The sequence below is a fragment of the Spea bombifrons genome, chromosome 9, assembly GCF_027358695.1.
Source record: "Spea bombifrons isolate aSpeBom1 chromosome 9, aSpeBom1.2.pri, whole genome shotgun sequence".
Taxonomy (NCBI): Eukaryota; Metazoa; Chordata; class Amphibia; order Anura; family Pelobatidae; genus Spea; species Spea bombifrons.
In genome coordinates this window covers 1434448-1506044 of record NC_071095.1, presented here as the reverse complement: position 1 = coordinate 1506044, position 71597 = coordinate 1434448, and the positions used below count along the sequence as shown (strand labels likewise).

Genomic DNA, 71597 nt, shown 5'->3' with positions numbered 1-71597 from the left:
GGGCACTTGGGAAGTATGTGCATACAGCACATCAGAGAGGTGTAGCTAATGCATACATCCCAAACATCTTTTTTCCTCAGAACATAACTGATTTGGGGCACTGTCCTGCCAAACACCCAGTGGGGATTATGACGTGGCTGGGGTGTTTTCTGATCTCCTCTGATCAGCCCACCATGCTAGTGATTAATCATGCATTCCAGTGGAGTGCGCAAGGTGCTCATGGTAGGCAGGTGGTCACGCCCAGTGGTGTATTGACTCTGGGCACTGCCCTGTACCCGTTGCGTACCTTTAAGACACAGGGTACCAAGATATGATGTCATATCCTGGTATGCTGTGTCTTTTAATGCAGTCTATGGAGGCAGTGCTGAGTCAGGCGATCTGCCCCCAGTTTTGTAGTTGGCCTATTCCCCCGTACCTCCCAACTACCCCCAAAGAATCAGGACGTCAGGTGCAGCGCTTGGGAGGTAAGCGTTAGTTGTGTATGGGGAACTTCTACCCATGGTGTATCGGGACCTATGGGCAGATCCTGGTAATTCAGTGCATGCACAGTATGTACCGCAGTGGTGGCCCCGAATCCCGTTGTTCCGCAGGATGGAGAGGCAAAATTGGGACGGTCCCATGACAAGTAGGGCAGTTAGGAAACGTGCCTGGATACGTCACTAGTCTTGCTCTTGCAACCCCACTTTTAAACTGCCCAATTGACATGTCCCTGGACTGACTGGACACGTGAAATGTTTGGGAGTATAGCTTAAAAGGTATGCCTTCTCTCTAAGCTGGCCAGGAATGAAGCAGTTAAAGGAGACCTTTTTATGTAAATAAACAGTTACCTGCATGTTTCATAAGGATTTCTCTTTTAACCATTTGCATGCTGGACTGCTTGATCCCAGACCCCAATGTCACACGCTGTCATCAGTCTCCAGAAACATGAAAGCTCAGAGGGTCAGTAGGTTAAGTGGAAAATGAATCTCTTTTATTTTCACAGATCTACAAATTACCCCCCCCCTCACACCTGACCTTTGCCTCCCGTGATATAACAAAGATATGCGAGCCATTCTGTTTGACCCTCTGCTAATTGACTAAGACCCTCCTGTGTTTGCATTGCTGTCAACATGTAAGTGATTTAATCATTTAAGGTTAAGGAGAGCACATTTCTCTTTGGATTAATATTATGCTTTGTTGTGCCCCGTAAGCATTATATTTTATTAGGGAATTTTGTATGGGAACACGGGTGCTGTCGTTCTGTTCTCTGCTACCATTCTGTAAAAATACTCCACAGTGGTGTAATCATCATAGCAACCAGTAGAATAGTCTGCTGATTGCTCCTGTTTCATCATTTTGCACCAGATTGCACTTTATAACTAACCTTTCAGTCTTTGTGGTCAGATTTTTAATCAGAAGAGAGGAAGTATTTTATAATCTAGGAATTAACTTGGGAACCTTTGCCTTGGAGTCTGCCAGCTGTTACTGGACCTCTGAGGCAGCCTTGTTGACTCCAAAGATTTTCTGCCCACTCCCTAGCTCTTATGCACCCCATGCCCCAGAGTCTTTAGGTTAAATGCTGCTTCCCTGGGTCTTCAGGTTTCAATCCAGGACAGGGACCGATGTATAGCCGTGGCCAACAAACTCCAAACCCAATACCCCTCCGATTGACAACTCATTTAATGTTATCTGGGGCTAGCTCGGCCCTTATCACTGGCTAGCCTCACACCTTTCATAGCTAACCATGCCCATCGTGTGGCTTCCCTTGTCCCCTTGCAAACCCACCCATTCATGGGAGGGACCGTTCCGGGTCACCTATTCTAGGAAGTTCCCAGGTTAGGTCCAGGCTGTTATCCCAACCTTCCTCTTCCTAGGAACCACATGGAGAGGAATAAGTAGACCTTCAGACTAGAATACCCAAGGAATTATAGATTCATTTCAGTGACTTCTCTATATAAAAGGCCAACACTAGCAAGTTTCTGCAAAGCACAATTCATCCAGATGGCACTGTAATGATGAAGGAGCTATCTTATTATAATGAATAGTTAAGTTGATACGATAGAACATTTCAACCCATGGTTTAGTAAGTTACCACCAAACCACATCTTGTTGAGTGACCCTTGAAGCCTCCATTGTTTTTCTGCTGTATGAGCTCTGCTGAATTCTGTGTCAGGAGTGTTGTGGTTTTCTGGAGCGCACCACATGTTTTCTGTTTTTAAAGAGATCTCATTAGTATTTGGCAGCACTCGAAAGTGAGCTAAAAGTTTTACGATGCAGGTTCTAATTCATCGAACAAGGGAGTAATTCATATACTACCCCAAAAATAATTATGTATGTCATGTGATTGCTTATGTCATAAGATATCTACATGCATCACATTCCACTTTATTTATAGAGCCCCAGCAGATTCCATAACGCAATTACAATAGAGCTTAGTGTTACCCATCCTACTGAGCTCTGATCGGCCTCCTTCTGCATCTCCACCCTTCTGCTCGTAGTATAAGACCTGCTCCTGGGCAACTTCTGCCTACCAACCAGTAAAGCCTTAGACAAGCTGGTAATCTAGATACAAATGTGTGTCTATTGTTCATTGTTCTGTTTCAGTAATAATTGGAAGCTGCAGGCCACCGTGTCATTTAATAGAATGGAGAAACGGGGTGGATGGGGGCCAGGTCGGCACTCCTCGGCTTCCTGTCGTGGTTACTCATTGCTTTAGTCATCACTGCAAAGTGAATGAATGCATCTTTTCTTAAAGGTACACTCCATCCTCCATACACACTTTCGCATTTGATAGCAGAATATTAAATTGCAAAAAATAATAATAATAATTCAATGCTTTTAGGCATCGGTGTTTTTTCACCATCTCCCACAGGCATTGGGAATTTTTTTTTATTTACTTGCATATTCATAGCTGAGAACCCCCTACCTGTACATCATATATTTTTACTAATGGGCGGGGGTGCGATCTAGCTCTGCCCACTGCTCACCTGGTTCCACCTACTTTCTACCTTCACCCCACCCATTCACAGCTGGCCCTGCCTCCTCCAGCCTGGCTCCACCCTTTTTGAACTCACATTGGGGTTTCTTTATAGAGAGCAATTCCATTGCAAAGTGGTAAAGGTCAAACCGTCTCTAGGACATTCCGTTAGTTGCTATGACGATTACCCATTCTTACAGATTTATATATATATATTTTTTTTAAAATTTAAGCAATGCCCAATACCTTATTAGATATTGTTCCTTTTTTGGTATTTAACATTTTTTCTGTTCTCTTTTTTTTCCACCCAAGGGTAATCATCATCACCACGTGTCCCACATTCAAAACCTCCCTAGACACCCATGATAGTTCAAATGAAAGTCTACAGTACTCTCCAAACGCATGCTTACCCTATCGTACCAGTGCTGCTGTATGTCATTAATAAGAGAAGAGGGACTTCTAAATCAGCACGGAATCCCCCAGGACATGCCCGTGAAATCATTGTTCAATTATACTGCATTTCCGTTTCTTAACCCCTTAATGACAAAGCCTGTACATGTACGGGCTCAAAATGCATTGTTTTCAATGGGTTTTGGGACCGTCTTAAGGGGAGAAGAAAAAAAAAATAAAAATCACACCCAAAACCATTTTAAAATATTATATAAATTATTTTCTAGCAGAAGCAGTGGGCTTGAGACACAAGTTTTTAATCTGAGATTAAAAAAAATGTAATTTAACATTAATGTTAAGCATGCGGTGTTTAGTTCTTCAGATTTATATCTGTCTCCAATCTATGTATTTTATTATTTGTCTTTTTAATATTATATTGTAACAAAGCAATGTTCCCGGACCCGGGACATACTTGAAAACAAGATAAATCTCAATGTGTCCTCCCTAGTAAAATACATTATAAATAGTGCAGCCTATATTAAAATCTCAAGCAGGGGGCTGCAAGACGGTTTGGGTTGTTTTAGCAGACTGCGCATGAGCTTCTAGCACGAGAGCTCGTTTAGAGAAGAGTGGCTTCTGTGTTAAGATATACTGTAGTCACAAATATTTGGGTGAGATACTACCAATCTCATCAACTGGTCCATGATCCGCAAAAGTGGGACAGGGGAGCAGCTTGACCGGACAGTACCCCAAAATTCAGAAAGCAGGGCACTTGGGGCACTAGTTGGCAAAAAGTGGCCATTAAGTGTAATCTGGGCACTTTAAGGATTATTTGGAGCATCTGTGTGTTTACACAAGAATAAGTAGCTCAGTTGTGGACCATGAGACCACGGTCAATTAAGGTTGCTAAGCAAACTGATTTGTACATGTAATTATATTTTTATGACTAAATAATTGATTTTACCAAATGTTTGTCCCTGAGTCTCAGGGCTTTTTCCCTAATCTCAGAGTGAAAGGTGAGATTCGGAGGATCCTTCCTTTTCTATACCTAAGACTCCCAAATTGCTACCAGTATGTTAGGATCGGTATCCCTGCTTGAATCCAGGTGACTCAATTAAGTGTATCTTTAAATAACGACAAGTCAGGGTTTCCTTGAGGCTCACTATTAGAGCTATTTGGTTCATGCACTTGGCTTGTCAATATACAGAACCTTCACGACGGGCTATTAAAGGGTTAATACTAAGAGTCTCGGGGGTCAGCTCATTTAGAAAGTTCCCCAGGTATTGAAGTATGCAAGGCATTCAGCCACTTCCTGAAGTGTCCCGCGGTCGCATTTTCTCCCTTCCTGTCTTAGGACGTTGCTTTGTTATTGGCTGGCTTAGAAAATTCAGATATATTTTCCCTTTTCTGGAGACATCCCCCCCTCAAAAAAAACCTATGGTGACCAAAATGCCTCCTGTTTATTATACTTATGACATCATAGAGAACAGTGATGATTTCAATGCAATACAGGAAGGAGCATTTATTATAAGCCTACTTCTCCTGTGATCACCCCTAACGAATTAAAAACAAATTCAGTTCCTCCTGTCACCCTGAACTGCTAACAATTACGTGTAATTTGGATTCCAGATGTTAGTTAATTCTTTGCCACACGTATATGATGTATGAAGTGTTGCTCCGTGATGTACAGTTGCATTGATCTGTACAATATTTTATATTTATGTTTTTTTTTCCAGCAGGATTTAGCGTTCTTTGGAAGGCGGGGGTGGGGGTGTCATTCATTTTACAAAGCGTGGCTCACCTCCCTGACGCTGAATGGGTTAATTACCCAAAAGGTGTAACTCTTGCAGTTTCCTGAGCTGAAAGAGTTACAGGAAATCCTGCCGAAAGAACTAAGTAACAGCGATCTTGCAGTCTCTTTATAGGCGCGATGTGTTAATTGTGCTTTGAAGCACATGCTTTTTTTTTGTTGGTTTCATGCATGGCCCCAAATACCGGTTCTTCCTATTGGTTAGAAAAACAGAAATAGGCGATATTAACTATTAACGCTCCGGTCATTAAAATATACAAGGATCTGCAGCTAACATACAGTATTCGTGTATAGCTAATACCGCCCCCCCCCCCCGCCAGGGTAATGAATTCCCATAGGCAGCTGCCCAGAGCCGTGGTTCTATATGGCATGGCTGAGGGTATCGCCAGTTATGTCACTTATTAGGTCATTAATATTTTATTTTTATTATATATACTAATCGTCTGAAATGAATGTATGTCATCATTTGCTGAATCCGCCGGCTTAACTTCTCTATCTGGAAAGGTGGTGGGGCCATTTTTTAACCCACACTAATAAAATGTGCGTCTAATGACTTCTGAGCAATCATCTTAATCTGAGCAAATTCACACACGTGAATTCACATGTGACATGTCACAGGCATTTAAGCGATGAGCAGGACACAGACATGGGGAAATCCAAGCATGTTGTGTCCCACCAACCCTTCAAAATGCATTGCTGATGTGGTCAGACCAGAAATGCCACTAACCCCGAGCTGGTTACACCGTGTAAAAGATTACATTAAGCCTGGGAAGTTTCCAAAAGTTACATTTAATGGGAGAAAGGTGGCAAATCACCCTTAAAATCTCCCAAAAAAGGTCCAACACATACTTATCTTTGGGTTATTAGCTTGTATCCCTTAGTAGCACCTTAAAATAAAAGCATGTGGAAGAATTCATTGGGTCGTCAACACTTCTTTGAAGACAGCTGAGGCCCATAAAGCAGACATTGCCTCGTCTCGAGCAGGATTCCAAAATCTAGAGGTTTTAAAGCGGGTGGGAAGAGAGAAAACGCATGAAATGACATTAAACGAGCTTCCGTGATGCCGGCAGAAATAATCGTTCATCACGTCTGCCTTTCGATAATTTAATTCTCGGTTGCATCTCACGTTCACAGCCAGCGAATGGAATGATTTCAGCTCTACTTATTCTAGCAATAACTGAGCCGAGTGAAAATTACGTTTCAAAGGTAGCGATTAGATGTCAAGAGACTGAATGCGGGGAGATAATTCTACGTCAGGTAAACGTTATCAGCCACTTTACAGCCAAATGTAGGTCACGGGTTCTTCATCCTCACAGGGCTTTAACGGGGCCGCCTCGCCCAGTTTTCTTTCCAGATATCGCTGAAGCTGATGTTAGTTCCTCTTTACCCCATTTCTCCGATAAACAGGTGGAAATTCACTTACCGATGCCTCATTGACAGTGTTTGCATCCTGACCTCTGTTGGTCAGCACCCTTGGGCAATGCCCGCCAGTCCTACCATGTCTTCTCCATTGCCAGGGCCAGCTGGACACATATAGCTGCACGCTATGCTTTTAAAATTGGCCAGCATGCTGGCAATCAAGTGGGCCATGCCATGTGGTATCAGCCCACTGGGCATTTTCCTGGTTTTCCAGGAGACCAGACCAGTCCACAGCCACCGGTCTACTCTGTGCTGGGTTATGATCTCCCCAACCAACCTTTTTATGGCTGCGGGGCTCTAAGGAGGCCAAATAGGTGCTCAGCCCCTAGGAAAGCATACCAGAGGCTGTGGCCCTAGAATATACTACACCTTAGACAGGCTTTGGCATATTGTGCTCAATACCCACAACACATTTCTTTCGTAGACGTGCATACCAGAGGCACAATGTTTTGCACTATAATTAAATGCTGTAAAACTACCGCGCCGTATTCCGCATCCGTAACACAGACTCAGGATTTTTGAATGCATGATTAATGTAAAGTTATTTTCAGAACCTGCTACAGCACTTTTACACGGCTTATCTCGGCACGACGAGCCTCACTGATGTGCAGCCCACAGATAAGGACAACAATTGGAACTGCGGACTCAGCAGCCTGGCATTGAGTCCGCTTGGCATTCCCTACGCAACCAATGCGTCAGCCAGAGCTGCGATCAGAGGGTGGGCCAGGTGCCATTGATAAAATAACTCACCGGCCCATTTACTCTTTCCTGTCCAGAAACCTCTCATAGCGATTAAACGGGTAAATGTCTCAGACGGTGATTTTCAACCTTAATGCTCTGGGACAAACAGGTGATCTATTTATCACTAAGCCACATGTAAGACATTGGTAGCCACGTGCCAAAAGGAGGCAAAATGAGAGTAGATCAGTGGTCGGCTGGCACACAACAGCCCAAGCCCTATCCATTTCGGCTAATTTTATATTTATCTTCTGCTCATGCACCGCAATATTTTACATATATGCCCTTTTCCAAGATTTTTTTGGGGGACCTCAGCAATATATGCACTTTTTTAGTGAAAATTTAGAAATTAGCAAAAAACAAAAAAAACCCTCCTGTTACCCCAATAAATAAGGAGGGCTCCAGGAAACTACCAATCAGTGAACACAGCCTTCTACTGACCAGTTAGGAGGTCATCCTAGCCATGGGACCAATACTTGGCTCCTCCCCCTCTTTAGGAAGGGAGGAGTCAGTTAAAACTTTTTTTTCGACCCGTATGTCTGGACGCTCTGTATCTGCCCCACACATACATACCTACTTCCCAACATTCCCAATGGGCAGAGGGGCAATTTTTATTTAGAGCAGGGGTGGGCAATTAATTTTCCCATGGGGCCACATGAGAAATTGGAATGGTTTTAGAGGGCCAGACCTCTACAAACTACAAACTCCGAAGCCTTGTCCATTTTGTTAACTTATGTGCTGTTTAATAAAGTTATTCAAGCCTACGTCATTGGTAGAGGTGCTTGAATAAGTAAGGCCTGAATAACTATTAGCACAGCACAGAAGTGAACAAAATGAACAAGGCTTCGGAGTGCATACCGTATTTTTCGCTCTATAAGACGCACCTGCTGATAAGACGCACCTAGATTTTAGAGGAGAAAAAAAAGGAAAAAATATTTTGAGCTAAAAAATGGGCTAAAATATTTATTACAATAACTGAATAAGCTATGAACACAGTAAGACACACGCAGTAAGACACACACAGACACAGTAAGACACACACAGACACAGTAAGACACACACAGACACAGTGAGACACACACAGACACAGTAAGACACACACAGACACAGTAAGACACACACAGACACAGTGAGACACACACAGACACAGTAAGATACACACAGACACAGTGAGACACACACAGACACAGTAAGACACACACAGACACAGTGAGACACACACAGACACAGTAAGACACACACAGACACAGTAAGACACACACAGACACAGTAAGACACACACAGACACAGTGAGACACACACAGACACAGTGAGACACACACAGACACAGTGAGACACACACAGACACAGTGAGACACACAGACACAGTAAGATACACACACACACAAACACAGTAAGACACACACACACAGTAAGACCTCCCTCCCTAACCCCCCTTCTCAGTATCTCCCCTCTAACTCCCTAACCCCCCCTTCTCAGGATCCCCCCCCCCGCCCCGGTCACTTACCTTAAACTCCTGTGTTGGAAGCGTGAGGCGTTTGTCTCGGGTGCCGGCGCTTCACTGCTGATCGCCGGCGTCTGACGTCATATGCCGGCGCCCAGCGTAAAGCGGCATGGCTAGGGTCCAAGCTTTACCAAGACTGTTTCATTGACTTTGTGACCTATAGATATATATTTAGGTAACTCAGTCATTTATAACAATGTATTTTATTTACATAATTAAGTTTATAAACATATTTTATGGTGTTTCAAAATAAATTGTATCTTTTTTTCAGGCTGTGAAAGCGCATTACACCCATACCCTAGCAGTCTGAGCTTCTAGAAAAAGATGGACATCAAGGAAGGAAAACAATGCACAAAATCGATCTAGGGTCCCAAAGAGGGACTGTCCCACCTACAGAGGGACACCTGGAAAGTATATCACGCAAAAAATTGCTATAAACACTCCAGGAAGGTCACAGCTGCATTTTCTGCAATAAGAAACTATTCTTTAACTTTGAAGAGTTAATCATTGACAACACGCTGTTACAAAATCTCCTGCCTCCGTATATCTACACAACGAGAAATCGACAAAAGTTCACATTTACACTTTGTAATTATTCAAACATTTTTAAAACTTCTGTCCACCAAAAAATTTAAATTAAAAAACACCCAGAAATTCTATATTTATATTCAGTGTGTGTAATAAAGTGTAAATATTATATACACTTTATTACAGTATTTATATTGTATAAAATTATACATATATACATATATATATATATATACATATACACACACAATATACACACACACACACACACTTCTGTTCAAAGTTTGGGGTCACTCAATTCTCCTTGTTTTTGTACGAAAAGCTAATTTTGTCTGTAAAAAATAAAAAGAAATGGATCAGAAATCCAGCGCCGACGGGGTTAATGTTGTAAATGACTTATGATTATTGTAGCTGGAAAGGAATTATTTTTAATGGAATATTGTCTAAAATAATGACATTTTGGCAGGCATGTAATTATGTTTAGCGATGACAGCTTTAATTTCACCTCTTTGGCACCAAACTAGTCAGATATTTTGATAACGATTTGCCGTTGAGATACCAGTATGAACACGCAAACAAGACATGAGCTCAAAATGGGTAGTTTTATGTGGAAGAAGTATTTGTGGTTTTTGTTTCCTACATGCAGCTAATTCAAACTCCCGGAGGAGTGCGAGTCTGCGCAGATCACGTGGCTGTATATAGGGTCTCTGGTCTGAAGCAGCACTGCCCTCTGCAGGTCGGATTCCATATTGCACATTCTGCTAGATCTTCACCGAGACCCCTTTGTACGTATCCTTGTGAAAGCATGGATCGCTAAATTTAACACGTTCCACTGGACAGGAGCATTCAAAACACAGGAACATTGTGGAGGGCAGGAGCGTACCTAGAAACCATAGGGCCCTGGTGCAGAAATTGGCCCAGGCCCCTTCCCCCTAACTTCAACAGCTGTCTGTGCCAACATTGCCCCCAAGCAACTTGTCTGTGCCTTCTGTGCCACTTGCTCCCCCTTCCAACATACACCCTGGCAAAAATATGCAAACACACACAATTAAAAATACTCACTAACACACGTAAACATCCATGCTCATGCACACACATATATATACATACATCACACCTCCCGCCCACCCTGCTTACCTCACCAGCAGCTTTCTCTCGAGCTGTTTGCACACCGGGCAAGCAGCCTTGGGATCATGTGACCCCCGATACGCTCCTGTCCCCCCATGCTGGTTCAAAATTGCTTAGAAGGAGCCCTTTCTAAGCAATTTTGAACCGGTATGGGGAGACAGGAACAGAGGAGTCACACCGGGCCCTTTAAAGGGAAGCGGCCCCATCCAAGCTGAGACGGCTGCGACCCCGGTAGTTACGCCACCGGTGAAGAGCTAGAAGCCTCAAGGCAATTAATGCGGCCTTTTATGACCATTCCTTTCAATAATGCATTCTCTTAGCGACGAGCAAAAGTTACATTCAAAATAATGTAAAAACTTATAATAAGCCACGAATGGCTACAATGTTTATGCCATAAAAATGTATTTTTGTTTAAAATAATACACTTGATTTTGAACTGAAGCATTTTGCCCTCTTCTTCTTTTCGGTTACATTTCTTGCATGCAATCTGCAAGGAGCAGCTGCAAAGGAACTGGAGCATAAAAGTAGGTAAGAGTTCCACGTTAACACCAGCGCACACCCTTTCCTTCCTCCCCGGTGATAACCCCAAGGGGATAAGGTTGTTGCTGAGCAGCACTTTATAGCTGCTGACTGCGCTGTGTATATTAACAACTTGGTCATGTAAATGACATGTTCAGCACGCACAAGAGTTAAAGGGGGTCTAAAAAGACCCCCAAAACCAATGTACAGATAACGGCGATGGTGACGGCTCCATGCATAACATTCTGCCTGACGGGCGTTCCAGTGAACCATTGCAATTGTGTTGCAGCAAATTTCAGCGCTGGTGGCCGTTTAAAATTACTCTAAAATGTCACATAATACGCATTCGGAACCAATTTTCATGAAATCATGTCTGACACAATCTCTAAAGTTTGGGAAAAATTAAAAATAGTATTATAGAAGATTTTACAGTAAATTGAGTGTTGTTAGGAGGGCTTGTAGGAAAGTTGCACATTTTGCTATCCATTATGAAGGGCCATCCCTAGCAAATTTCTCCAACAAGATGGGTGAGCTGGCCCTGAAAAACGTATAATTCAATGGGTAAGACGGAGAAAATATTATACAGGGGCAGCCAAGGTCTCCCTGCTGCAGAAGTTCACGGAGGATGACTCCTTATAATATATAGCGATGCCTAGGTGCGGAAACCATTCTCCATTTAGTGAGTAGACCCTAAAAAAACCCCAAAATAAAAAGACTCCGCTTTAGGGCAAAACAAATGGTGTTCAGTGATCGTAGCTAGGTTTCAGAACCCAATACTCTTAATGACAAGAACCAATTTATTGAAAGAGAATCCGTTTTATATTTGAACCTTACTAGAAAAGTCTGAAAAACATTTTAATTTACACATTTGCTGGTTACAGCACATTCATTAACTGAATAAGCGCTCCAGCCTTAATCCACAGATTATTTTCCAGCAATAGAGTCAGTGCCAGTTTGCTCCTTGTCTAGCAGCACCGGTTTCCGGGAGTTCGCTCGCTGGTCCTGGACGTCACATTTTCTCCATGGCCATAAAACCGGTGAATGGCTGTGACCAGGTTGGAGGCATCTGGATCTGCTGCAGCTTGTGCTTAATGGTGGCAAGCAGTCAAAGCTGGCCACGTGGCTGGGGCCTGTATCCAAACAGAATTGTTTCCGTGTTACCCTTCTAAAAATCCAAGGATTTTATTTAAATCATATTTAGTTTCTCGTGGTGCAGTTAGAAACTAGAGCAGATTCTGAACAGTGCAATACTCAGGCATGGCTGACAATGTATGCATCAAACCAGAGCACACACACCAGCGCACCAAAAGCCATTCGGAAAGTATACTATTTCTAAGAGGTAATTATCTTTCCTGTGAAATGTGTAAATATGAGGCAGATTGTGGATAGTGATACCTATTTTTTCTTATAAACTCTCAGGATATGAATGTCTTCACTCTGGTACTCTGCATCGTGTTTCTCCAAAGGTACTTCTTCAAACTCAAAGTCAACCCCCAGCAGCTAAAAAGAAATTGAGGAAATATGATATATAGGCTATATTTAGAAGAGGAAATCTGGGGTAAATTGCTAAATGTCACTCAATTAACACAGAAACCAAAGTAGTGAAAGGGATGCAGAAGATCTTTGGGATCAGAACAAGAGAGACAGGTTGTCTGCCTGTAGTACCATAACACAAAGACCTGCGTACAAAAACATTGGTTTTATCTAATATTGTCCCATTATACCCCCTTTTATCTGCAGACCGACATTGCCAGTCATGTGATATTTAGGGTGACTTTCCCTGCTCAAGCAACACACTGAGCTGACTCTTAGAGCCACGATAATGGAATCCTTTTCCCCACAGGCTATATTAGTCAGAGCTTCAGAGCTGAGTGATTGAGACAGAGCCATTCTAACGTTTAGGCTGCTTGTTTAGTAGACCAGGCTAAAACGAAATAACGGATAAACGGATACTAGGAACAAAAATGCGTTTAACAATCTGCAGAAGCAGAAATATTTAAACCTATCAAGTGGGGCTCTATGATCTCACCTCAAAAAACCTTCTTTCAATTTCAGGGTTTTTCCCAGTGGTTCTTTGTTCGTAACAGCACAGGATACAAGTCTCCAGGCTACAGAGATCTTTAAGGGTCTTCAGCAGCGGACACAAGGACTGTATTAATAACAAAAAATAAACAGGTTTACATGTGATGACATTATTTCCGTATACCTCCTCCTGGTAAGATCATGAAATAAAATTGATGTAAGTCTTGGACTTAAGTCTATCTCACCAATGGACCAAAGTCCAAGACTTATGTCTTTACCCCTACTCCCCTAGCATACCGCCCAGTGGCCCTTACAATACATATATAGATTTTATACATTACCCTAATGAGGGAACTACTCACAGGACGGACATAATAAACATATAGCAAATAACATTCAGGGCTGTCACAGCACCAAGGTGGGCACATATGATACACACTATTCTAATACCTGAACCAGCCTGATTGCAGCAGGTTAATGCAGTAAGAGCATTTAAACATGAATCCCATAGGTATAGGCCTACCCAAAACCAAGATCAAGAATTGAGTCTTTAACACGAGGAGGGGACCCCCCCCAAAAAAACCAGCAGACTAGATGGGCTAAAATGGATCATATCTGCCATCACATTCTATATTTCCATTTTAGAGCCATTTTGAGCCATTTAATAAATACAGAAGCACCCGCACCTCTTCATAGTATATGCAGTCCGCCATCAAAATGTAGTTAGGTGAAGGCAGGAACTCTGTGACATCCTCACCCCTGAAAAAGAAAACATATCCCCAAGTATTAACAACATGATTAATTATTTAAAGGCGAATCATATCCTAGTAAAGAGCACCTATTGCCACCAAGCCGAGATATACAAACCATTTTAGTACCTTCGCTCGGCAGCTACCGGTGATTAGATCCTTGTTGCTTTCGATGTTTACGTTCATCAAGTCCTTCAAGTCTTCAAGATCCGTCAACGTGACGTCTGCCCTGTACAGAAAATAAATTGTACTTAGAATGAAAGAATAGTCGTGCCAAGTAAAAGATCAAAAGCATTTAATCATCAATGGATATTTTGGAGCTAAAAGGAAAAAAAAAAAACTGCTTTCAGAATATTATCAAGGCGGGTGGGAAACGGGCCAGCAGCGTCCGATATAAAACAGGTGCATCCGGTGAGGAAAGAGGGAAGCAGGGATTTCGGGACACTTGGTAGGTATGCGTTGGAAGTCATGCTGTAGTGTTTTATAGGGGAGCAGGCGATATTTTTAATGTACCAAATGAATCTATAAATGTATATCCACGTACACACAGGCACCTATATAATCTATATGTATTGTTTATGCAAAGTTAATGAAAAAACATAACTTGGTTTCATTCATATTTCTAAAAGGGCTATAAAATTATGGTTGAGATTTATTACTCTCCTCATAAAGAATATATCAGTCATTTATTTACATTGTGTGGCAGCAGATCTGTCACTTACCCAAGGGTTGCCGCCATGATCCCCACAATGCCGGTGCCAGACCCCAGCTCTAGAACCGATCTCCCCCTCAGCTTATGGAATCCAGGGCCCACAAACTCCTCGCCCTCCAGGAACTTGGATAGTACGATAGCGGCGTCCCACACCACGCAGCCTACGTCTCCGGAGCTCAGCTGCTGAATCGCCAGAACCGTCCCATCACTGCGCTCCAGCTCCCGCAAAAACATTCCCCTCGGGTCCGCCATGACAGGCCAAACTTCTCACCGCGCATGCGCGGTGTCCGCTTCCGCACTGTGCCAACACTGACAAGTTGTGACAACAGCACAACCCAAACAACAGCTAGTTCCTACCCAGTAGGACTCTAAAGAGGTTGTCAGATCATGTGACTGATCACATGGTACAAAGTACTGCCGGAAACCGGAGATTGAAATGAGTGGAAATGGTAGCGGCTAGTTCCTACCCAGTAGAAGGACTCTGGTGATGTCAGCAGACCATGTGACTGTTTGGTCACATGGTACAAAGAACTACAGGAAGAAGAAGCAGTAGCAGCGCGGGGCGTGCAAATGACTGCAAGTGGGCTGTGCTGGGCTGCTGTTTCTTTTTCAATAACGTGGGATGTGAGGATGAAGTTTTAACAGAAGTACTGAAAATACAGAATATTATGGAGGCAGAAGAAAACTTGAATCTGTGAAATAATTCACAGTGAGTCTCTCTCTCTCTCTCTCTGTGCCAGTGATTCTCTCTCTCTCTGTGCCAGTGATTCTCTCTCTCTCTGTGCCAGTGATTCTCTCTCTCTCTCTCTCTCTGTGCCAGTGATTCTCTCTCTGTGCCAGTGATTCTCTCTCTCTGTGCCAGTGATTCTCTCTCTCTGTGCCAGCGATTCTCTTTCTTTCTGTGCCAGTGATTGTGTCTCTCTCTGTCTCTCTCTCTCTCTCTCTCTCTCTCTCTGTCTCTCTCTGTGCCAGTGAGTGTCTCTCTCTGTCTCTCTCTCTGTGCCAGCGAGTGTCTCTCTCTCTCTCTATGCCAGCGAGTGTCTCTCTCTCTCTCTATGCCAGCGAGTGTCTCTCTCTCTCTCTATGCCAGCGAGTGTCTCTCTCTCTCTCTATGCCAGCGAGTGTCTCTCTCTCTCTCTATGCCAGCGAGTGTCTCTCTCTCTCTATGCCAGCGAGTGTCTCTCTCTCTCTCTATGCCAGCGAGTGTCTCTCTCTCTCTCTCTATGCCAGCGAGTGTCTCTCTCTCTCTGTGCCAGCGAGTGTCTCTCTCTCTCTGTGCCAGCGAGTGTCTCTCTCTCTCTGTGCCACGAGTGTCTCTCTCTCTCTGTGCCAGCGAGTGTCTCTCTCTCTCTGTGCCAGCGAGTGTCTCTCTCTCTCTGTGCCAGCGAGTGTCTCTCTCTCTCTGTGCCAGCGAGTGTCTCTCTCTCTCTGTGCCAGCGAGTGTCTCTCTCTCTCTCTGTGCCAGCGAGTGTCTCTCTCTCTCTCTGTGCCAGCGAGTGTCTCTCTCTCTCTCTGTGCCAGCGAGTGTCTCTCTCTCTCTCTGTGCCAGCGAGTGTCTCTCTCTCTCTCTCTGTGCCAGCGAGTGTCTCTCTCTCTCTCTGTGCCAGCGAGTGTCTCTCTCTCTCTCTCTGTGCCAGCGAGTGTCTCTCTCTCTCTCTCTGTGCCAGCGAGTGTCTCTCTCTCTCTCTGTGCCAGCGAGTGTCTCTCTCTCTCTCTGTGCCAGCGAGTGTCTCTCTCTCTCTGTGCCAGCGAGTGTCTCTCTCTCTCTGTGCCAGCGAGTGTCTCTCTCTGTCTCTCTCTCAGTGCCAGTAAGTGTCTCTCTCTGTGCCAGCGAGTGTCTCTCTCTGTCTGTGCCAGCGAGTGTCTCTCTCTGTCTGTGCCAGCGAGTGTCTCTCTCTGTCTGTGCCAGCGAGTGTCTCTCTCTGTCTGTGCCAGCGAGTGTCTCTCTCTGTCTGTGCCAGCGAGTGTCTCTCTCTGTCTGTGCCAGCGAGTGTCTCTCTCTGTCTGTGCCAGCGAGTGTCTCTCTCTCTCTGTGTGCCAGCGAGTGTCTCTCTCTCTCTGTGTGCCAGCGAGTGTCTCTCTCTCTCTGTGTGCCAGCGAGTGTCTCTCTCTCTGTGTGCCAGTGAGTGTCTCTCTCTCTCTCTGTGCGTGCCAGTGAGTGTCTCTCTCTCTCTCTCTCTGTGTGCCAGTGAGTGTCTCTCTCTGTGTGTGCCAGTGAGTGTCTCTCTCTCTCTCTCTGTGCCAGTGAGTGTCTCTCTCTCTCTCTCTGTGTGTCAGTGAGTCTCTCTCTCTCTGTGTGTGTGTCAGTGAGTGTCTCTCTCTCTCTCTCTCTCTCTCTGTGTGTGCCAGTGAGTCTCTCTCTCTGTGTGCCAGTGAGTGTCTCTCTCTCTCTGTGTGCCAGTGAGTGTCTCTCTCTCTCTCTGTGCCAGTGAGTGTCTCTCTCTCTCTCTGTGTGCCAGTGAGTGTCTCTCTCTCTCTCTGTGTGCCAGTGAGTGTCTCTCTCTCTGTGTGTGCCAGTGAGTGTGTGTGTGTCTCTCTCTGTGCCAGTGAGTGTGTGTCTCTCTCTCTCTCTGTCTGTGCCAGTGAGTGTGGTACAAAGAACTACAGGAAGAGGAAGAAGCAGCAGTGCGGGACGTGCAAATGACTACAAATAGGCTCTCTCTCTGTGCCAGTGAGTGTCTCTCTCTCTCTCTCTCTGTGCCAGTGAGTGAGTGTCTCTCTCTCTCTCTCTGTGCCAGTGAGTGAGTGTCTCTCTCTGTGCCAGTGAGTGAGTGTCTCTCTCTGTGCCAGTGAGTGAGTGTCTCTCTCTGTGCCAGTGAGTGAGTGTCTCTCTCTGTGCCGGTGAGTGTGTCTCTCTCTCTCTCTGTGCCAGTGAGTGTGTCTCTCTCTCTCTCTGTGCCAGTGAGTGTGTCTCTCTCTCTGTGCCAGTGAGTGTGTCTCTCTCTCTGTGCCAGTGAGTGTCTCTCTCTCTCTGTGCCAGTGAGTGTCTCTCTCTCTCTGTGCCAGTGAGTGTGTCTCTCTCTCTGTGCCAGTGAGTGTGTCTCTCTCTCTGTGCCAGTGAGTGTGTCTCTCTCTCTGTGCCAGTGAGTGTGTCTCTCTCTCTGTGCCAGTGAGTGTGTCTCTCTCTCTGTGCCAGTGAGTGTGTCTCTCTCTCTGTGCCAGTGAGTGTGTCTCTCTCTCCGTGCCAGTGAGTGTGTCTGTCTCTCCGTGCCAGTGAGTGTGTCTGTCTCTCCGTGCCAGTGAGTGTGTCTGTCTCTCCGTGCCATTGAGTGTGTCTGTCTCTCCGTGCCAGTGAGTGTGTCTGTCTCTCCGTGCCAGTGAGTGTGTCTGTCTCTCCGTGCCAGTGAGTGTGTCTGTCTCTCCGTGCCAGTGAGTGTGTCTGTCTCTCCGTGCCAGTGAGTGTGTCTGTCTCTCCGTGCCAGTGAGTGTGTCTGTCTCTCCGTGCCAGTGAGTGTGTCTGTCTCTCTCCGTGCCAGTGAGTGTGTCTGTCTCTCTCCGTGCCAGTGAGTGTGTCTGTCTCTCTCCGTGCCAGTGAGTGTGTCTGTCTCTCTGTGCCAGTGAGTGTGTCTCTCTCTCCGTGCCAGTGAGTGTGTCTCTCTCTCCGTGCCAGTGAGTGTGTCTCTCTCTCCGTGCCAGTGAGTGTGTCTCTCTCTCCGTGCCAGTGAGTGTGTCTCTCTCTCCGTGCCAGTGAGTGTGTCTTTCTCTCCGTGCCAGTGAGTGTGTCTCTCTCTCCGTGCCAGTGAGTGTGTCTCTCTCTCCGTGCCAGTGAGTGTGTCTCTCTCTCCGTGCCAGTGAGTGTCTCTCTCTCTCTCTGTGCCAGTGGGTGTCTCTCTCTATCTGTGCCAGTAAGTGCATCTCTCTCTATCTGTGCCAGTAAGTGCGTCTCTCTCTCTGAGATAGAACGTGCGCTCGCCTCGAGGGAGAGAGAGAGGGAGGGAGAGAGAGAGCGCGCGCTTGCCTCGAGGGAGGGAGAGAGAGCGCGCGCTTGCCTCGAGGGAGGGAGAGAGAGAGAGCGCGCGCTCGCCTCGAAGGAGGGAGAGAGAGAGCGCACGCTCGCCTCGAGGGAGAGAGAGAGAGCGCGCGCTCGCCTCGAGGGAGAGAGAGAGAGAGCTCGCCTCGAGGGAGAGAGAGAGAGCGCGCGCTCGCCTCGAGGGAGAGAGAGAGAGAGCTCGCCTCGAGGGAGGGAGGGAGAGCTCGCCTCGAGGGAGGGAGGGAGAGAGAGAGAGAGAGCGCGACTTGAGAGAGAGAGAGAGAGAGAGCGCGTGCCTCGAGAGAGAGATAACTCACTGTAGTTAAGCCAGGGATCTCAACTCTACTGCACATCATTTTTTAGTGAATAGACTCATTTGTTATAGACTAAATGCCACGTCTGTAATTGAGACCTTCACAATGTATAAATAAAGCAACAGCTGAATGTTTCATAATAATAATAGTAATAATAATAATATATGTTCACAAATAAGTAAATGAACATAACGCATGTAATATATCTGGAATTGCAATTAAAAATCTGTTTTTTTTTTCTTTAACTAGATGTTTATACTCTTCTTCTTCTACAGTCTATCTCAACCACTCATAACATTAACTTTTTAGTGAATTGGGTAGATTAGTAGATTACGTCCTCATGGTGGTGGCTTTTTGGAATAGGAGCCAGGCATAACCTGTTGCCCACGGAGTATTGTGCAGCGGAAAAGTGCAAAGCTAGTGGGAACAGCTCAGCTGTGTGCGTCGGACCGCCATACACAAGGGAGAATATCCAAGAAAGGCTACATTGGCTGTGTCTTTCTCCTGCTCAGATTAGGGACCACACAGGGTTAAGGTGTGAATCCACGACAGATGGAAGACAATTGGACATGTTGGTACCCATTAACACATATTATCTATGGGTATGTTATGAAATCGCGTTAGAGTAAATAAAATCTAATACACAATGTTACGGGAATTTTTCTTGACTTTATAATCATGGAAACAAGATTTCTCGCTACGAACTGTCTAGTTCCTATTCCTGTAAGGGACCTGCGTGAGCTGGAGATATGAAAGTCCTTTAGCTGGATAGAAACTAGATTTCTCACTATGAACCGTCTAGTTTCTATCCTTCTAAGGGACCTGTGTGAGCTGGAGATATGAGTCCCTTTGCAGTATAGATACTAGGGATTGTTATCCTTGTAAAGGACCTGTGTGGGCTGAAGGTATAAAAGTCCTTTAGCTGGATGGAAACTAGATTTCTCTAGGAACTAGACAGTTCAAAGTGAGAAATCTAGTTTCCATCCAGCTAATTGACTTTTATGCCATCAGGTAACAACGGTCCTTTACAAGGATAACAATCTCTAGTTCCTATACTGCAAAGGGACTTATATCTCCAGCTCACGCAGGTCCCTTAGAGGGATAGGAACTAGACGGTTCATAGTAAGAAATCTAGTTTCCATCCAGCTAAAGGACTTTTATACCTTCAGCTCACACAGGTCCTTTATAACGATAACAATCCCTTGTTACTATACTGCGAAGGGACTCATATCTCCAGCTCATGCAGGTCCCTTAAAGGGATAGGAACTAGACGGTTCATAGTGAGCAATCTAGTTTCCATCCAGCTAAAGGACTTTTATGCCATTAGGTAACAATGGTCCTTTACAAGGATAACAATCCCTAGTTCCTATACTGCGAAGGGACTCATATCTCCAGCTCACACAGGTCCCTTACAGGGATAGGAACTAGACGGTTCATAGTAAGAAATCTAGTTTCCATCCAGCTAAAGGACTTTTATACCTTCAGCTCACACAGGTCCTTTATAAGGATAACAATCCCTAGTTCCTATACTGCGAAGGGACTCATACCTTTTATACCTTCAGCTAACAATGGGATTGTTATCCTTGTAAAGGACCATTGTTACCTGATGGTATAAAAGTCCTTTAGCTGGATGGAAACTAGATTTCTCACTATAAACCGTCTAGTTCCTATCCCTGTAAGGGACCTGTGTGAGCTGGAGATATGAGTCCCTTTGCCGTATAGCAACTAGGGATTGGTATCCTTGTAAAGGACCTGTGTGAGCTGAAGGTATACAAGTCCTTTAGCTGGATGGAAACTAGATTGCTCACTATAACCCATCTACTTCCTATCCCTGTAAGGGACCTGTGTGAGCTGGAGAGATAAGGGTCCTTAAGCTGGATGGTAACTAGATTTCTCACCATGAACCATCTAGTTCCTATCCTTTAATGGGACCTGGCCACGATGGAGCAAAAGGTCCTTTACAGGGATAGAAACTAGCTCTCTTTCCATGAGTTGGATAGTTCCTATCCCTGTACAGGACCTGACCACTAGGGGGCAAAAGGTAATTTTGCTGGATAGAAAATAGCTCACACACACTGAGCAAGCTATTTCCTATGCCTGTAAAGGACATCAGGGGCGGGCTGGGCCGGGGGGCAGGGGGGCAATTGCCCCCCAGGCCGCCCTAAATCCGGGCCGGTGGGCCGGACGGACGACCGGCAGACAGACATTCAATGCGGCTGCGGCCGCAAAGTTAAAAACTAAGCGGCCGCGAGCAGGATTGAATACGGCCGTCATGCGTACCTGGCGGGGGAGGGAGGGGGGCGGTCCGCCCCGGCTGCCGCTCATCTGAGGGGTGCCACCATGCCGGCACGCCTCCAGTTTCTGGAGGCGTGCCGGCATGGTGGCACTCCTCAGATGAGCGGCAGCCGGGGCGGACCGCCCCCTCCCGTTTCGGTGCGCGCGGCAACAACACTGAAGCCACGCCCAACATTTTCCGCGCTCAGTGCACCGGAAGGACAGGAAGAAGAAGAAGTAGAAGAAGAAGAAGTAGAAGAAGAGGAGGAAGAGGAAACGTGAGAGTGAAAGAAGAAAAGGTAGGAGAGAGTGGATTAGTGTGTGAGAGTGATGGGTGTTATGCTGAATGTAAGTGTGTGAGAGTGATGGTTGTTATGCTGAATGTAAGTGTGTGAGAGTGATGGGTGTTATGGTAAATGTACGTGTGTGAGAGTGATGGGTGTTATGCTGAATGTAAGTGTGAGAGTGATGGGTGTTATGCTGAATGTAAGTGTGTGAGAGTGATGGGTGTTATGCTGAATGTAAGTGTGTGAGAGTGATGGGTGTTATGCTGAATGTAAGTGTGAGAGTGATGGGTGTTATGCTGAATGTAAGTGTGTGAGAGTGATGGGTGTTATGCTGAATGTAAGTGTGTGAGAGTGATGGGTGTTATGCTGAATGTAAGTGTGTGAGAGTGATGGGTGTTATGCTAAATGTAAGTGTGTGAGAGTGATGGGTGTTATGCTGAATGTAAGTGTGTGAGAGTGATGGGTGTTATGCTAAATGTAAGTGTGTGAGAGTGATGGGTGTTATGCTGGATGTAAGTGTGAGAGTGATGGGTGTTATGCTGAATGTAAGTGTGTGAGAGTGATGGGTGTTATGCTGAATGTAAGTGTGTGAGAGTGATGGGTGTTATGCTAAATGTACGTGTGTGAGAGTGATGGGTGTTATGCTGAATGTAAGTGTGTGAGAGTGATGGGTGTTATGCTGAATGTAAGTGTGTGAGAGTGATGGGTGTTATGCTGAATGTTTGTAAATGAGGGTTTCAGATAGCATGGATGTGTAAGTGTTGGGGGATAGCTTGGCATAGGGAGTCCGTAATCACATTCCTTTCATGCCCAGATTCCAGCATGTAGTGGCTGCCTAGGCATGATAGGAGTGTGATTGCTGTTATAAATTATTTTTTGGTCCAACTTCGGTGTGTTAACACTTTTATTGGACAGAATAATTCAATGACAGTATTAATATATATATATATTGATATATATAATTGCAAACAGCAATCACACTCCTATCATGCTAAGTCAGCCAGCACATGCTAGAACCTGGGCATGATAGGATTGTGATTGTTGTTATATATATATATATATGTGTATATATATATATATATATCTATATATATATGTGTGTGTTAATATTATTGTTGATTTTTTTGTCTAATTTTGGTGTTACTTTTAATAAAGTATTTTAAAGTTTTTTTTTTGTTTTTTTTTTTTCTGTTTTGGCCAAGTGAATGCTGAATTTTTAGTTTCAGTCCAGAATTTTCATTTCGGTGCATCACTACTATATACTATGCCAGTCACTAAAGTGGTAAGCCTACACCACATCAATGTTTGGCTTAGTATATAGTGATAGGGGTTGTCAGTGTCTGGCTCAATGTATAGGCACACATTGACGGTGGTACCGCATAATCCCTAAGTAAATAATGAAAACAAATATGCTGTACCCCTGTCAATGTTTGCCTAACCATAGAAACTATGCAGTTTTAAAGTGTGTGTGTGTGGGGGGGTGCCACATACAGGGTCTGCCACAGGTGCCAAATACTCTAGGTACGCCCCTGCATCATGCGGCTGTCAGACCCAATGGCCATGCCTCAGCTCCTCTTCCCACATCATAAAAGGGGTGTGATGAAGAGCTGAGGCATGCGGTGTGTGCATGCCGGCCACTTTAATTTCATTAGGCACTGGTGGAGTGACTGCCGCACGACGGCCGCTTTCAATGTCGCTCGCAGCCGCTTTGATGGTGCAATGGGCCAGTTGACTAGACTTGCCCCCCAGGCCTTAGGCTGCCAGCCCTCCCCTGAAGGACATGGTCCTTCTACCGGATAGGAACTAGTCGCAACTGAGTGGAAATGCATTGAACTGATGTCGCGCTGGTGTCCGTTCGGTGTGTCCGTTCGGTGTCTGCTCGGTGACTGACACTTGCACAATGTGTACCGTATACGAGAATATAATATATCATAATAAAGCAACAGCCACGTTTCATATTAGAATTGCTCACGGATATGTAAATGCACACAACATGGAATGCACTTGGAAATGAAATTAAAATCAGTTTTTCTCTTAATATGTTTATAGTGTCTTCTTTATAAAAGCGTCTCTATCGCACTCTGCCGCCACTGTGTGTTTAACAGCCACGCACAGGGTACAATATCCAAGAAAGGCTGCATTGGCCACGCAGGGTTAAGATCCTATAAATCCAGGATGGGTGGAAGAAAAGTGCACTTATAAAAAGGCCAAATTGGTACCCAAGAACAACACAATATTATTGTCATAAATATATATATAAACGGGTAAATTATACTGCGTGAGAGAAAAAAATTATCGACAATGTTGAATCGATTTTATGGAATATAAAATTAGGGTTTTTTCAGAGCAAATGCTCTGAAAAATACGCTTCGTCTTATAATCAGACCTTAATTAGTGGTTAGATAATAATACAGCGCTGCAGGGGTCCCGGATCCTCCTCTCTGACAGCCAGCGGGTGGCATATTTGGGGGGCAGAGGGGCATACCTGGGGTCAGAGTGGCATATAAGGGGTTATAAGGCATGTCAGGGGGGCACAGTGGCATATACAGGGCATAAGGCATATTAGGGGGGCAGAGTGGCATATCTGTGGTATAAGGCATATCGGGTGGGGTAGAGGGGCATATCTGGTATAAGGCATATCAGAGGGCACGGTGGCATATCAGGGGATATAAGGCATATCTGGGGAGGGCAGGGTGGCATATTTGGGGGAATAATGCATACAGGGGGTATAAGGCATATCTGGGGTGGGACAGAGTGGCATATCTGGTATAAGGCATATCAGGGGGTATAAGGCATATCAGAGGGCACAGTGGTATATCAGGGGATATAAGGCATATCTCTATATCTGGGGGAATAATGCATAATGCATCTTCTTGATTTCTCTGCTGCTGATCTACTTAGACATTTTCCCCAACTATATAAATATAACTATATAAATCCTCTAAATACTTATATTATTATCAAAACCACACAAGTGTCTGTGCACCCAAATAATAAGTGAGTATTTGATTGTATTTAATTTGGAACATTTTGGGGAGGTTGTTCCTGTATTTTTGCAGCACCACTTCACCAGAAGGTGTAATACTTATATTTAATTAGAATATTGCGCTTCACTTGTTTGTATTTTGACTTATATTATTATGTACTACTATAATTTACATGTTAAATAAACATTTTCTTGTTTTAATATAATATACCGTTTGTAGTTTATTGTTGAAACTGTAGTTATTACACCAAATACATTGTGTTCTGGGCTTATAAACAAGGTGGACAACAAATAGGACAGAAGCACACAGGGACTGATATGAAACAAGTAAACTAAAACTTTTATCATTAATATCTTTTTATTGCATTAAAAAGAAAGCTTAGCAGGCCAGCATAACTGCTACTTTGCAAGGCTATTGAATTTCACATGACATCAAGCGTGGAAAAAACATGATCTGTCAGCAATATCTCGAAAAGGTAATAAAATGTGGAATCTTACAGAATTCTATGCTTACATTATAACTGAACAGACATATTAATTGCTCAAAACATTCAATTGTAATGTTTATGTAGTATGCTGTATATATAGAAATAGAGAAATATGAAATAGTACTCAGAGATGTAGCAGGAAATGTTGTATTGGTATCTGTACTGAGTATCGGGATTAGATCAATATAAAGTTCTATAGACATCTGATGGTTCTTGTCTGCACTTCATGAATTATACTAATTTATATATATGTGATTTATCCGCACAGCCATTCCTGATTGATGGATTTAAGTTTGACCTTCGGATCTATGTCCTTGTCACTTCTTGTGACCCTCTGCGCATTTTCATCTATAATGAGGGTATTGTGCGGTTTGCGACCACCAGCTACACCAAACCCAACTGCAAAAACCTGGTAAGCATCTATAATGGCTACTAGACTTGTGCATTCATATTCGGGGAACATAATAAATGATCACAGATGGTGCATTTTCGTTGTTCAAACCGAATACTGAATAAACTAATATGGTGGCGGGTAAACGTACATGAAAACGAAGACGCACGACACGAAGAATCTTCTTCTTTGCTAATATATCTCCTACCTAATCTCCCTGGTCCTTTCCCCCAAACAAGGCACTGCCTCTAGCCTACCTTGTCTACGTAGCATTGCAGGAGTTAACACGAATCTGGTTGATGCCAGAGGAACTCAGTGCCGGCGACCAATAGAGTCGCAGCTGCCCTTCACTGGTTGATTCCAGAGGAGGCCCCTGCCAGCGACCAACAGAGTTCAAACTCTACCTTGTCCTGCCCCTTTGCCAGGGGGGCTAAAATCCCCGTTCCTCCAAAGCCATGTTGCTCAGAGCGTTTATCTGAGTAACATGGCCTAAGAGGAATGGGGATTTTAGTCCCCCCCTGGGAAATGGGCCGGACAAGGTACAGCTTGGAGCAACTTGGCCTAGGAGACTAATGGCTTCGGCATCATGAGTTAAAGGTCCGTAAGAGGAACTCTATTGGTCTCCACCAGGGGGCTCATCTGGCATCAATTATTATTGGTTCAAGACAGAGGAGCCTCCCTGCCGGCGACCAAAAGAGTCACTCTCACGGACTTTTAAAATCCTGGTGACAAAGCTGCTGTGTATTAACCCTTGCAAAAAAACGACAAAAAAGTAAGGAAAAAAAATGAACACAAAGAACGTGCACCAATATTCGTCCAAAAAGAACATGTGAACGAATGTTCGTGAAATACGAAGGGTTTTTCTTTTAACGAAGACTTGGCCAACACCAAGTCTAATGGCTACTGATTGTAAAACAAACAATAAGAAATGAAATACCCTGGCAGAGGCAGCAGATTTAACATAATGATACAATTCTAAACAACAAGAAATAAATGATGTTTTTTTATATGCTCTATACATATTTGGGAATTTGATAGTGGGAGTGGATTCTTGAAGGGACGATGCTAGTCATGCGTTAAGGCAGGACTTGTCATGCATGGAGCATGGCTAGCTGCAGATTGGGTGCCGCTAGCCACACATAGGAGTTCAGCTAGCCTTTGACAATCTTGAATCTGCATGGAGTAGGAGGTTAAGTGACCAGGTGGTGGGGTGGTTAAACACCTGGGCAAGAGGCCCAGGCAAGCAGGAGACTCTGGGTCCACCCTTTAGAGGAATGACAATGTAAAGATGTCAATATTTTTTTTTTCTTTCTAGAACGACGTCTGTATGCATCTAACCAATTATTCAATCAACAAGCTCAGTGAGAATTTCATCAGAGATGATATAAAAGGAAGTAAAAGGTGTGTAATTGTAACCAACAGAAATATTATTTCTTTTTTTTATATATATATATATATATAGTTCTATTCTGATATATGTTTTTTTTCCCCCATCAGGAAACTTTCAACACTGAGAAGTTGGCTGGAAAACCATGGGTACGATGCATTGAAATTATGGAGTGAGATCGATGATGTCATTATCTAGACCCTGATTTCCATTCAACCGATCTTGAAGCATAGGTATGAGACTTGCATCCCATTCAATGCTGCTGGTACCAACTGCTTCGCGGTCCTTGGGTTTGACATCATTCTGGACCAAAAGTTGAAGCCATGGCTCCTAGAGGTAACGTAAACATTTTAAAAGGGGATGTGTATGAAGGGCTAGGAAGGAACTCACTTTAATCATATATAGCAGTAAAAAAAACCCACATTCTGAAAATAGCAGAACATGACATTTTCTATGCTGTACAGACTTTCTGTCCACTGCGGACAAGTAAATCACATGCATCATGAAATTGGTGTCAGTACACAATGCTTATTTCATGCAGTCGATCAGATCAATCAGATATTCCAGTCATTACTTCTAGTCTTAGCTTGTAATGGGTGTTAATTCCTCTCTATATGTAACCTTTTTATTCAATGGTTCCTTGTTAGCCGAGTTTTATCATCTGCTCTGGACACCCAAACAGCACTGACTGGGCTGAGCGGACTGTGCCAAGAATTTTGGTCACTCAACAGGGCGATTTTCTCCATTTTATGTTGTAGAGTGCTGCGCCCTTTAAACATGCAGCATTCCTATAAGGCTACTTTCCTGGGAAAAACATAAATTTAATAACTAGTTTGAAGCTCATCAGTATTTTCTATGCTTGTGCAGGTGAATCACTCCCCAAGTTTTATCACAGACTCACAGTTAGATCAGGAGGTCAAGGACGCCGTTTTGCAGGATACCCTTAATATGATCAGACTCCGTGCCTGCGACACCAGGAAAGTTATTAAGGAAGAGCGCAGAGTGAAAGATCATTTAATACAATCCAAGCTCTCGAGGGAAGCAAGGTTAGTTTGAGGTCATTCCATATTACATAAGAAGCAGAAGCAAAGTTTTATCGTTACCATACTTTCTAGGGAGTAAATAATGGTTGAACTACGATGTAAAAACATTTCTTTTATAAAAGTGTTACTGATGAATGTGTAGGTAAATGTTCTAACATTGATTGGTTTCTTCAAGTACACTTCATATCATTTTTTATGACCTCAAATTTCAATCAAAAGCAAGCGTAGCAACTCCTATAGCTTTACATTGCAACAATATACCGTATTGGCTCGAATATAGGCCGCACTTTTTTCCCCCACTTTAAGTTTTTAAAGTGGGGGTGCGGCCTATATTCGGGGTCTAGCGCCCGACGCCCGGGACATGCAGTCCCGGGCGCCGGGCAGGCAGCGGGGTTAAGATACAGATCCCCCGCAGCGGTGCAGGGGACCTGCATCCTTCTCCCCGATACGCTCAGACAGCCTCCCCTGCCAGCACTTCCCACGGGGGGGGTGCCGGCACGGGAGGTTATCTAAGCGTTTTACCTCTGCCCCCCCCCCGACTTACCGGAGCAGACTCCCGGGTGTCTTGCGGGGCCGGCGGGAGACATCTACGCAATACGCGTATGCAACTTCCGATGTCCCTCGCCGGCCCCGCAAGACACCCGGGAGTCTGCTCCGGTAAGTCGAGGAGGGGGGCAGAGGAGGACAGCGGCAGCGTATCGCGGGGAGGGAGGACAGCGGCAGCGTATCGCGGGGAGGGAGGACAGCGGCAGCGTATCGCGGGGAGGGAGGACAGCGGCAGCGTATCGCGGGGAGGGAGGACAGCGGCAGCGTATCGCGGGGAGGGAGGACAGCGGCAGCGTATCGCGGGGAGGGAGGACAGCGGCAGCGTATCGCGGGGAGGGAGGACAGCGGCAGCGTATCGCGGGGAGGGAGGACAGCGGCAGCGTATCTCGGGGAGGGAGGACAGCGGTAGCATATCTTGGGGGGGGGACAGTGGTAGCATATCTCGGGGAGGGAGGACAGTGGCAGCATATCTCGGGGAGGGAGGACAGAGTGGCAGCATGTTTTTTTTGGTGCTTTTTTAAAGAAAAAAAACTTTTTCTTTAAAAAAGCACCAAACTTTTAGGGTGCGGCCTATATACGGGGGCGGCCTATATCCGAGCCAATACGGTATATTTGCAGTCTCATTAACTCAAGCCAATAAAATAACGAGGATGTTTTAAAAACAGATATGAGAGGTATATGTATTTATATATTTAAGTGAAACTGTGCCCATAACTTCCAAATAATCTAATGGACCAGAGTTAATCATCCATTTGCAAAAATACATAAGAATAATGATAAAGTGTGTTTTATGAAACTAGGCTACAGGAACACTTAAACACCCAGACTGCTTGGCAAGAGCAGGTAGAAAAGTACGAGGACAGTCACCTTGGAGACTACCGACGGATCTACCCCAATGACAAAGCTGAGCAGTACGGGAAATTCTTCATACCCAGGGGCTTACTGTTCAGGCAAACTGCAACTTCCAAAGCAAGAGCGGAGTGTGTCAGGTCAGTTATTATTACAAATACAGTGCCTACGTTTACACCTCGGTTTCAGTGGCTTCAATGTGAAATGCAAAACCATCAAATTATGGTAGAACTATTATCCATATCGTAACCATTTTCCCAAGTAACTGGTGATCTATCCAATGCTCAATGGGTCAGTTGAATGGCAGAACGTGTCCAACCTCCCAGTTTACACCACAGAGGACTTTGCATGGTGGGTCTGCACATCATAAGAACTGAAGTATAGAAAGATTAGGAAGAGTCTGCCGTATTTTGTCCTGTTCTCCATCTTGAACAACCTGAAAGGTTTTCTGTGAGGTTATAATGATTACTCAAGACTTGGCAAATCAGAAAACCCCAAAAACTTACACTATTCTCTTTATTATTCTATATTTTTGGGCTAATTTTTTCATTTCCATCAACTTTTTGATCATAAGAACCTTGATTTTTTGTCTGCAGGAAGCAATTGGAAGAGTTTAATCAAAAGCAAGAGCCAAAGCGCGTTCCCTTTGGAATGAGCCAGAGATTAAATCCGGATGCTGTCCGAGGAGAATCAGCGAGTGAAAAGCCTGTCACATATCACGTACCAACGAGGCCAACTTGTCCTCCTCCTACTAACATTAGGAGTATGGAAAGAAAGGTATGAAGTTCCACAAGTTAAAGCTTATAAGGTCCCTATTGCACGAGGGCAGTTACGCAGAACCAGTTAAATGTTTACATCGAAAGCTTGGTGTATAAATGGTGGGTTAAGCAAGCTTTTTAGCTGTATAGTACATACTATTTAGCCCTTTGGAAAAACATACCAGTAAAATGTATACTATTTTTTACACACAACAATTCTCCGTTGACCCACATAGACTCACAACAAAAGAACCCAGGAAGTGATAAATATCAACTGATTAATAGATACCTATATAATTTTTGGGAGACCAAATGTACCAACAGCTTGAAACATAAAATGGAAATAATTATATAAAAATAGAAGCAAACAACAAGAGTCTTAAGTCAATGTAGTCCACTTTGCAGACACTGACTTTTTCTTCTTACTTCAAACACTAATTTAATGAGCGTTTTTATAATAAATGCCAGGACTCACTTTCCATTTTTGTTTTGTTTCCTCCTTCAGTCTTTGGAGGACATTCTTTAGTTAAAAACCTTGACCAGCGTTCCCAAAAGGACTGGATTAACCTGGCCCTGGTGTTAATTAATTTAACGTACATAGTGCTAGTCACGTGACATTTATTTATTTTTAACTTACCCCAGGGAAAGTTTAACAAGATTAGCAAGGTATCTAACACACAATACAAACCCAATACCCATCCCTTAATGCATGGGGTAGTTCCTTGACATTTAAGAGCAGGAGAAACATATTTCTCAATTTGTTGTATGTATGTAGGTGAAAGATCTGAGAAAAAGCTTTATGAGGGATAAACATGCTTCCTTAACCATTTATCCATCTATTTGCATCTTTCTGAGGTTGCTAACTTCTGTTTTGTATGTACAAAGTGACGTTGATAGAATAGTTAAATCGTCTTTTGGATTTCCTTATGGTTAGTATATAACGATAAAGATCATGTGATGATAGTGATAAGTCACATCTTGTTGTTTTCTTACAGCTACGCTTTATCCGCCCACCGGTACTGTGTCAGGAATCAGAAACTGTAACTGTTCTCCCGTTGCCTGATTTGAGATCGAGGTACACAGCATCATTTCCCAGTGCTCACACTGCTCCCAGCCATCACTCCAACAGGGATGTGCCACAGTTGTCCAGACTCTTTCAGCCAGGAAGAGCAGCACCTCCATCTTCCCAGCATCCTGCGGGGAGACAAATACACCAGAGAGTGGTGCAAAACGTCCGGGCAACTGCTGCCGTCAGTGAGCCAGTTAAACAGCCGGCACGTGACAGCCAGAGGAGTCTCTCCGGTGCCCGAACCAAGGCTGCACAGAGTAAGAATATTTATTTATACAAATATTCAGTTTGAGAGTAATATCCATTAGCTTACATACTGGGGTTCATTCTTGAGGACACAATCTCCAGAATATACTTGAAAAGCTAAACCCCTCTTTTACCAAAGCAATTAAGTTATAAACATGAACATCATTGGCAATCTATCATCAGGGCAATCTAGACTGATATAAGTAAACCCCTTCCTAAAGATTCATCCTACTTACTATAGCAAAAGGCAAAATGATGCATACATCCATAACTGTTCTGTGTAATCCATAGATACATTTCTAAAATAACTTGCCCTGCTAATAGCATTATGAAGGGTCAGTAAAACCCTTCTTGCAAGCAAAACTATCTGTGTTTCTCCCTTCATAATGCATGGTGGAGTCATGAAAATTAAATTTTCACGTAGTCCAGAAATCTAATGAGTTCAGCTTTGGATGGACATGAATGATGTCCAAGAAGACCAAGCTGATATCTTTTGCATACTGGATTCCAAAAGATATTTAATAGTTTGAAAAGCACCAGCGACATCTCTAGTAATACGAAGTTTTCCAGAGCACTCTGTATTTTTTTCAACAACGAATGTACTAAATATCAATTAGATTCCACTAAGTATGCTGTAGCTAAATTCCTATGTGATTTATTGTCTGTTTACAAACTTTTGTACCTTTTAACCCTTTATTTACAGTGTGAACTTGTAGCAATTCCTTATACATGTTTGTGTAGTAGAATTTGGCTTACTTTTATGTATAGTGTGTCTACTACAAATTCTGAAGAACATTGTCCCTGGAGGAAGACGTCCTGAGGAACCTCGAAGTGGTTTTCTTCCTGTTATTCCTGGAAATCGGTCTTTAGTTGCTGCTCCATCTTCTGCACAAGTTACCCGACGCACACGTCATTGAAAGCAACAGACTGCGGGTGTCGCAACCATGAACAGGAACAGGTAATGAAATGATTTACTAGAATCTTGGTCATTCTACAAAGAGGCAGCATGAAAATACCGGATTCTTCATACATGGTTTACATTTGTGTTTCTGTTTTAGGAGATAGATCTGGATGTGAGAAAGCCACCACCACCACCACACCTTCGAGATGCATAAAATGGGCCAACAGTTCAATGTAAGTACTGAAACTACTGGGGTCGTGTCTAGCATAAATGTAACAGAAAATATATAAAAGCTGCACTGGAAACAAATATCTCTAGGGCTTAAATCAAAACAAACGCCTATATTATTGGTTTTTAAATTAAATAATATGTTAATTCTTCAAAATACTTTACATTTTTTCCTTTATACGCATCAACACTAATAGTATTTTGTAGCAAACATCGAATTGCAATTTCTAACATTTTATTATTTTATCTAAAACAGGGAATTATACCATCAAATTCCATCATGGGGAAATATACCATCAAATGCCATCATGAGGAATTATACCATCAAATACCATCATGATGAAGCAGACTGGACCCCAAATAAACATCATACTGTTGTACCCCAAACTGTTATACCTCTTGTACTATACATTCTTTACATCAGGGCTGGGGAATTGTTACTGGGCCCACCACTCTAGGGGGCCCGGGCGACCCCCGTGATCACTTCTGCAGGGGCACACTGCTTACCTGTGCAAGCAACGTCTCTTGTACCGCCCTGCTGCATTCCTGCTTCCCCTGGGAGATAAATGAGAAGAGAAGCAGTGACCCCTACGGAAGTATGCCAACAGCACAGAGAGATCTCCAATTCTGGGGGTGGAGGAGGGTGTATTAATGAGTATGTGTTATTGAGTGAATTAATATAGGAATGAAGGAATATTTCTGAATGAGTATATGTGAATGAGTATCTGTGGATGAGTATCTGTGGATAAGGGAATTAATCAGTATGTGAATGAGGGAATATTTGTGAATGAGTATCTGTGGATGTGGGAATGAATTAATATTTGTGTATGAGTAAATGAATGTGCGTATGATAGCATGGATGTGTAAGTGGGGGAGGGGGAGCATGGCACAGGGAGGCTGTTTGAGGCAAGGATGGCAAGTCCTATGCTTCCAGTCTGGGTGCTAGACAGGTCCTGTGTTTGCAATATGGGTGCCAGGGCTGACATAATACTAAAGAGGGCCTAGCTTGGTGGCATAAGTACACAACGTAAGGCTGGCTGGCGAAATATGCAAGGGTCTGGGGGCATTAATACACAAGGGGGTTCGGGCTGGGGACATCATAAAAATCATTACTAAAGGGGGGCTGGATGGTGGGATAAATATACAATGTGGGGCTGGCTGGAGGCAATACACAAGGGTGTGGGGGCAATGGGGCATTAATGGGGCATTAATTCACAAGGGGTGCTGGCTGGGGGTATCACATAAACCAATACTAAAGGGAGGGCTGTCTGGTGCGATAAATATACAATGTGGGGCTTTGTATTTTGTATTGATGTTATAAATGTCAAAATGGCCCTTGGAAGGAAAAAGGTTCCCCACCCCTGTTTTACATGTATGTGTTTGTTTGTATATATATATACAGATATATATTGTAAATGGGTTAAGCTGTATTATTCCAGTAGACACGATGTAAAAAAACAGTATTGCAGAGTATGCGGTGATACCTTTTTTATTGGACTAACATAATATGTAACAGGTGTACTTCATTGGTTGATGGCAGAGGAGGCCCCTGCAGGCGACCAATATGCTCACTTGCACGGCCCTTTAACTCCTGATGGGCAACTTGGCCAGCAGAGACCACTGGTCTCCCCGCTCCAACAGTTAAAAGTCCATACGAAGGACCAATAAAGTTGCTTGTACGGACCTTTAACTGTTGGAGCAGGGAGACCAGTGGTCTCTGCAGGCCAAGTTGTGGTAGCAGGATTTTAAAAGTCGGTACGAGCTACTCTATTGGTCGCCAGCAGGGGGCTCGTCTGCCATCAACCAATGAAGTACAGGTATACTTCATTGGTTGATGGCAGAGGAGGCCCCTGCAGGCGACCAATAGAGTTGCTTGTGCGGAGATTAAAAATCCTGGCGCCAAGTCTGCTGCGTAGCCTGTACCGCGTTAACCCCGTATTAACCCCTTCTACAAAAAAACGGCAAACACGTAGAATGTACACGAATATTTGCCCGAACCGAAAACAGGAAGGGGCGAAAATTCGCGGAATAAGAATTTTTTTTTCCCCCAACAGAGACGAAGACGAACACGAAGACTCTGACCGTGGTCCTCAATTTATATCTCGTTTCTGGAGAAGCTTATGCACTCATCTCGGCATAGCTACGCACCTCTCCTCTGCGTATCATCCTCAATCCAATGGTCAAACCGAAAGAACCAACCAGGTGCTTAAACACTACCTTCATTCTTATGTCTCCGAAGATCACTCCAATTGGTCCCAGTTGCTTCATTTGGCCGAATTCTCATATAACAATTCATTTCATGAATCCCTACAGAATTCTCCGTTCTTTATCTCATATGGATTTAACCCTTCCATGTGGCCCTCTGCTCAGACACCATCTGATTTACCTGAAGCAGACGCTTTTGCACGAGACATTGTCACTAGATGGCAGACTACTCGAGGACTTCTCGCGGCTGCCAAACAGAAACAACAGAAGGCGGCTAATCTGCATCTCTCTCCTGCTCCATGTCTCCAGCCTGGTGATAAAGTGTGGCTTTCTACCAAGAATTTACATTTACGCCAGAATTCTAGAACTCTAGGTCCCAAATACATAGGTCCCTACACGGTTTGCTCTAGGATCAATGCAGTATCGTACAAGCTGGACCTACCTGTGTCCATGAAGATATCTGATTCTTTTCACGTTTCCGAGCTTAAGCCGGCAGTTACCAATAGATTCTCAGATCCGTTTTGTATTCCCAAGGCCGTGGCGATTCAGAGCCAGGAGGAGTATGCGGTTCGTCGGATCGTTGATTCTCGCATTCGGAAGGGTCAGTTACAATATCTCATTGGTTGGAAAGGTTATGGTCCAGAGGAGAGATCCTGGGAACCTGTCTCCAATATCCATGCGCCGGCCAGGATTCGTGACTTTCATTTGCGCTGGCCTTCCAAGCCTGGTCCTGGGCGCTCGGAGCGCGCCCTTGTGGCGGGGGATGGTGTAACAGCTAACAACTTACCTGCAGCTGCTACAGCCATAGCAGCCTCCCGCAGACACTGCCGGACGAGACTCTCACGCATGCGCACGCCACTACTAAGATAGCCGGACATTTTCTCTGTTTATTTATGCTATTAGTTTGAGGCGGGGTTATCTGCCTGGGGCTATTTGAGGGCTCCTTAGCTGTCCACTCACTGCCTGTCAAAGAGTTTCATGCTTTGTTTCTCTGGGCTCAGTTGCGGTTTTGTGTTTGCTCCAGTTCTGACTCCGGCTTTGTACCACGGTTATCTTGACTTCTCCAACCCTTGACCTCGGCTTCGTCTCTCGGCTATCCTGACTTCTCCAATCCTTGACCTCGGCTTCGTCTCATGTTTATCCGAACTTCTCCAGTACCATTTCGCCTGCCTCTGGTTCGTGCACGGGTTCTGCACTGTGGATCCTCGGCTACTGACCCTGACTATCTTCAGCCGTTACATCTTCGGCCGTTACAGCTTCCTTGGCGGCGAAGACTTGGACGGCTTACAGTAAAGTTTGGGATGCTTGGGATCAGCAAGTGGCCCGTGGTCGGTGACTTGTTTTCGTGTTCGGGTCAGATGGAGGCTTTGCTTTGGTTTATTTTCCATTTGTTTTCCTCTGGGGTGTCGGCTTCGGTTATATAGATAAGAATATGGCTGCGCTCAGGGCCGGCCTTAGGGGTGTGCGACCTGTGCGACCGCACAGGGCGCCATGGTAGCAGGGGTGCCTGCCCGGGACTTAACTTAAAACATCGTTTTTTTTTTAAACTTTATTTAACATCATTCATGTTAAATAAAGTTTTTTAAAAAACAATGCTTTAATCTAAGTCCCGGGCAGGGGCGCCGAGCGGTTGCTCGTGAAGTTTTCAGCAACTGCTCGGCGCCCCTTACTCTCCGTGACTCCGTCGCGGTGCCGGCATCTCATGTTGAGCACCAGACTATTCTGGTGCTCAACATGAAATGCCGGCACCGCGGCAGAGCAAGAAGACGGATGCCTCCCGCTCTCACCGCAGGACTCCGGCAACAAGGTAAGTGGGGGGGTGTAGTTTACCTGGCATTTGTTTTTCAGTTTATGAGGCCCGTCTATTTAAGGTTGCCTTTTTATTTGTGTTTTTTGGGGCGTTCAGGATTGGAGAGCTGGTGAGTGGTAATACAAAAGGGCAAGGGGGGTTGCGTTTTGAGGATGTGGTTGTGAGTGGGGACATGGTCTCGATTTAGTTGCGCAGGTCCAAGACGAATGTTTTGGGTAAGGGATGCGTGGTGGTTCTGTATCCGTTTGAAGGATCGCTGTTGTGCCCGGTTCAGGATGGAGTGGAATTTTTGGGTGGTCAGCCGTTTGTGTCAGGGGCCTTCTTTGTCCATGCGGATGGAACAGCGTTATCTCGTTTTCAGTTTTTACAGATTTTTCGTAAAGGGCTGCTTAGGCTTGGGTTGGATCCTCTGCATTTGGGAGCAGGACGCTTAGGTTTGGGCGATGCCTTGGTTAAGAGGATCGGGAGATGGGAGTCGGATTGTTTTCGTACGTATGTGCGCCCTGGGAATGTGGTCTGATGGGTGTGTCATTTTTTATGTTGAGTTTCTTGTATATTCTTTCTTTTCTTTCGTAGGTTTGGTGGCCTGGATTGTGGGCCAATCCTATGTGTTCTGGGCCAGACGGAGAGCTGCAGTTCGTCTTAATGGTCAGCGGCTGGGCTTTCCTGAGGACCGGATCAAGCTGCAGTGGTTTGGTTTTCAGGGTTTCAGTTGGATGTATGTGTGCTCAGAAGTTTGGGGGAGGTTGAATTCGGGGTTGCGACCGGATTTGGTGCTTTTTCATGCTGGGGTAAATGAGTTGGGTTTGGTGCCACAGAAGGATTTGGTTCGGTGGATGAAACAGGATCTTGATCGGTTGAGGAATTTGGTTCCTAGGGTTATGGTTATTTGGTCGGAGATAGTTCCTTGTCTTTGTTGAAAGCATGCATGCGATTATGCGGCCATTGCCAGATGTCGGGGTAAGGTTAATAGGTTGATGGCCAGCTTTGTTAAGAAGATGGGTGGTGTGGTGGTTAGGCATCGGGATTTGGAATCGTTGCTCCCGGGTTATTTTAGGACAGACGGGGTGCGTTTGACTGAAGTGGGTCTTGATTTGCTGAATTTAGGCTTTCAGGACAGTTTGGTTCGGGCCCTGTTTTTTCGGGGTGGCGAAGCTCAGACGGCTTGAGAGTTTGGAGAGTTTGAATGGGGGTTTTCATGGTAAAAGTTGTTGGTTGTTATGTTTTGTAGGTTTCGAGCTGGTCTGTGGCTCAGAATCTTGGGGTGTGGGGTATCTGGGTATACCCCTATTAAGGAGTTTGGCAAAGTAAATTATTGGCACTTTATTGTTATGTTTTTGGTTATTGTTAAATTATTATTTGGGGTCATTGTCATGGTGTGGGTGGTGTTGGGCTATTATTGTTACTATTGTATTTTGTATGACAATGACTTTTTGTAAATGATGTTTTTAAACTGTGGACTTATAAATAATTTTGACTGCAATTTTGGTGTCCGCGTCTTATTTTGGGGGGTTGGGTATTCTGGTGGGTTTTTTCCTAGAAGGCCCACGGATCGACTATGCGCCTGTCATCTCCCTGCTCTGCCACGGTGCGCGCTGCTTCACTGATAGCATGGATGTGTAAGTGGAGGAGGGGAGCATGGCACAGGTAGGCTGTTTGAGGCAAGGATGGCAAGTCCTATGCTTCCAGTCAGGTCCTGTGGATGAAATCTGGGTGCCAAGACACAATTCCCCACCCCTGATGTAAAGGATTCATAGTACAAGGCACATAACAGTTTGGGGAACAACAGTATAATGTTTATTTGGGGTCCAGTCTGCTTCATCATGATGGTATTTGATGGTATATTTAACCATAATGGTATTTGATGGTATATTTCATCATGATGGTATTTGATGGTATAATTCCCCATGATGGTAGTTGATGGTATAATTCCCCATGATGGAATTTGATGGTATAATTCCCTGTATTTGATAAAATAATAAAATGTTAGAAATTGCATTTTGATGTTTGCTACAAAATACTATTAGTGTTGATGCGTATAAAGAAAAAAAACATAAACTATTTTGTTAAGAAGAATTAACATATTATATAATTTAAAAACCAATAATATAGGCGTGTGTTTTGATTTAAGCCCTAGAGATATTTGTTTCCAGTGCAGCTTTTATATATTTTCTGTTACATTTATGCTAGACACGACCCCAGTAGTTTCAGTACTTACATTGAACTGTTGGCCCATTTTATGCATCTCGAAGGTGTGGTGGTGATGGTGGCTTTCTCACATCCAGATCTATCTCCTAAAACAGAAACACTAATATAAACCATGTATGAAGAATCCGGTATTTTCATGCTGCCTCTTTGTAGAATGACCAAGATTCTAGTAAATCATTTCATTACCTGTTCCTGTTCATGGTTGCGACACCCGCAGTCTGTTGCTTTCAATGACGTGTGCGTCGGGTAACTGGTGCAGAAGATGGAGCAGCAACTAAAGACCGATTTCCAGGAATAACAGGAAGAAAACCACTTCGAGGTTCCTCAGGACGTCTTCCTCCAGGGACAATGTTCTTCAGAGAGCCAGAAGAAACACCGGATGCTTTCTTGCATGTTGGGTCTTTTGAGAGGAAAAAATATTGTAGAATAAAAAGAATTTGTAATAGACACACTACACATACAAGTAAGCCAAATTCTGACTTCTAGTACACAAACATGTATAAGGAATTGCTACAAGTTCACACTGTAAATAAAGGGTTAAAAGGTACAAAAGTTTGTAAACCGAAATAAATCTCATAGGAATTTAGCTACAGCATACTTAGTGGAATCTAATCAATATTTAGTACATTTGTTGTCGAAAAAAAATACACTTTTCTTCTTTGATGTTATCTGTAAAATGTTTAACTGAATGCTCTGGAAAAATTCCTATAACTAGAGATGTCGCTGGTGCTTTTCAAACTATTAAATATCTTTTGGAACCCACTATGCAAAAGATATCAGCTTGGTCTTCTTGGACATCATTCATGTCCATCCAAAGCTGAGCTCATTAAACCAGGGATTTGTGGGGTATGTGGAAATTTCATTTTCATGACTCCACCATGTATTATGAAGGGAGAAACTCAGATAGTTTTGCTTGCAAGAAGGTTTCTACTGACCCTTCATAATGCTATTAGTAGGACAAGTTATTTTAGAAACGTATCTATGGATTATGCAGGGACGGCTCTTGAAAGCAGAAAAGTTATGCATTTTTGCATCAGTTTTGCTTTTTCCTATAGTAAGCAAGATGAATCTTAACGAAGACGTTTACTTAAATCAGTCTAGATTGCCCTGATGATAGATTAGAGTTAATTGCTTTGGGGGGAAAAGGGTTTAGCTTTTCAAGTATATTCTGGAGATTGTGTCCTCAAGAATGAACCCCAGTATGTAAGCTAATGGATATTACTCTCAAACTGAATATTTGTATAAATAAATGTTCTTACTCTGTGCAGCCTTGGTTCGGGCACCGGAGAGACTCCTCTGGCTGTCACGTGCCGGCTGTTTAACTGGCTCACTGACGGCAGCAGTTGCCCGGATGTTTTGCACCACTCTCTGGAGTATTTTTCTCCCCGCAGGATACTGGGAAGATGGAGGTGCTGCTCTTCCTGGCTGAAAGAGTCTGGGCAACTGTGACACATCCCTGTTGGAGTGATGGCTGGGAGCAGTGTGAGCTCTGGGAAATGATGCCGTGTGCCTCGATCTCAAATTAGGCAACGGGAGAACAGTTACAGTTTCTGTTTCCTGACACAGTACCGGTGGGCGGATAAAGCGTAGCTGTAAGAAAACAACAAGATCTGACTTATATTTCTCCTGAGGTGAGTTAAAAATAAATAAGTAAATGTCATGTGACTAGCACTATGTATATTAAATATGACACATTTTTATGATATAGGCACATTAATTAACACCGGTGCAGCTTAAACCAGTCCGTTAGTGAAAACTGGTCAATGTTTGTAATTGAAGAATCCTTTAAAATTGGATTACATTATACCTTCTGTTTTGGAAAATAAGTCCTGGCTTTAATTATAGTAACTCTCATTTAAGGTTGGTGTCTAGACAAAATGGACCAAATTGAGTTAAGATTTGGTTTGCATCTAATTTTCATGCAATTGTTTGCATTTTATGTAATTGTTGGTATATTTGGCCAACTACATTTCTCATGGTAGAAGCTAAAGATGGGCCTTTGGTGACAATAAACTAATAAGCTTGCTAAACACATCATTTATACACCGACTTTTCAATGTAAACATTTAACTGGTTCTGCTTAACTGTCCTTGTACATAGGAACATTACAGATTGCAAACACATGTTGATGTTCATACCTTTCTTTCCATGCTCCTAATGTAATTAGGAGGAGGAGGACAAGTTGGCCTCTTTGGTACGTGATATGTGGCAGGCTTCTCAGCCGCTGATTCTCGGACAGCATCATTATTCACACTTTTCTTGGGCTTTGGCTCTTCTATCAGACGAAGCTCTTCCATTTGCTTCCTGCAAGCAAAAAATCAAGATTGTTATGATAAAAAAGCTGATGGAAATGAAAAAAATTTGCCCAAGAATATAGAATAATGAAGAGAATAGTTTCTTGGGTTTCCTTATTTGCCGGGTCCTGAATAATCATTATGGCCTCAAATAATTGGTCACACAAAACCTTTCACATTGTTCAAGATGGATAATGAGCAATATACGGCAGACTCTATATAAACTTTTTATGCTTAAGATCTTACGATGTGCAGACCCACCATGCTATGAGGCTAGGCAAAGTCCTCTGTGGTGTAAATGGGCAGGTTGGAGAAGTTCTGCCTTTCAACTGACCCATTGAGCATTGGATAGATCACCAGTTACTTGGGAAAATGGTTACAGGTATGGATAAGAGTTCTACCATAATTTGGTGGTTTTGCATTTCACATTGAAGCCGCTGTAACCAAGATGTAAATGTAGGCACTGTATTTGTAATAATAACTGACCTGACACACTCCGCTCTTGCTTTGGAAGTTGCGGTTTGCATGTACAGTAAGCCCCTGGGTATGAAGAATTTCCCGTACTGCCCAGGTTTGTGACTTGGGTAGATCCGTCGGTAGCCTCCAAGGTGACTGTCCTCATACTTTTCTACCTGCTCCAGCCAAGCAGTCTGGGTGTTTAACTGTTCCTGTAGCCTAGTTTAAAAAAAACATTAGTATTGTTATTATTATGATTATTATTATGATTATTACTTATTTTGGTACATTTTGGAAGTTGTGTGCACAGTTATATATATATATATATTACTCCCTAGAAAGTATGGTAACGATAAAACTTTGCTTCTGCAATGTTTATTCTTATGTAATATGGAATGACTTCAAACTAACCTTGCTTCCATCGAGAGCTTGGATTGTATTAAATGATCTTCCACTCTGCGCTCTTCCTTAATAACTTTCCTGGTGTCGCAGGCACGGAGTCTGATCATATTAAGGGTATCCTGCAAAACGGCGTCCTTGACCTCCTGATCTAACCGTGAGTCTGTGGTAAAACTTGGGGAGTGATTCACCTGCACAAGCATAGAAAATACTGATGAGCTTCAAACTAGTTATTGAATTAAAGTTTGTCCTATGAAAAAATGTGCTCTATAGGAATGGTTGCATGGTTTAAGAGTTTAGAATCCAACTAAAACAAACTTCCAGTGCACAGTTTACATGCATATATATATATATATACACATGACGGGGTGACAGCACTCTACAACATAAACTGGTGCAGATCACCCTACTGTGTGACCAAAGTCCTTAGCACGGTCCGTTCAGCCCAATCAGTGTTGGTTGGGTGTCCAGAGCAGATGATCAAACTCAGATAACAAGGAACCTTGGAATAAAAAAGGTTACATATAGAGAGGCATTAACACCCATTACAGGATAAGACTGGAAGAAATGCAGAAATCTTAATATCTGATCCATTTTCTATTGCATGACATAAGCATGATGTTATGAACTGACACCGGTTTCATGATGTATGTGATTTACTTGTCCGCAGACACTCTGGACACAAATGTAAAAATCTGCAAAAGCCTCTACAGGATTGAAAATCCATTTTTCTGCCATTTTCAGTTTTTTCTACCTCTATACTTTATTTTTTATCAGATTTTATTTTCTATATATGATTATGGGTTTATTCCTAGACCTTCATACATTAATACATATTCCATGTGAACATGTCAACTGTTACCTCTAGGAGCCATGGCTTCAACTCTTGGTCCAGAATGATGTCAAACCCAAGGATCGTGAAGCAGTTGGTACCAGCAGCTTTGAATGGGAAGCAAGTCTGATTCCTATGCTTCAAGATCGGTTGAATGGAAATCAGGGTCTTGATAATGACATCATCGATCTCACTCCATAGTTTTACTGCATCGTATCCATGATTTTCCAGCCAACCTCTCAGTGTTGAAAGTTTCCTGATGAGGTAAAAAAACATATATCAGAATAGAACTATATTTATGTATAAAAGAAAAAGTATTTCTATTGGTTGCACTTACACACCTTTTACTTCCTTTTATATCATCTCTGATGAAATTCTCACTGAGCTTGTTGATTGAATAGTTAGTTAGATGCATACAGATGTTATTCTAGAAAAAAGAAGAAATATTGATATCTTTACATTGTCATTCCTGGGAATTCTAAAGGGTTGACCCAGAATCTCCTGCTTGCCTGGGTCTCTTGTCTCGTTCTCTAGGTAGGGTATGGGTGTTTAGCCACCCCACCTCCTGGTCACTTAACCTCCTACTCCATGCAGATTCAAGATTGTCGAAGGCTAGCTGAACTCCGGTGTGTAGCTAGCGGCACCCAATCTGCAGCTAGCCATGCCCCATGCACGACAAGTCCTGCCTTAACACATGACTAGCATTGTCCCCTCAAGAATCTACTCCTACTATCAAGTTCCCAGATATGTATACAGCACATAAAAAAAAATTTTTTATCTTCATTTAATGTTCCCATTTTTATGCTATTTAGAATCATATTTTTATATAATATATTTTCTCTATCTGCCAGGGTGCTTCATTTCTCATTGTTTGTTTTACAATCAGTAGGCATTATAGTTTCCATTAAAGATGCTTACCAGGTTTTTGCAGTTGGGTTTGGTGTAGCTGGTGGTCGCAAACCGCACAATGCCCTCGTTATAGATGAAAATGCGCAGAGGGTCACAAGAAGTGACAAGGACATAGAGCCGAAGATCAAACTTAAATCCATCAATCAGGAATGGCTGTGCGGATAAATCACATATATATAAATTAGAATAATTCATGAAGTGCAGACAAGAACCATCAGATGTCTATAGAACTTTATATTGATCTCAGTACAGATACCAATACAACATTTCCTGCTACATCTGAGTACTTACATAGAAGTGCTTTCGGTTACTATTTCATATTTCCCTATTTCTATATATACAGCATACTACATAAACATTACAATTGAATGTTTTGAGCACTTAATATGTCTGTTCAGTTATAATGTAAGCATAGAATTCTATAATATTCCACATTTTATTACCTTTTCGAGATACTGCTGACAGATCATGTGTTTTCCAGGCTTGATGTCATCCGCATTGTACGTCAAGAAAATACCTTGGCCTTGGCAGCCCTTGCCTGGCTTACAGATATAGGTCTCTCCTTTTCTTCTGCGACTATATGCCTGGAAATCCTTATAGCTATGGGACAAACAATTATAATTAGAAATTAAGAACAGGCTGTATAAGTGATGACACGCAATGGAGAACAATAAAAGCAAAAAAAAAAAAAACATCTGAAGTCCAATATAATAATTATTTCCCATATTTAATGCATATTTAATGTTAACGGCTTCAATATTATGTACATTTTATTCAAGAATATACAGGATTTCTGGAGAAAAGTTTACCCTTTTCAAATGATTGTGTTTTTTCTAATAAAGTCTGCCTTGTATTCTGAATATAAAATATATAAAATAGCTTTCGCATTGCAACTGGTATGTTTTACTACTGAGTAGTTGCTATATAGAGAAGACGCAACCTATTATTATACTTTCTACAGACTTCATATTCATTACTTAGAGACTTACTCAGCAGGTAGACTCCACGTCCGTGGGAAGATGTTGTATTCCTCTGGGAAAAGCTTGAACAATCGGTTCATGTTCCGGGCCAGTGAGTCTTTCCTGCAGATCTCGCTCATTCCTGGGAAGTGGTTCATTATCTGTAAGTAGAAATGTATAGAATTACACAAATGATGGTAAAAAAGGCTGCTCAAGTTAAAATTCATCATTTTATACAAATAGGGCTCTATTCAGCGAGCTAAAAAATAAATTTAGTTATGACCTTTGTCTTATCCCACTCATACAGTTACAGGAACTATAATGTTCTGAAACCCCAATGATTTAATCTACACCCCCTAACAGAAATCTGGTTTTAACCTGAAATTGTTTCATGTCCATGATCCGATTCTGTGCCATATAACTATCTGACCAGAATACTGTCCAATCCTCATCATCTCCGACCTCCTTAAATCCACAATGTTGGACAGCCCGACGCACTGGAATAAAACAAAAAGCAAAACTTACACACATGTGCTAGTGTTTTCATTCATTTGTCATATGATGGCATTTCTCACGTGGAATAAATATAAGTGAAAGCGTTATTTTACATTTATAGAATAATGAGATAATACAGCGAAGTTTATTAATTCTTCCTAACGACTGGATGTATAAATCCGAGAAACCAATTTTATGAATACAGAACATAGAAAGGTTTCTCTAAAATATTTGTATGGGCAAAATATCTATGATGTAAGAAGTGTAAGAATATATTGTTTCTGTGCATGTTGCAGATCTCTGATATGAAGTTACAAAAACATTAATCTATCAAACAGTAATTGATCACTAAAGATCATACTTATTACTTACCACTCTCGTATCTGCACTTGGTCAGATTTATGGCAATTGGTCTGAAAACAAGAAATGAAAATACGTCAGTCACCCCGGCTTTAACATACATGAAAACATCATAAAATGCAGATAAAGTTTACAATGTTCAAAAAAATGACATATTACATAAAATATGCAATAGTTTGGGAAACTATAAGCTCATATCTATATACTTTAATAAATGTACAGGATGAAGATGATGATGACACTAGATTTCTCCAGCATTGCGATCAAAGTCAAGCGCACATTATCAGAAGTAGGGAAAATACATTATTTATACACTCAGAAGTTTCAGGTTCCTATATATATATATATATATGTTTGAAGAAAAGGCATTGCTGATTAATGATTACAGCAGATCATACAGAATATTACAAAGAAATCACAAACCTTAATTTGTCCTTTTCAGGTTGATCATCCGCAAGTTCTTTGTAAATGCGGTCCAGCACTTCCCGGTATTTATGTTCACTGTCAAAAGTCAGAGAGCCCTCTGCAATTCCAGTGATTTCCGGAAGTGAATCATCCGGCGCTTGCTTCTCACCCTTTTCATCTTCACGGTTATCAGACCGGCCAGGTAGATCCGAATAAATCTTCATTTTACCTGCCATCACTGAAGCTGGGAAACCAAGATGACACCAAGAACATTAGAATCATTAAAACTACAATAACTATAATATTGCATAATATTAGACTTGTGCATTCGTTTCCATACAAATGCGTTTTCATGCGAATGCAACATTGGGCAAATGAAAATTGGCCGTAATTTTAACTAAAAAAAAAAAGTTTCTCTAAATCCTTTAAAATCCAAAAACATCCGAGCTGCTGTAAATCTCATCCCATGAATTGCACCTGGACCCGCGTTGCACCTATAGGTCTTGATTTAATAATTGAATATTATAAATATCCCTCAAGATTGTAAGCTTGCGAGCCGGGCTCTCTCCACCTAATGTATCGGTTTGTCTTAGTCTGTCAATTCTTGTCTCGTCAGACCCCTTGAATGTATTGTATCAAGCGCTGCATAAACTGCTGGCGCTATATAAATAAAAGATAATAATAATAATAATAATAATAATAAATATGTGCAGGGATATTTCTCTACCAAAAACATTATACAGAGAGATTCCCAGCTGCTGCTTCATGTTAAAGTTACTTTGTTACATGTGAAGCAGCTCGGATGTTTCTTCTGGGCGTTTATTTCTTTGCAACCAGACAGACGAATGGGATTTCCAAAAACAAAAATATTGGACAAATTTTGTCCGTTCCGGAGACGGACATATTTCACAGAATACGAAGACATAGTTTCTACTGAAAACTAACACAAAATAAACATAATATACATAAAATTGCTTTAGGTTTACTCCCTTGTGACCAATGATGTACGTCATGAAAAGATGGTAGCACAGGACTCATGATGTACCTGGTACATAACCGGTTAAATCGCTCCCACATCACCGAGATCAACAAGAACATGGGGGGGGGACACTGCTGCTGATGGCTCCCCGATCAGAGCCGTCAATCAATGGCAGATCTTCCATGCTACAGCCAATCACATGCATGGAAAAAGTCAAAAGACAAAGGTGATGCTTGCAAGCATTGCCTTTGTCTCGGCTATTTAATTTTTTTTTTTATTTTGTATGGTTAGTATGGTACTTAGTAGGGAATGTTTTAGATATGGAAAGGAAGGTGTTAAAAAAAAAATGAAACAGGAATCTAGGGTGATTTGTAAATTAGGGATATGTTAAGCAATAAAATGTTTGGTAATTGTTCATTTTATATATCTTTAAAACTTTATTTCATAAAGAAATTGCTTCACATATATGAATATGAATTTTGAGAAAATCCCTACTTGTCCAAAAAAAATGTATATTATTCATGTGCGTACACGAACTGAGAAATGGGAACATAGCTGTTTAAGTCGTGTAGTGATTTTGGTGTTTTAATCCATTAGTAAAATGAAACAAAAATCCCTAACATACCTGTTACAATGAGATGAGGAGTGGATGCGCAACAGATGAGTAATAGCAATAGTCCTGCAGTATAACAACTACAGGGAGTTGCTACAAAAGATTGGCTTGTAAGCTAGAATTTCTGTGTTTATAACTCAGAATAAGTCAGTTTGTCCAAATGTGACCTACTATCGCTACTCTCAGTAATAGAGTGATTGTCTGGGCTTGTGATCCCCTAATGCATACACTTAGAATGTGTGACATCACAAAGCTATGACACAACAATTGACCTGTGACCATGGAGATGATGCACCACCATGCCAAAACTGTAGTGGGAAATGGGTGTGTCACAGTGACATCATAAACCTATCAATGATGTAAACAGTCATGTGGAATTCAATAGCCTTGCAAAGTAGCAGTTATGCTGGACTGCTAAGCTTTCTTTTTAATGCAATAAAAAGGTATTAATGATAAAAGTTTTAGTTTACTTGTTTCATATCAGTCCCTGTGTGCTTCTGTCCTATTTGTTTTCCACCTTGTTTATGAGCACAGAACACAATTCATTTTGGTGAAATAACTACAGTTTCAACAATAAACTACAAACGGTATATTATACTAAAACAAGAAAATGTTTATTTAACATGTAAATTATAGTAGTACATAATAATATAAGTATTTAGAGGATTTATATAGTTATATTTATATAGTTGGGGAAAATGTCTAAGTAGAACAGCAGCTTTAATTTAGAGAAATCAGGAAGATGCATTATGCATTATTCCCCCAGATATAGAGATATGCCTTATATCCCCTGATATTCCACTGTGCCCCCCTGACATGCCTTATAACCTCCTATATGCCACTCTGACCCCAGATATGCCCCTCTGCCCCCCAAATATGCCTTTTACCCCTTATATGGTCATGTCACACTGGTGCTCCATCATAGAAGCCCCAGTAGAGGACAGTAGTGGAGGATGTCTGCGCGCATCGCACAGACACCCGCCGGCTGTCAGAGAGGAGGATCCGGGTCCCCTGCAGCGCTGTATTATTATCCAACCACTCATTAAGGTCTGATTATAAGACGAAGTGTATTTTTCAGAGCATTTGCTCTGAAAAAACCCTAATTTTATATTCCATAAAATCGATTCAACATTTTTTTCTCTCACGCAGTATAATTTACCCGTTTATATATATATTTATGACAATAATATTGTGTTGTTCTTGGGTACCAATTTGCCTTTTTATAAGTTTTCTTCCACCCATCCTGGATTTATAGGATCTTAACCCTGCGTGGCCAATGCAGCCTTTCTTGGATATTGTACCCTGTGCATGGCTGTTAAACACACAGTGGCGGCAGAGTGCGATAGAGACGCTTTTATAAAGAAGAAAACGCTTTAAACATATTAAGAGAAAAACGGATTTTAATTTCATTTCCAAGTGCATTCCATGTTATGTGCATTTACATATCCGTGAGCAATTCTAATATGAAACGTGGCTGTTGCTTTATTATTATATATTATATTCTCGTATACAGTACACATTGTGCAAGTGTCAGTCACCGAGCGGGCGCCAGAGACAGACAGACACACCGAGCAGAGACAGACAGGCAGACAGACAAGCAGACACACCGAGCGGACGCCACAGACAGACGGACACACACACCGGGCAGACGCCAGTGACAGCCAGAGACACACTGAGCGGACGCCAGAGACACATCCCCCCTCCCGAACGGACACCGGCGCGCATCAGTTCAATGCATTTCCACTCATTTCAGTCTCCAGTTTCCGGCAGTACTTTGTACCATGTGATCAGTCACATGATCTGACAACCTCTTTAGAGTCCTACTGGGTAGGAACTAGCAGCTGTTTGGGCTTTGTAGGCGTCAATGCTGGCACAGTGAGGAAGCGGGCACCTGAGGGGTTTGGCCTGTCATGGCGGACCCGAGGGGAATGTTTTTGCGGGAGCTGGAGCGCAGTGATGGGACGGTTCTGGCGATTCAGCAGCTGAGCTCCGGAGACGTAGGCTGCGTGGTGTGGGACGCCGCTATCGTACTATCCAAGTTCCTGGAGGGCGAGGAGTTTGTGGGCCCTGGATTCCATAAGCTGAGGGGGAGATCGGTTCTGGAGCTGGGGTCTGGCACCGGCATTGTAGGGATCATGGCGGCAACCCTCGGGTAAGTGGCAGATCTGGTGCCACACAATGTAAATAAATGACTGATATATTCTTTATGAGGAGAGTAATAAATCTCATTTATAATTTTATAACCCTTTTAGAAATATGAATGAAACCAAGTTATGTTTTTTCATTAACTTGGCATAATCAATACATAGAATATATAGGTGCCTGTGTGTACGTGGATATACATTTATAGATTCATTCAGTACATAAAAAATATGGCCTGCTCCCTTATAAAACACTACAGCATGACTTCCAACGCATACCTACCAAGTGTCCCGAAATTCCTGCTTCCCTCTTTCCTCACGGATGCTCCTGTTTTGTATGTACTCAGAATATCGGACGCTGCTGGCCCATTTCCCACCCGCCATGATAATATTCTAAAAGCAGATTTTTTTTCCTTTTAGCTCCAAAATATCCATTGATGATTCTATGCTTTTGATCTTTTACTTGGCACGACTATTCTTTCATTCTAAGTACAATTTATTTTCTGTACAGGGCAGATGTCACGTTGACGGATCTTGAAGACTTGAAGGACTTGATGAACGTGAACATTGAAAGCAACAAGGATCTAATCACCGGTAGCTGCCGAGCGAAGGTACTAAAATGGTTTGTATATCTCGGCTTGGTGGCAATAGGTTCTCTTTACTAGGATATGATTCGCCTTTAAATAATTAATCATGTTGTTAATACTTGGGGATATGTTTTCTTTTTCAGGGGTGAGGATGTCACAGAGTTCCTGCCTTCACCTAACTACATTTTGATGGCGGACTGCATATACTATGAAGAGGTGCGGGTGCTTCCGTATTTATTACATGGCTCAAAAGAGATCTTGTCTAAAATGGAAATGTGATGGCAGATATGTTCCATTTAGCCCATCTAATCTGCTGGGGTTTTTTTTGGGGGGGGGCCCCTCCTGGTGTTAAAGACTCAATTCTTGATCTTGGTTTTGGGTAGTCCTATACCTATGGGACTCATGTTTAAATGTTCTTACTGCATTAACCTGCTGCAATCAGGCTGGTTCAGGTATTAGAATAGTGTGTATCATATGTGCCCACCTTGGTGCTGTGACACCCCTGAATGTTATTTGCTAAATGTTTATTATGTCCGTCCTGTGAGTAGTTCCCTCATTAGGGTAATGTATAAAATCTGTATATGTATTGTAAGGGCCACTGGGCGGTATGCTAGGGGAGTAGGGATAAAGACATAAGTCTTGGACTTAACTCTGTCTCACCAATGGACCAATCAATTGGTCCATTGGTGAGATAGACTTAAGTCAAAGACTTACATCAATTTTATTTCATGATCTCACCAGGTATATTGAAATACTGTCATTATCGACACATGTAAACCTGTTTATTTTTTGTTATTAATACAGTCCTTGTGTCCGCTGCTGAAGACCCTTAAAGATCTCTGTAGCCTGGAGACTTGTATCCTGTGCTGTTACGAACAAAGAACCACTGGGAAAAACCCTGAAATTGAAAGAAGATTTTTTGAGGTGAGATCATAGAGCCCCCCTTGATAGGTTTAAATATTTCTGCTTCTGCAGATTGTTAAACACATTTTTGTTGCTAGTATCAGTTTATCCGTCCTTGGTCTGTCGTTTTTGTCTGGTCTACTAAACAAACAGCCTGTTCCTCTATAATACTGCCCGTGGTAAACGTTAGAATGGCTCTGTCTCAATCACTCAGCTCTGGAGCTCTGACTAATATAGCCTGTGGGAAAAAAGGATTCCATTATCGTGGCTCTAAGAGTCAGCTCAGTGTGTTGCTTGAGCAGGGAAAGTCACCCTAAATATCACATGACTGGCAATGTCGGTCTGCAGATAAAACGGGGTATAATGGGACAATATTAGATAAAACCAATATTTTTGTGTACAGGTCTTTGTGTTATGGTACTGCAGGCAGACAACCTGTGTCTCTTGTTCTGATCCCAAAGATCTTCTGCATCCCTTTCACTACTTTTTCATGAGCTGCTCAAATGAATGTTTCGTACCCAGAACCCTTGTGAATAGTATTTCTTGAACTATGAGAACAATTCACCTGCGGTGTGATTTAGTGAACCTCGTCTTTACATAATCCTTAGTTTCAATTGTAGCTTCTGAGGGGGATTATGGAACATGGTGGGAGTACACAGGCATCTGTTCAGAAGTAAAAAGTGCTTTAGGAAGCATAAGTGAGGCACTTCAGGCTTGTTTTTATTTACACAGAGCAGCCACGGTTATCTTAGTTGTGTTTTTCCAAGTCCAACGGAACTATACAGCTCTCCGTTATTTCCGTGTTCATGTAAGCAGCAGTCATGTTAGTATTGGCCTGTAGTTGCCTAGTATGGGTTGTAGCATGGATCAGTGCTGATCATGGGGAGAATGCATAGAGAGCTCATGAACATCTTCTCCCAAAGCCTATATGTTCTTGAGCTGGTAACTGCTGGTTCTGCCTTGCTGACCTGAGGAGGTAGCCACCAGAGAGGGGCATATGAGCAAGAGTTGGAAGTCCCTTTGGTTTCTGTGTTAATTGAGTGACATTTAGCAATTTACCCCAGATTTCCTCTTCTAAATATATCCTATATATCATATTTCCTCAATTTCTTTTTAGCTGCTGGGGGTTGACTTTGAGTTTGAAGAAGTACCTTTGGAGAAACACGATGCAGAGTACCAGAGTGAAGACATTCATATCCTGAGAGTTTATAAGAAAAAATAGGTATCACTATCCACAATCTGCCTCATATTTACACATTTCACAGGAAAGATAATTACCTCTTAGAAATAGAGTACTTTCCGAATGGCTTTTGGTGCGCTGGTGTGTGTGCTCTGGTTTGATGCATACATTGTCAGCCATGCCTGCGTATTGCACTGTTCAGAATCTGCTCTAGTTTCTAACTGCACTACGAGAAACAAAATATATGATTCAAATAAAATCCTTGGATTTTTAGAAGGGTAACACGGAAACAATTCTGTTTGGATACAGGCCCCAGCCGCGTGGCCAGCTTTGACTGCTTGCCACCATTAAGCACAAGCTGCAGCAGATCCAGATGCCTCCAACCTGGTCACAGCCATTCACCGGTTTTATGGCGATGGAGAAAATGTGACGTCCAGGACCAGCGAGCGAAGCCCTGGAAAACGGTGCTGCTAGACAAGGAGCAAACTGGCACCGACTCTATTGCTGGAAAATAATCTGTGGATTAAGGCTGGATCGCTTATTCAGTTAATGAATGTGCTGTAACCAGCAAATGTGTAAATTAAAATGTTATTCAAACTTTTTTATTCCCAGTTAAGTTCAAAAGGTTCATTTTTTTTTTTTTTTTATTTTGCAATATAAAACGGTGAGATCAATAACGGCCGCCTTCTGTTCCCTTGCAAGCACGCTGTGTTTCGGAAATAAAACGGATTCTCTTTCAATAAATTGGTTCTTGTCATTAAGAGTATTGGGTTCTGAAACCTAGCTACGACCACTGAACACCATTTGTTTTGCCTTAAAGCAGAGTCTTTAGTTTGCCTTTTTTTTTTTTTTTTTTTTTTTTTAGGGTCTACTCACTAAATGGAGAATGGTTTCAGCACCCAGGCATCGCTATATATTATAAGGCGTCATCCTCCTGTGAACTTCTGCTGCAGGGAGACCTTGGCTGCCCCTGTATAATATTTTCTCCGTCTTACCCATTGAATTATACATTTTTCAGGGTCAGCTCACACATCTTTTTGGAGAAATTTGCTAGGGATGGCCCCTTATAATGGATAGTAAAATGTGCAACTTTCCTACAAGCCCTCCTGACAACACTCAATTTACTCTAAAATCTTCTATAATACTATCTTTCCCAAACTTTAGAGATTGTGTCAGACATGATTTCATGAAAATTAGTTCCGAATTAAGCATGCGTATTATGTGACATTTTAGAGTAATCTTGAACGGCCACCAGTGCTGAAATTTGCTGCAACACGATTGCAATGGTTCACTGGAACGCCCGTCGGGCAGAATGTTATGTATGGATCCATCGCCGTTATCTGTAGTTAAAAGGTGCGCGTTTCTACGGTGAATTTTGGAGAATGGTGGTCAGATACCTCTGTGTTCATTGATTTCACTTCCTGGTAATAAGGTCAGTTGGAGGAAGGCAGGTGGCGATTCTTTGCTTCCCAAGAGATTCTTGGCAGTTGCTGTCGAAACCATTGACCTTCATGTGATCTTTAGATCTTTGTACTGAACTCAGATGAAAGGTGTTTTTCCCCCTTCAAGTCCGCTGTAAGCAACTCTGTGATCAGGGAACCGTGGACATTGTAAGTACTTTGATATGTATTCGTTAAATAAAGGAGAAGAGGACACTTGTCTTTAGGGCTGCATTGCATCGCCCTCTCCGCTGTCATTCTGTATGTTGGTGTTGGGGGTCTTTTTAGAACCCCTCTAACTCTTGTGCATGCTGGAGAAGAGGTAATGTAAATAGAACATGTCATTTACATGACCAGGTTCTTAATATACACAGCACAGTCAGCAGCTATAAAGTGATCTTATCCCCTTGGGGTTATCATTGGGGAGGAAGGAAAGGGTGTGCACTGGTGTTAACATGGAACTCTTACCTACTTTTATCGGGGTCACGTGATCCTGAGGCTGCTTGCATGGTGTGTGAACAGCTTGAGAGAAAGCTGCTGGAGAGGTAAGCAGGGTGGGCGGGAGGTGTGATGTGTATACAGAGGCGTATCTACTGAAAATAGCACCTATGGCAAGCACTGAAATTGTGCCCCTGTTTAAATATCTAAAACCCATTTACTAGCCCCTGCTGCCTATATATATATTAGACCCTGCTGCCGATAGCAGGTATAGATCAACACACAAACCCAGATCAATTGAAATTCACTTGTGATCTCAGCACTGAAGGTATATACCGTATTTGCTCGATTATAAGACGACCCCGATTATAAGACGACCCCCCAAAATCAAAATATTAATTTAGGAAAAAAACAAAAAGCCTGAATATAAGACTACCCTATAGGGAAAAAGTTTTACCAGTAAATATTAATTAATGTAAATTATTTTCATGTTTAATAAAAGCTATGATTGAGAAAAATATATTTTTTAAATTTCCTTTTATTTGCCAACCTGCCCCCCCCAGTTATGCCACTCTGCCCCCAGAAATGCTTTATACCCCCCTATTTGCCACTCTGCCCCATGATATGCCTTATACCCCTGTATGCCACTCTGGCATATAGGGGGTTAAAAGGCATATCATGGGGCTGAGTGGCATATAGGGGGGTATAAAGCATTTCTGGAGGTATATAGGCATATCATGGGGCTGAGTGGCATATAGGGGGTTAAAATGCATTTCTGGAGGTCCAGAAATGCATTTTAACCCCCTATATGCCACTCAGCCCCATGATATGCCTTTTAACCCAGCATGTACTGGCTGCCTTGGCTTGATAGGAGTGTGATTGCTGTTAGCAGTTTGATATATATATATATATATATATATATCAAACTGCTAACAGCAATCACACTCCTATCAAGCCAAGGCAGCCAGTACATGCTGGAACCTGGGGATGATAGCAGTGGGATTACAGCCTCCATATGCCATGCTACAACCCCCACCCCCCTTACACATCCATGCTATCACACACACACTCACACTCATTCACAAACATTTAAATACTCATTCATTCCCTTAATCACACACACTTCACACATACTCAAAAACCCTCCCCCACCCCCTCACCTGAACTGCAGATCTCCCACTCGCAGACTTCTGCAGGGGACCGGCTGTAGCAACTTCTCTGGCCCCGCCCTCAGAGGAGGGAGGGGGGAGATAGAGTTCTGTGAGGACGCTGCAAGCTTCCTGCCCTGCTTCTAACAGAAGAGACGCTGCTCGCGACCGGTAAGCAGCATGGCGCCAGCATTTTTTTGGGGTCTGATTAGAAGACGACCCCGATTATAAGACGAGGGGTATTTTTCAGAGCATTTGCTCTGGAAAAAACCTCGTCTTATAATCGAGCAAATACGGTATAAAATAAACAGAATCAGACATACAAATCCTATATTTGCAGGTATACAATAATATATGAAACGTTGCATCGCAGGTATAGATCAAATACATACATGGAAACAGCATTGCAGGTATTAATCAACTGAATAAGACATATTAACCCTGTATTTGCAGGTACACATAAATAATGTATGGAAACATAGCATAGCACATATGGATCTACAGAATAACACAAAAACCCAGCTTTGCAGGTAAAGATCAATTGGAATTCACATAAAAACACGGCATTAAAGGTATATTTAAAACCTGGCGTCCACACTGCCCACATAGAACCCGACCAGCACCCAGATAACACACATAAGATTTGCAATCTTTGTCCCCAAACAGTCCAGCCTGTGCCATCTTGGTCCCCAAGGCTCAAACCTACGGCTAGTGCCATCTTTGCCCTTCCACAATTATACATCTATGATACACAAACATGTCATATCATGGGGCACAGTGGCATATAGGGGGTATAAGGCATTTCTGGGGCAGATGTGCATAACTGGGGGGCAGGTTGGAAAATAAAAGGAAATAAAAACAAAATAATTTTCTCAATCATATATTTAAAAAAAAAATAGTTTACATTTACATGCACTGAAAAATACCCCTTATAATTGGGGTTGTCTTATAATCAGACCTCAGGAGTCCTGGATGCTCCTGTCTTAGCCCCCCATTTAACCCCCCCCAAACTTACCGCTGCTTCCGACTCCCTGCTGTGTAGTCGGGGCAGCAGGTAGACTTCTACGCCATTCGCAACTTCCGCTGCAGCCGGAAGGAGGTGCAGTTGGCAGCCGGGGTTGTCTACGTCCATCGTGCAGACCTTCCCCGGCTGTCAGTGAGGAGAGTTCTGGGGCAGGGAATTCTCTCTAATAGTCGGGGGAGGTCTGCGCTATGGACGCAGACAACCCCCGCTGCTAACCGCATCTCCTTCCGGCTGCAGCGGAAGTTGCGAATTGCGTAGACGTCTACCCGCTGCCGCGACTACACAGCAGGGAATCGGGAGCACTCTGCCCCATAATATGCCTTTCAACCCCCTAAATGCCAGAGTGGCATATAGGGGTATAAGGCATTTCTGGAGGAAGAGTGGCACATAAGGGGTCAAAAGGCATATCATGGGGCACAGTAGCATATAGAGGGTTAAAAGGCATATCATGGGGCACAGTGGCATTTGGAGGCTTAAAAGGCATATCATGGGCCACAGTGCCATATAGGAGTGGCAAGCCTGGGGGCAGATGTTCATAACTGGAGGGCAGGTTGGAAAATAAAAGGAAATAAAAACAAAAAAAATATTTTTCTCAAACATAGATTTTATTGAAAAAAAAAAGGTTTACATAGTTTACATGAATTAACATTTACTAGGAAAACTTTTTTCCTACAGGGTCGTCTTACATTCAGGCTTTTTCTTTTTTTCCTAAACTAATATTCAGATTTTGGGGGGTCATCTTATAATCGAGCAAATACGGCAATATGTCATTTTTTTAAGCATGGTTAGCTGTATAGCACTTTGAATTTAATGATGTTTTAAAGTTTATTTCAGTTATAAAGCCTGAGTGACTGATGTATTTCTACACATCAGATAATAGACTGCTTCCCAGGATTGGGCCTTCTTGGACCAATGAGAAAAGGGGGATATGATGGTTGGCCTATGCAGGGATGCTTTGATTCCTTCTCATTAATTGGTCATTTTTACAGCCATGTAGAAGGTATATAAGCAGAGGTGGAAGTTTCTAGTAGCTTCCTCTACAACCAGGATCCGGCAGAGAGTAGTTCTCGGGTCTGAAGATTTGAATGGCTACTGAGGACTTACACAGCCCCTGATTTAGTTGCTGCGCAGCAGGACATGGACGCTGTTCTGGATTCCTGTCAGAAGTGAAGAGAACGCATGTCGCACTTACATGGGCTTCATAATCCGGTACAGCAGATGCTACCAGGGCTGAGTGGTGATGCCAGGAAAAACCAGTAAGCGCAGGATGCCACGCGGAGCCTTCTTCAAGTGGAAACGGGTCCAGGAGGAGCCCATCTTATCCTCTTATAACCAACAGAAACACACCGGGGAGGCCGGCTTCCATGGGAGATTCCTGGCAGCGAGGGCGCAGTAAGTATTTGTAAGATGTCCAGAGATGCTAAAAAAGGGGTAAAGTTTAAAGAATAATGCAGTAAGGGGTCTTTCCCAGTTTTAGGTCATGTGTATGTATGTATATATATGTGTATGTGCAGATGTATGTACACAGGTGGGTATGTTTATATGCTTACGTATGTATACAAGTGGGTATATGTTTTATGTACATGTGTATACAGGTGGGTATGTCTATATGTTTATGTGCATATGTATGTATACAGGTGGGTATGTGCATATGTATATATATACAGGTGGGTATGTGCATTTGTTTATCTGCATATGTATGTATACAGGTGGGTTTGTCTGTTTATGTGCGTATGTATACAGGTGGGTATGTCTATATGTTTATGTGCATATGTATGTATACAGGTGGGTATGTGCATATGTTTATCTGCATATGTATGTATACAGGTGGGTATGTCTGTTTATGTGCGTATGTATACAGGTGGGTATGTGTGTATGTTATGTTGCATATAGAGGGCTAAAAGGCATATCATGGGGCACAGTGACATATAGGAGTGGGAAGCCTGGGTGCAGATGTGCATAACGGGGCGGGTTGAAAAATAAAAGGAAATAAAAACAAAATTTTTTTCTCAATCATAGATTTTATTAAAAAAAATAGTTTACATGAATTAACATTTACTAGGAACACTTTTTTCCTACAGGGTCGTCTTACATTCAGCCTTTTTCTTTTTTTCCTAAACTAATATTCAGATTTTGGGGGGGTCATCTTATAATCGAGCAAATATGGTAATATGTCATTTTTTTAAGCATGGTTAACTTTATAGCACTTTGAATTTAATGATGTTTTAAAGTTTATTTCAGTTATAAAGCCTGAGTGACTGATGTATTTCTGTGTATTTCTACTTCCCAGGATTGGGCCTTCTTGGACCAATGAGAAAAGGGGGATATGATGGTTGGCCTATGCAGGGATGCTTTGATTCCTTCTCATTCATTGGTCATGTTTACAGCCATGTAGAAGGTATATAAGCAGAGGTGGAAGTTTCTAGTAGCTTCCTCTACAACCAGGATCCGGCAGAGAGTAGTTCTCGGGTCTGAATATTTGAATGGCTACTGAGGACTTACACAGCCCCTGATTTAGTTGCTGCGCAGCAGGACATGGACGCTGTTCTAGATTCCTGTCAGAAGTGAAGAGAAAGCATGTCGCACTTACATGGGCTTCATAATCCGGTACAGCAGATGCTACCAGGGCTGAGTGGTGATGCCAGGAAAAACCAGTAAGCGCAGGATGCCACGCGGAGCCTTCTTCAAGTGGAAACGGGTCCAGGAGGAGCCCATCTTATCCTCTTATAACCAACAGAAACACACCGGGGAGGCCGGCTTCCATGGGAGCTTCCTGGCAGCGAGGGCGCAGTAAGTATTTGTAAGATGTCCAGAGATGCTAAAAAAGGGGTAACGTTTAAAGCCTAATGCAGTAAGGGGTCTTTCCCAGTTTTAGGTAATGTGTATGTATGTATATATGTGATTGTGCATATGTATGTTTATTGGTGGGTATGTTTGTGCATATGTATGTATTCATGTGGGTATGTTTATGTATACATGTGTGTATGTTTATGTGCATATGTATGTATACAGGTGGGTTTGTGTATATGTGCATATGTATGTATACAGGTGGGTATGTCTATGTTTATGTGCATATGTATGCATACAGGTGGGTATGTGTATATGTTTGCGTGCATATGCATGTATACATGTGGGTATGTATGTTTACGTGCATAAGTGTGGTGTGTGTTTATGTGCATACGTATGTATACATGTGTGTGTGTTTATGTGCATATGTATGTATACAGGTGGGTTTGTGTATATGTGCATATGTATGTATACAGGTGGGTATGAGCATATGTATGTATACATGTGGGTATGTGTATGTTTACGTGCATATATGCATGTATACAGGTGGGTATGTGTATATGTTTACGTGCATATGCATGTATACAAGTGGGTGTGTATGTTTACGTGCATATGTATGTATACAGGTGGTGTGTGTTTATGTGCATATGTATGTATACGTGTGTGTGTTTATGTGCATATGTATGTATACATGTGTGTATGTGCATATGTATGTATACATGTGTGTATGTTTATGTGCATATGTATGTATACAGGTGGGTTTGTGTATATGTGCATATGTATGTATACAAGTAGGTATGTGCATATGTATGTATACATGTGGATATGTGTATGTTTATGTGCATATATGTATGTATACAGGTGGGTATGTGTATATGTTTACGTGCATATGCATGTATACAGGTGGGTATGTGCATATGTATGTATACATGTGGGTATGTCTATATGTTTATGTGCATATGTATGTATACATGTGGTTATGTGTATATGTTTACGTGCATATGTATGTATCTATGTGAATGTGCATATGTATGTTTATTGGTGGGTATGTTTGTGCATATGTATGTATACATGTGGGTATGTTTATGTATACATGTGTGTATGTTTATGTGCATATGTATGTATACAGGTGGGTATGTTTATGTGCATATGTATGCATACAGGTGGGTATGTGTATATGTTTACGTGCATATGCATGTATACATGTGGGTATGTGTATGTTTATGTGCATATGTATGTATACAGGTGGGTTTGTGTATATGTGGATATGTATGTATACAGGTGGGTATGTGCATATGTATGTATACATGTGGGTATGTGTATGTTTATGTGCATATATGTATGTATACAGGTGGGTATGTGTATATGTTTACGTGCATATGCATGTATACAGGTGGGTATGTGCATATGTATGTATACATGTGGGTATGTCTATATGTTTATGTGCATATGTATGTATACATGTGGTTATGTGTATATGTTTACGTGCATATGTATGTATCTATGTCAATGTGCATATGTATGTTTATTGGTGGGTATGTTTGTGCATATGTATGTATACATGTGGGTATGTTTATGTATAATGGGGGGCACCATTTTAAACTTCGCCGACGCCATTATCTACCCTAACCCCCCCTGTTTAAAGGTACTTAACTTTAAACAGTCATGCGGCGAGTCTCCCTGCTCTGCCACGGTGCCGGCTTGTAATGCTGAGCGCCGGAAATTGACGTCACTTCCGGTGCTCGGCATTACAAACCGGCACCGAGACCGAACAGGGAGACTCGCCGCAGAGGAGAGAGAGAAGCGCCGAGCGGGTAAGCGAAAACCACTCGGGGGCCCCTCTCTCTCTCCTCCGCTTCAAAAAAAACCGCTAAAGCGCTTGGGGCGGCAAAGTGCCGCCCCTTCAAAAGTGCCGCCTGGAGCAATTGCCCCAGTCGGCTCCATTGTAGGGCCGGCCCTGGGTATGTTTGTGCATATGTATGTATACATGTGGGTATGTTTATGTATACATGTGTTTATGTTTATGTGCATATGTATGTATACAGGTGGGTTTGTGTATATGTGCATATGTATGTATACAGGTGGGTATGTCTATGTTTATGTGCATATGTGTGCATACAGGTGGGTATGTGTATATGTTTACGTGCATATGCATGTATACATGTGGGTATGTGTATGTTCACGTGCATATGGATGTATGCAGGTGGTGTGTGTTTATGTGCATATGTATGTATACATGTGTGTGTGTTTATGTGCATACTGTATACTGGGGTATAAGGCATATCTGGGGAGGACGGAAGGGTTCACAGTGGCATATCAGAGGGTATAAGGCATATAGGGTGGCATATCTGGGGGTATGTGGCATATCTGGCAGGCAGTGTGGCAAGCCTGGGCTCAAATGTGCATAACTGGGGGGGCAGGTTGGGAAATAAAAAAGTTTTTTTTTTCTGCTGTTTGTTTTTAACATCCTGTTTGTTTAATAAATTATTTTAAATACATGAAAAATTGAAATTTATTTTTTTATCCGATTAATCGAAACAATAATCGTCCAACTAATCGATTATGAAAAACATGATGCTTGTAAACATTTCCCCATGTACATAGATCATCAATAGGCCACTGAATCAAAATTTTTGCCCCTGCCCCTTAATATGCCTATTTCATAGACTACATATGGGCAGAAATTAAGGATAACAACTACCGATGAGCCATTTCTGTTTGGCGATGGCAAGCTATTGCTCTAATGTGCAACGGCAATAAGGTTGATAGTACATTGTTACTGGCTGGCACGGCTGTCAGGGTAATGGCATTAACACATCCATAGTGAAATATATATTCATATTGGAGGGGTCCAAAATGCGTCATTCAAGGTCCAACGATACCGGGCTCAGTCCTGGAAATAAGAGATGCCGAGGAAGGATGTGATGGATTAGTACTTGAAAGTTATTAAAGACATGCTAAGGAATCGAAGGACAACAGTAATAACGGTTGAACGCTGAGTAGTGGGTGTTATTTCAAAATCTATAATTTGCTTATTATGGGAAAATAGAAACCTTTAGAAATTATAGGGTATGCTATCACATGACTTAAATTACATTGGGCCCACATAAAGTGGATTACTTAAAATCCACTTTTACAATACATAATCTGTGTATGACATCTTAAAAGCAGAAGCTCTGTAGTAAGGTCCCAGCCATGTAGAGCGATCTGTGAACAATGGTACCTGTAGTTATACAACATGAAGGAAACAATAACAAAAAATGCAGGTGTTTCTCAAATTTATTCTGATTTTATGATGTTAATTGGAAACCACCGATCTTGATACACTTGGCCAGGGCTCCGTCCATCCTTCAGGCCATCCAGTCTGGAGTGACAAAGGAAAAGCCAGAGAGACTCTGGCTGCCCGATGAAGAGGACGTGCAAGATGCAGAGGACATGTCACATGAAGAGGACATGTAAGATGATGAGTCCTCTGTGGTGTCCAAAACTAATGGAATCTCTTGGAGTGTCTGCAAGCGGAGATTTGGTGTTGATGGCTGGTACGGGGGAGTTGAAAGGCAGCTCTCTATATCCTCCCACTCAATGTTCTGGAAGAATGGATGCTGCTTAATACATCCTGCAGTCGAGAGGCGATACTGAGGATCTTTCCTCAAAAGATGCTTCAAGATGTCACCAGCTTCTTCAGAGAGCTGTTTGATATACCGAGGTCTTTCATGTAAAATGGAATAGATTATATAGAATGGTAAAGCCCCGTTAAGCATCTGGAATAGAATCACCCCAAAGGACCACCAGTCCACAGCAACACTGTATGCTTGGTTCTCATGTATTTCCGGGGCCATGTACAAGAATGTTCCACATTCTCCTTCTGCTTCTGCTGTTCCAAAAATACCTTCTGCAACAAGACCGAAATCGCAGATCTTCGCATGGCCCTCTCCGTCAAGCAAGATGTTGTCCGGCTTCAGGTCTCGATGTATAACGCCCCGAGAGTGGAGGAACTGGATGCCACAGATGATTTCAGCTGAATAAAATGCAGCTGTGGTGTCAGTGAGGCAGCCCACCCTGTTCATATATGACTTGAGGCTTCCACCAGCCATATATTCCATCGCAAATAATACGCAGCTCTCGGTTTGGAAGGCTGCATATCCGTGACACAGGAACGGGCTGTCTCGAGCCATCTCCAGCATCCTCCTCTCTTTCAGTAAATCTTGGGGGTTTATGGCTTTCTTGCGGATGGCTTTGACCGCTACCATGGAATCTTTTCTAGGTACAGAAGCCAGCATGACCTTTCCAAATGATCCTTCTCCTAGTACTGAATGGAAGGTAAAGCCGGAGAGCGTCATGGGGAGAAGGCTCCGAAATCTTTTCGCAGTAAGACTGCTTTCCTCCATACTCCTGCGTCTTTTCATGGGAACCTTTCCCCTTCTGCACTCCTCCAGGTGTTCCTCTGCTCTTTCTTTCTCCTGCTGCCTCAGATTCTGGCTGCTTTTCTCGCTGTATCTACACCACTTTTTGTCATGTTCGGAGCTGCCTGTGCTGGTTCTGGGACGTTTTGTTGTGTCCTTTGCCCTCTCACACAGGCTGCTCTCCTCCCTCTCTTTAGGAGTACGTTTGGTCCTCTTCCTCGCTCTCCCTCTTTCTTCCTGAGTATTGCTACTCTCTTTCTTCTTTTTGAGGACAGGGACTCTACTGGCCGAGTGCTCCTTGTTCTGATCCGTACTCCTTTTTGCGGTGTTAGTGCAAGCTGTTTTCAGTCTTTTGAAAAACTTGCGCAGTTTTCTGGGGCAGGATCTCTTTACAATCCACCTAAGTCCATGGAGGAAACAACACTCCTCCATAGCTCTCCTTTTAAAAGGTTCTCCTTTTAAAGCTCAACAATCTCTGATGTTCTTGGTAACACTTCAAGGCTGCTATGAGTAGCTGCTTACAAGTGCCGAGCGCCCAAATACACTGAGGAAGCAGGTCAACGCGTTCCAGCTTTACAGTGATATTGATGTCACAATTCACTGCTCACATTTTGAGATCACAAGGATGACTCTTCTGCTTTATGGATGTAAATACTCTAGTGGATTCCTTTTAATTTATTGATGGGGCATCTTTGTATCTGTCATATAAAATGACCAGGGTGTTACTGTTTGGTGAAGTTAGATACTGCATACAAATGTCCCCATCCTGCATGAAAAAGCCATAAATTATTGTAATGAGTTGTCTCATTTCTTGCCTTCTCATTGGTTTGAGATGGAAAGGAAAAGGTTGCAGTTTTCTAGACTTCCCAAAAAAAAAAAAAAAAACCTTCAATAAATGTTCAAACTGCTTACATTTAGCCGCTGGCCACTTGGACGTCCTCACCTCCTGTGTGTAAATGAAAATTGGGGTAAGAAGTATCTGTCTGAAACGATAATCTTTCCATTTGAAAGTACCGAGTACTGTTTGATGACATAACTACTTATGCAGGCCTACACCGTACAGCCCAACCATCCTGGATTTTGCAGGGCAGTCCCAATTTTCAGACCTAAAATCTTCAATCTCCTGTTTGTCGTGGCATTAAAAATGTGTTACTAGTATTACAGTAAAAGTTTGTTTTTGGTTTTTGTTTTGCCATGTCTGTGCAGCTGCATATTAGCCATTTGTATGAGTTCAGTCTCTGTTGTTTTAGCCAATGTACTTGAGAAGCACCCGGACTCCTTTTCATACCGCCCTTGGGGAACCAATGTCTTAGAGGGACATTTAGGTAAATGAGGAATTGGATTTTTAGTTATTAAGACTTTAGTGCCACTGCCATAAATAACCCACTTTTCTTCAAGGCTAAACATCCTTATTGTATATACAGCCCGTGGCGTATTCTGGCTGAGGCTCACAGTCCAGAGACACGTTTTAATGTTTTAATGCACTCTTGACCAAAAACAAAACAAAGGCTCGTCTCCCATTTGCCAAAAAAAAATCTATACTATTGATGGAACCATGATGGAAAAAAACCGAAACAAATATATAGTGCAATAAGTTTGAATCAGATAAAGTGCTATATGTTGATATGATTTAAACATATTGCACTATATATTTGTTTCTGTTTTTTCCTATATGGATATAGATCCTACGTTATGAGAATGAAGGTGCCAAATTTTAATCTTTTATGCCCGTCGGTGTAAATTTGATTTTGAATTTTTTTCTGGTTGAGACAGAGGGAAATGCAGCTAATCAGGCGCTGTGTACATTCACTTTTGTACTATTTATCGTTTATATAAGTCGTATTAAGTTGTGTTATACATGGTTTGATTTCTTTGAGTAGAAACACATGCCCCACACTCAATATCTTATTATTGCAGGAAAACAAATAAGTCAGAGTTAAAAAATAACTAGTTTGAAAGCAGATGTTGTACAAGCAAATAACACACAATAGTAACGTTACATTGTGTGTGTTATTTTGGAACACTTTGTGAGTTGACAGAGAACATTGCTGTAACTGTTTACAGAGGCTTGAATGTATTGTGTACAGTATGTGGAGAAATAAAAGTCAATTAATGAAATGTTTAAATGAATCCATTAGTAATCACTGAAATATAAATAAAGTTAAAGGATTTTATTAAACTGGGTGAAACCAAGATAATATATAAAGTATGCAAATGACACATTGGATGCTGTACAGGTAACTTAAGGGGTTTAAATGAGTTTACTTATATAGGGCTGTATAGTTTAAAGAACTGCAACATGGTAACATTTGTGTCATGCTGTAGGTTTAATCGTCAATGACAAGAAGAAGAGGATCAGCGTCTGATGAGTGGAGATAAATTTGCTTTGGCAGTGAAGTTGAAGTTCTAGAGATCTTCAGGAGAGGAAGCTTGAAGGATGAAAGATCTTCCAGACATCTCAAGCCCTTCTGGCAGCTGGAGAAAACAAGAATAAGAAACCTGTGATTATGAAAGCCAGGAAAATCATGGTAAGAAAATTACACGTTCTTATGGGAAGAATGAATAGAGGAGATGTTTAAGGAACAGTGTGGACAAACTGACAAATACAAGATCAAACAATGTAGGGCAAGTGATCACAGAATGCATAGAAGATGAAATGGGGAACAAGACACAATTGTTACATGTAAGAAATGTTAGGGACAGGAGATACCGACCTGTTACAGATCTACTTGGAACAGGCTTTGAAGGATAGTTGACACAAATTCACATCTGAGCATCACACCTGGCATAGGTAACAAAAAAGATCATTAAAATGAAATCTCATCCTATGCACAAATCAAAATAAGTTGAATTTACAGCATATATACGGCCTAGATACAGTCATCGCTAGACAAGAACCAATGGGAGAATAGGAGGGAGGAATTAGTAAAGGAAAATTAGCTTGTTGGTTTTAAATAAAACTAGTTATTGGGTAATTTCGTGTTTATGACAAATAAAAAGAAGAGACTCACAGACAAAACACTTCCAGTGTGAAGGGTTCATTCCTCAGGCACCAGGAGAATATGACACAGACGCAAGATCTTCCAAGCAGGTTTGAAGATCTGTGCAAAAGGAAGAGGAATGGTTTCAGCAGCCAGACTGAGCAACCGCAGAATTTGTAATAACCTTCTTAAAGGTTTCATAACTTACAATGAAAGTGAAAACCTTCTGAAATGATTCAACTGGCTCGTTTTGTTCCATGGTACATCGGATCATCCTGCATGTAGCACTAAGTCCAGGAGTATATGTGGTTAACTTGGTCAGTGCTTGATCTAAGAGAAAGAAGAAATAGATGCCAAATACCAGATAGACAAGTAACCGTAGCCCAAACATTAATTAAAATAAGTTATACATTTAAATATTTCCTATCTCTAATCTCAATAGTAAGTATTTACAGCAAATACAGTCTGAAGATTTACTTACTTGTACCAACTGTACTAGTACGTCCCAGAAGAAGTTTCTGAAGAACCAATAATGGAATAGGAGAATGAGTAAATCCATGCAGAATTCTAAATATGAAAAGAAGAGAAACAAGAAATGAGTAATAAGTTAGTACATGTAGACTATTTTAAACTACCCATAACCTTTAGTAAGGGACAAGAGACTTACAGATAAAAGACAGAATTCATTCAAAATTTTTCCGGTTTGAAGGGCTCATTCCTCAAGCACCAGGCGACTCTGACAAAATCTCACATAGACCTACATAGAAGGAAGAGGGACAGTTTCAGCTGCCAGAGAAAGCGAACCTCTTGAAGGTTTAATAACTTACAGAGTAACTCAAAAGACCTTCTTAAATGAATCAGTGCCCTTTAGTTCTGTCCGTGGTACATCTCATCATCATCATCATGTTCCACTCGTTTCAGTCCAATTGGTCCACGCTGGATCTAGAACAAAGAAGAAACACATTTTAAGAAGCGGATAGACCTTTTCCCTCTACTTCATTGTGCAGGGTAGGAATACTATTTGTAATTTGGTAGACTGGGAGATGATCTGCTGTGTTGTAGGTGCTTTTGTGTGATGTTGGACAGCAAGGGATGCTCTACTTTGATGTTACGTAGCATGGAAGCCTGTCTGTGACACAGTATGACAGGTGGCAGCAGACTGCATGGCTCCCAGCTGTCCTGCTTTGCGTGCGGCCACTCGATCTCCCTGCCGAACTCTAGCTCTCTCCCAAAAATAGAAGACAGAGGAAGATCTCTATGGGACAGCAGGATTCAGAACCACATTTCTTCTAATTATATTCTCTGGTGTTTGGAACACTGGAGAATGCATGTGCAGTAACATTCTATCCTCTGTGAATCGGGACCCCGGGGGACGGAGCTTAAAGGTAAGCTCTACTATGCATGCGCCCACCCACCACCCCCCCTGCATCCCGATTCACTGGGGGTAAAAGTTGGGAGCTATGTGTTAGAGGCCAGATGGAGTCTCGCTGCTAAGGCGTTGAACAGCAGGACAAGGTGCAGCACAACGATGTTTGTCAGCAATGAAGTTCTCTGTGGTGTTGTGTTGCATTAAATGCTTTTCTGTGATGTTGGACAGCGTGTGGAATGGCTGTGCTGTGGTGTTGGACAGCTGCAGTAGAGGCTTGGCAATGATGTTGGACAGCAGGCGGAATTGCCGCGCAGTGATGTTGGACAGAGCAGGTGGAATTGCCGCGCAGTGATGTTGGACAGAGCAGGTGGAATTGCCGCGCAGTGATGTTGGACAGAGCAGGTGGAATTGCCGCGCAGTGATGTTGGACAGAGCAGGTGGAATTGCCGCGCAGTGATGTTGGACAGAGCAGGTGGAATTGCCGCACAGTGATGTTGGACAGAGCAGGTGGAATTGCCGCGCAGTGATGTTGGACAGCTGTAGAAGGTGGTTTTCTCTGATGTGGACAGCAGGTGGAGTTGCTGTGATGTTGAGGTAGGCGCTCTGCTGTGGTGGTGGACAGCTCTGCTGCGGTGGTAGATGAAGCAGGGAGGTGACATCCTGGACTATTGGTCGTCGTCCAACAGGAGACTTTTCAGGCAAGATCTTCAAGCTGAATCCTGAATAAAAGAGAATTTGTTCCCATCTGAGATGTTGGATACAAGGAGGGATGTTTATTCCCTCCATTTGGGGCTAACAAAAGACAGGTCTGGCAAATCCCAACTTTTTTTGTTTTGGTTACAATTAGCCCCCTCTACAAATGAAAAGGATATATCCTGGGAACTGAGGTGAAGATCTCCAGTTGGGTCCTGCAAGAAAAAAAGCGAAAAGTTCCTTGATTTCAAAAACACATCATAATGCATACTATGGCGGCAGGTACGTAATAACAAAGCGCTCGTCAGTTGTCATTAGATGGGCTCCTTAGCAATGATTAATTGGTGGAAGGAAATGTATCAAAGGCTCGGAAGAAGAAATCATATACAGTAAATTTACATGTGTGTGGGGGTTCTGTTTGTGGACGGGATGTGTTCTTATACCATTACTAAGTACTTTTTAATGTTGAAGAGCAATAAGTTGTGATATTAGAACTTAGTGGATCTAAAGCATTTTGTAATGGCTACACGTACCACCAGAGGCAGGTATGGGGGCCAGAGTTTGCGTTGTTCCAAATGGTCCCAGTTCAAGATGCCGAAGAAAGGATGCACTCTTATATCACCATTCGTCCCAAGCCGGCATTCTGGATCTTTAAGCAGAAGCTGAGAAAGCAAAAGAAAAATAAAAAATGGTTTTTGCATTCGAATTTCCTGATGTATTTAGCCAAGTTTTTGTTGAGTTTAGTAACCATATTTTGCCCATTCCAGAATCTGCTGCACTACAGTCCCTTATGGTCTATAAAAGTTCCTGTATAGCCACACACCTTATCAGGACATTTGTGATCCACTCACCTTCATGAGGATGTCTTTCTGATCTGCTAGCAGCCAGCTTGGGTACGGGAAGTCATTGTGAACGGTGCAGTCCCGGTACTCCCTCTTGGGCTGTGATGATGGAACTGGGACCCTTCCCACCAGCATCTGGTACAGAGTGACTCCAAACGACCACCAGTCTGCGGAGGCGCCATATTTCTTCTTCTGAAAAACCTGCAAAACAAGTTCAATATGTGTAAAATGTAGATAGGTAATGCATTGTAAAGTAATTAAGGTTTAGATTAACTATAGCATTAATCTAATTAATAAATTCTCACCTCGGGGGCCATATATTTTCTGGTCCCAACTACGCCTTTGGTTTTGGCTGCGCCGATGATCTTCTCCACAACGAGGCCGAAATCGCAGATCTTCAGGTGTCCCTCGCTGGTCATCAACACGTTCGCTGGCTTCAGGTCCCTAAATGATTCAGATAAAGAAGATGTTCATTTTCCTCTTTAGAATTCTGAAAGATTTTGAAATGGAATAAATGGTGAGATGAAGGGAACTTGGGGTGATGGAAGACATAAGACTCAACAAAAGAGCAAGAGAATGGACAGTTGAGAGCAGAATTTTTTTTTAACCGATGAACTATTCCATGGCTGTGTAGAAACTGAAGACCGCAGGTGATCTCTGCAGCGTAGAACCTGCCAGAAGGACACAAACAGTTTAGTGAGTAGTTTCTAAATATTAGCAAAGGGTTATTTACAGCGATGGAGAGCCTCTGATTTCACTGCATTGGGATTAAAGCTAGAGGAGCCATTTAGACAGCATGGAAATGATCATTGGCTTTATGTCTACTCTGTTGCTCACACTGCAGCACTGGTTCCCATCCGGCCGTTCCTCCTCAGGTGGTTTGACAGGCTGCCTCCGCTCACGTTCTCCATGACGAGAAAGACGCGGTGCTTATTTTGAACATAGAGCAAAAACAGTTACAGTCATGCAGAGACTAATAGTACAGTGACACATGCAGATCTTCTGTAGAAATGGCGCATGGTAGAAGGTGAAAGGACGGGAATAGGCTGCAGAGCAACAGACAATTCCGTACCTGGGTGTGAAAAGCACCAAAGCCGTGGCAGAGGAATGGGCTTTCTGCTGCCAGCTCCAAGACTCGTCTTTCCCGCATGATGCCTTCTTTCCACGATGAGCTGCGTTTGATGATCTTAACAGCCACCGGATGTTTACTGCTCCTCCATGACGCGAGCATGACCTGAGATAACCAGGAAGGGGTGACACAGTTATAATTGATGTGTGAAATGTGAAGCTCATTATCAACATAGAAAGGTGCAGTTTGATGGCAGATCAGATCCATTCAGCCCATCCAACGTCCTAATGTAAAGACTCAAACCGTAATCAGTCCTTGGTCTTACTTTATATTCAGGAGCCATATGCCTATTCCATGTATGTTTAAATTATGTCACTGTTTTGTCCTCTACCACTTGTTCTGGGAGGCTATTCCACCTATCTACCACTCACTCCATCCACTACAATATAGATGCGTAAATCTAATTTTAAAACTAGTCGTAGAATACTTAACCCAGCCCAAAAGGTTCAATGTCTTAATCTGCAAAGACAACCTGAGACCAGCTTTTAATGAACAGAATAATATAGGCTCCAGATGCCTTTTTAACATCGACATCTCCTTTTATCTCAGACGTAGTTTAAATAATTATTCCATTTGCAGTTTTGTGTAGAAAGCCGACCCCAGAGCATTGATTTTAGTCCTTTAAGCATTTTCATTTAAATCTGTTACTATGATAAAATTACCTGATTCATAGAAACACAGAATCTACCAGCAGACCCATCCGGCCCATCTAGTGTACAGACTCACAGCTTAATCAGTCCTTGGTCTTGCCTTAGATTCAGGAACCATCTGCCTATACCATGTATTACCACTTCTGCTGAGAGGCCATTTATCTACCACCCTCTTGGTAAAGTAAAATTTCCTGACTTTACATGGAATCCCCTCACCCTTCACATTATAACTTCAGAATACCCATTTAGCTTTTAAAAAAACAACACATGCACATTTTCTGCGTCTTTTATTGTAGCGGAAATAAACATCATTTTATCTTAATACCCGGCACATCCTGATGTATAAATGACACCAATGCGCTTGCACATCCACTTTACCTTAATCTGGCAATATGGACACTCAGTAGGCCTGGCAGTCTCTGGTATATACTGAACATTTCACTCATTACCGTTCCATTTAGTTACAAAGATAAAGTTAACATCGTTTCATATTAATGAATGATGTATGACGTGAGTGACAGCTGCATGAGCCAATCAGTATCTCCAACCTGCCTAACTGCCGCCGCGTGGAGTGTCCAGTAACTGCTCAGTGTGCTTCTCCTGTATGATAGACACCGGATACAATGTATCAAGCTCTACCTTTGCTGCTCTCCAATCCAAACCCGAGGATATCGTCTCTCAGCCTTAAGTGTAAAGCTTGTGTGTTTGGAATGAGTGAAAATAAACAGCTTTTGGAGGCCGTACCGT

At 42.6% G+C, this 71597-nt stretch overlaps 3 protein-coding genes, 2 long non-coding RNA genes and 1 pseudogene across 6 annotated transcripts; 3 read left to right on the top strand and 3 right to left on the bottom strand.

Annotated features, from left to right (window-relative positions):
* Window positions 1-11788: 11788 nt before the first annotated feature.
* On the bottom strand, window positions 11789-14727 carry LOC128505032 (protein N-lysine methyltransferase METTL21D-like). 2 transcript variants are annotated; one of them, XM_053475315.1, is made up of 6 exons: window positions 14486-14727; window positions 13882-13992; window positions 13701-13773; window positions 13022-13141; window positions 12388-12492; window positions 11789-12154 (listed from the first exon to the last, which is right to left on the bottom strand). In XM_053475315.1, exons 1-5 carry the CDS (start codon window positions 14725-14727, stop codon window positions 12388-12390), a joined length of 651 nt encoding a protein of 216 aa, XP_053331290.1. In that variant the 3' UTR covers window positions 11789-12154. The 2 variants fall into 2 exon arrangements, with proteins under 2 accessions (XP_053331290.1, XP_053331291.1); XM_053475316.1 differs by having other exon boundaries at window positions 11789-12122.
* A 10004-nt stretch (window positions 14728-24731) lies between these two features.
* On the top strand, window positions 24732-29793 carry LOC128505106 (tubulin polyglutamylase ttll6-like; annotated as a pseudogene).
* A 2108-nt stretch (window positions 29794-31901) lies between these two features.
* Window positions 31902-32540, top strand: LOC128505037 (uncharacterized). The gene is made up of 3 exons (XR_008355525.1): window positions 31902-32041; window positions 32142-32217; window positions 32469-32540. It is a non-coding gene; the product is annotated as an uncharacterized LOC128505037 (long non-coding RNA).
* A 6122-nt stretch (window positions 32541-38662) lies between these two features.
* LOC128505105 (tubulin polyglutamylase ttll6-like) lies at window positions 38663-44716 on the bottom strand. Its single transcript, XM_053475406.1, has 11 exons — window positions 44663-44716; window positions 44315-44445; window positions 43769-43925; window positions 43335-43478; window positions 42758-42843; window positions 42447-42672; window positions 41597-41775; window positions 41216-41404; window positions 40574-40739; window positions 39695-40025; window positions 38663-38835 (listed from the first exon to the last, which is right to left on the bottom strand). The coding sequence occupies exons 1-11, from the start codon at window positions 44699-44701 to the stop codon at window positions 38663-38665; spliced, it is 1821 nt and encodes a 606-aa protein (XP_053331381.1). The 5' UTR covers window positions 44702-44716.
* Window positions 44717-49046: 4330 nt separating this feature from the next.
* LOC128505034 (protein N-lysine methyltransferase METTL21D-like) lies at window positions 49047-52691 on the top strand. The gene is made up of 6 exons (XM_053475319.1): window positions 49047-49288; window positions 49789-49899; window positions 50008-50080; window positions 50669-50788; window positions 51885-51989; window positions 52257-52691. Exons 1-5 carry the CDS (start codon window positions 49047-49049, stop codon window positions 51987-51989), a joined length of 651 nt encoding a protein of 216 aa, XP_053331294.1. The 3' UTR covers window positions 52257-52691.
* A 12749-nt stretch (window positions 52692-65440) lies between these two features.
* LOC128505035 (uncharacterized) lies at window positions 65441-66273 on the bottom strand. The gene is made up of 3 exons (XR_008355523.1): window positions 66198-66273; window positions 65901-65968; window positions 65441-65661 (listed from the first exon to the last, which is right to left on the bottom strand). It is a non-coding gene; the product is annotated as an uncharacterized LOC128505035 (long non-coding RNA).
* Between the last annotated feature and the right edge of the window lie 5324 nt (window positions 66274-71597).

Excerpts from the sequence above, each read along its gene's own strand:
- LOC128505034 (XM_053475319.1), top strand. The coding sequence starts at position 49,047 with ATGGCGGACCCGAGGGGAATGTTTTTGCGGGAGCTGGAGCGCAGTGAT. Across the intron at positions 49,900-50,007 it reads CGAGCGAAGGTACTAAAATG|GGGTGAGGATGTCACAGAGT; the intron begins GTTTGTATATCT and ends TTTCTTTTTCAG. Across the intron at positions 50,081-50,668 it reads ACTGCATATACTATGAAGAG|TCCTTGTGTCCGCTGCTGAA; the intron begins GTGCGGGTGCTT and ends TTATTAATACAG.
- LOC128505032 (XM_053475315.1), bottom strand. The coding sequence starts at position 14,727 with ATGGCGGACCCGAGGGGAATGTTTTTGCGGGAGCTGGAGCGCAGTGAT. Across the intron at positions 13,142-13,700 it reads ACTGCATATACTATGAAGAG|TCCTTGTGTCCGCTGCTGAA; the intron begins GTGCGGGTGCTT and ends TTATTAATACAG. Across the intron at positions 12,493-13,021 it reads TTGAAAGAAGGTTTTTTGAG|CTGCTGGGGGTTGACTTTGA; the intron begins GTGAGATCATAG and ends ATTTCTTTTTAG.
- LOC128505105 (XM_053475406.1), bottom strand. The coding sequence starts at position 44,701 with ATGGCACAGAATCGGATCATGGACATGAAACAATTTCAG. Across the intron at positions 43,479-43,768 it reads GTCAGCAGTATCTCGAAAAG|CCATTCCTGATTGATGGATT; the intron begins GTAATAAAATGT and ends TTATCCGCACAG. Across the intron at positions 41,776-42,446 it reads TGAAGCCATGGCTCCTAGAG|GTGAATCACTCCCCAAGTTT; the intron begins GTAACAGTTGAC and ends ATGCTTGTGCAG.